The 72,089-nt window shown below is 40.0% G+C and overlaps 2 pseudogenes; one reads left to right on the top strand and one right to left on the bottom strand.

The window, feature by feature from the left end:
* Positions 1-39,275: 39,275 nt before the first annotated feature.
* Snu13l1 (small nuclear ribonucleoprotein 13 like 1) lies at positions 39,276-39,720 on the top strand (annotated as a pseudogene).
* A 12,195-nt stretch (positions 39,721-51,915) lies between these two features.
* Positions 51,916-58,171, bottom strand: LOC147998404 (high mobility group protein B1-like; annotated as a pseudogene).
* Positions 58,172-72,089: the final 13,918 nt, after the last annotated feature.

Below are 72,089 nucleotides of genomic sequence, written 5' to 3'. Positions count from 1 at the left end.
TAAAAAGTGTTAGAATGTATCTAAGGAGATGATCATGTGATGTTTTTCTTTGAGTTTGTTTATATGGTGGATTACATTAATGGAACACCAGTCAGAATGGCTAAGATCAAAACCTTAGGTGACAACACATGTTGGCGAGGATGTGGAGAAAGAGGAATACTCCTCCGTTGCTGTTGCTGGTGGGATTGCAAACTGCCACAACCACTCTGGAAATCAACTTGGAGGTTTCTCAGAAAATTGGAAATAGACCTACCTAATGATCCAGAAATACCACTCTTGGGAATATACCCCAGGGATGCCTCACCATGCCAAAGGGGCACATGTTCCACTGTTTTCATAGGGGTCTTCTTTGTGATAGCCAGAAGCTGGAAACAACCCATATATCCCATGACAGAAGAATGGATACAGAAAGTGTGGTTCATTTACACAATGGAATACTACTCAGCTATTGGAACTAGAAAATGTTATCCTCAGTGAGGTAACTCAGACCAAAAAAAACATACACGTTATGTTCTCACTAATAACTGGATTTTAGCCAGAAAAAAGTAGAGAATACACAAGATACAGTCCTCAGAACTCAAAAAGGTCAACAAGCTGAAAGGCCCAAGTGAGGACACCTGGAAGGGAGAAGAAAGCAACCACAAGGAGAGAGGGAGGAAGGGACAGGGGAGGAAAAGGGAATGTGGGTGGGGGAGAGGAGAACATGATTTGATATTGGGTGGGGGGAAAGGACTGAAGCCCTGAGAGCCAGTAGAAAGAATAGAAATAGGCGACCTCAGGAGGAAGAAGGTTGGGAGGACCCTCCAGAATGTAACAGAGACCTGGGAAGTGAGAGACTCTTGGGACTCAATGGGGGGGGCCCTAGATGAAATGCCCTACAGTGGAGAGAGGGAACTTATTGAATCCACCTCCCACTTAAATGCAGGGCATCAAGTGATGGATGGGGTTGCTATCCCACAGTCAAAACCATGACCCATAATTCTTCCTGTCTGAAAGAAATGCAGGGATGGAAATGGAGAAGAGCCTGAGGGAAAGGAGGTCCAGTGACAGGCCCAAAGTGGGATCCAGGTCAAGGGGAGTCCCCAAGGTCTGACACCATTCCTGAAGCTATGGGGCATGCACAAAAAAGAGACCTACCATGACTGCCCTCTAAAAGGCCCAACAAGCAGCTGAGTCAGCTGTAGATATTTACACTGAACCAGTGAACAGAAGCTGCTGACCCCTGTGGTTGAATTAGGAAAAAGCTGGAGGAAGCTGAAGAGAAGGTCTACCCCCTAGGAGGACCAGCAGTCTCAGTTAACCTGGACCCCTGAGATCTCTCAGACAGTGGGTCACCAACCAGGCAGCATACACCAGCTGAGATGAGGCCCCCCAGCACAAATACAGCAGAGGACTGCCAGGTCTGGGTTCAGTCAGAGAAGATGCACCTAACCCTCCAGAGACTGGAGGCCCCAGGGAGAAGGGAGGTCTGGTGGGGTCCGTGGGGTGGAGACAGGGGAGGTAGGGAGGAGTTATGGGATGTGGAACCCTTGTGGGGGGTGGACTGGGAGAGGAATAAAATCTAGAGTGTAAAAATAAATAAAAATAATAAATAAATAAAGTGCTGGAATGGATTGTTTTTATCATAAATAAAGATGAGTTGCCTACATTATAACTGTGGGCTAACTTTTGTTGAAGTTAGGGCAAAAGGCAAACAAAGTGAATCCTCTTAGGTTATCTTTTTATTAAAAATTTAAAGGCTTTGTTCACTGCCAAAATAAGCATATATATCCACGGTCTACTCAAATACTCTGTTCTGATGGAGGGACAGATTAATCTTCATTCCTAACACTATCAAGGGTTTCCACTGTGAGTATATCATACTATCACATAATACTTGAGCCACTCTTGTGTAATACAACATATCTATAAAAGTACACAACTATAACAAGGCAAATATTTATGTATTCACTTCTCAAGTAAAAAAAATTCAGTCTTCAAGAAAGTCTCCTCCTGTTCCTTTTAATTTTATTTTACAATACTAGCTTCTTTGATTACTTTGTATATATTTTTGAGACAGAATCTCACTATGGAATTTAGACTGGCCTCTCAAATTCAGGCATAGACCATTATGTAATATATGGGTATTTTAGGTTTGAGCTCTGAGGGTGGAGCCAGGAGCTTTGAGCATGTTAAACTAGCAACTAGACCACTGAGCTACCACTAATATTTTGTATTGCTTTTGAATACATGCTGTGGCCTCATTCAGTGGATATAGTTGTGTGTCTGCATTATTAATTCAATATTATGTTGTAACGTCTATCTATCTATCATACACATCCAACTATTGGAACTCTTACAAGCAGAGTTTTTTTTGATGTTTTAGGAATGTGTCTATTACAGCATTTTAATACTTTTCTAAACTAAGTACATAGCTGTGTTATTACTGCTCAGAGTAAACATTGCAAATGTTATGGACTTATAACATAGAATTTTTGTGTCTTTTTTGTCAGCTTGATACAAGCTTGATTCATTTTGGAAGAGAGGGAATTGCTTGCTTTTTTTTTTCTGAAGGAAAACAGAGGAGGAGTGGATTTGGAGGAGAGTAGAGGTGGGGAGGAGGGACTTAGAGGTGAGAAGGGAGGTGATACTGCGATCAGGATGTAATATATGAGAGAAGAATTTTAAAAAGCCTCCATCAGACTGGCCTGTAGGTAAGTCTGTGGGGCACTCTCTTATACAATAATTTGAGAAAGTCTACCACACTGTGGGCAGTGACACTCTTGAACAGGTGGTCCTGGTTGCTATAAGAAAGCAGGCTGAGCAAGCCATGGGGAGCAAGCTAGTTAAGCAGGACTCCTCCACACCTCTCCACCGGCTCCTGCCTCCAGGTTCTTGCCTTGAGTTCCTGCCTGACTTCTCTGGATGATGAATTGTAAACCCTTTCTTTCCCAAGTTGCTTTTTGCTACAACGCTTTATCAATGGAATAGAAATCTGAACTAAGTATGTATTTCCAAACATTATAAATTTCCTTCAATCTAATGGATTAGTAATATGTAAATTGTTTCTTGATAATTTGGTTTTCTAGTGTTGTCTTTATGCTGTTAAATTCTGTATAAGCATTATGATCAGGGAACCTAGATTTGATGTTCATTATTGGGAGTTGAAATGGGCAGTATGAATATTTCTAAAGATTCTGTATTTTATTTTTGTTGAATATACACTCTCATATTATCTAATAGTTTAAATTTATTATTGTTTCTTTGACATCACTAGAAATTTTTGTTTGCTTGAATTTTCAGTTTCCAAGAGTCATAGGTTAAAATTACTAGCTCTGATTAATTTCTTTTGACAGTTTTCAAATTTCTTATCTAATGAGTCTGAAAGAAGAGAAAAATTGTCATGATTGCAAGGAAAAATAAGCCATAATAGCCCAAGTAGACATTTTAAACAAACCTTTCTTGGTAACTAATGAGCAAAAACAATGAGCAATTAAGTATTCAGAAACTCTAAAAATAATTACCAAATTTGACGTGAAGATACATAGCACGTAGCTATCTCTATCTCATACTGGACTGAACTGGAAAAAAAATCTACTTTTCATCAGTTAGGTTATATCTGTACATCCATCCATCCATCCATCCATCCATCCATCCATCCATCCATCCATCCATCAATTGATCTGTCCTAGTTAGGTACAGATACTTTTCCTGTGATAAAACACTATGAACAAAGCAACTTAGGAAGCAAGTTTTCTTTTTTATTGGCTATTTTTTATTTATATTTCAAATGTTATTCCTTTTTCCGGTTTCCTGTCCATAAGCCCCCCTTTCTTTGGCTTACAGATCTAGATATCAATTGAGGGAAACTTAGGAATGCAGACTGAGCAGGAACCTGGAGGCAAAACCTGATGTAGAAGCCATGGAGGAGTGCTGCTCACTGATGTCCTCCACATGTCTTGCTCAGTCCTCATTCTTTTTATTCTCCTTTATTATTGAAATTAGATTTTCACACACACACACACACACACACACACACACACACACACACACACACACACATATCCTGATTACAGTTTCCCCTCACTCTACTCCTTCCAGCTCTTCCATATCTACACTCCCATCCAGATGTCTCTCATTAGAAAACAAACAGGCTTCTAAGGGATAATAATATAATAAAGACAAAACAAAAACTAACACATCACAATTGGACAAAACAAAGAGCCCAGGAGATGACACAAGAAACAGAGACCTTCTCATTCACACACTCAGAAATCTCATAAAAATACTAAATTTGAAGCCACATCATGTATGTAAAGTACATGTAGGATAAGGAGAGAGAATAAAAATACATAAATAAAATAAATAAAATAAAACAAGATAGATTAAAACTAAAGAAAAGCCTTTTTAACATTATGAGACAAGGACCCTCCAAAGATGCCTTTCTAATAGTTTTCTGTTGGCCATCTACATGAGGCCTACCCTTAAAAGTACTTTCCCAGTGAGACTCCCTTGGAGGAAAATAAATTTTTATTTGCAAATGGTCATCAATTGGAAATAGTTTCTGAGTTAGGGATGGAGGCATGTGTCTGTTTCTCCTTTCAGTCCTAGGACCTCATCTGATTCAGACCCCTGCAGGACCAGTCTCTTTGAGTTCATATATGCATTGCTCCTGCTGTATTTAGAGAGCCTTTTTGTGCGTCCTCCATTCACTTTGGCTCCTACACTCCTTCTGCCTGCACTTTTCAAAGTTCCCTGAGCCCTGAGGGGAGGCATCTGATGAAGACATCCCATTTAGGGCAGACCTTACTCTCCGGATAATGTGTGACTTGGCCCTCTGTATTTGTTCCCATCTGCTATGGGAGGAAGGCTGAGCAAGGCACTGATCTATGAATACAGCAGAATGTCACTAGGAGTCATTTTATTGCTGTCTTATTTTATTTTTAGAACATTAGTATTTGGTTTTATCCTGAACTGTCTAGTCTTAGGTTCTTGATCATCTAAGCAGTATTGGGTATGGGTTCCATCTTGTGGAGCATGCTTTAAGCCAAATCAGCTATTGGTTGGTTACTCCCACAAGTTTTGTACCACCATTGCTCTAGCGTATTTTGTAGGTAAGACACCAGTGTAGCTCAAAGGGTTTGTCAGCCTGCTTTCTTATAGAACCCAGGACCACTAGCTCAGGGGTGGCCCCACCCACAATGGACCTCTCCATTAATCACTAATTAGGAAAATGCCCCACAGGCTTACCTACAGCCTGATCTTATGGTTGTAATCCCAGCCTGTAGGAGGTTGAGGCAGGCGGACTCCTGTGAGTTGAAAGTCATCCTAGGTTACTAAGTAACACTGTCTTTTTAAAAAAAAACCCACACAGTTAAAAGAGCTTAAAATATTCAAACAAGAGAACTTGTGAGTACACCTCCAGTAGAAAGACAGGGGCATGAAGTGGAGGGATGGGGTTGCTGTCCTATAGTAAAAAATTCTGACTCAGAATTGTTCTGTCTGAAAGAACTGCGGGGACAAAAGTGGAGAAGAAACTGAGGGAAAGGAGGTAAAATAACGAGCCCAAATTGGGATCCATCTCAAGGAGAGGCCCCAAGGCCTGACACTGTTACTGAGACTATGGTGTGCTTACACACAGAAGCCTAGCATGGCTGTCCTCTGAGAGACCCAAAAGCAGCTGAAAGAGTCAGATGCAGACACTTACACCCAACTAACAGACAGAAGCTGGGGACCCCTGTGGCTGAATTAGGGAAGAGCTGGAGGAAGCTGAGGAGGATGGGCGATCCCACAGGAGGACCAGCAGTCTCAATTAACCTGGATGCCTGAGATCTCTCAGACACTGGATCACCAACCAAGCAGCATACACCAGCTGAGATGAGGCCCCCAACACATATACAGCAGAGGACTCCCAGGTCTGGACTCAGTCAGAGAAGATGCACCTGACCCTTGAAAGACTTGAGGCTGCAGGGAGTGGGGAGGTCCAGTGGGGTGGAGGTGAGGTGGGGACATCCTAGTGGAGATGGGGGAGGAGGTATGGGATGAGGAACAGTCAGAGGAAGGACTGGGATGGGGATAAAGACTGGACTGTAAAAAAAGATTAAAGATAATTTAAAAAGTTAGAATATCAAGTAGCAAAATTTGTAGAGTGCAATTAAAATAGTGATCTTGTTTCCTATGATCGAGGTCCTGGTTCTCCTATCTATTGTATCCTATGGTCTGCAAGTACATTAGCCATTCTGAAGTTTGTTCCTATCTTAAGGAACAAACTATAGAAACCATGCTCTCCCCATCAACACTTTCCTACCTACCTCTGGCTGTCAATGAAACTTAACTAGTTTTGGATCACAACCTCTTAGCCGTTTCTCATTCTCCTCATTCTCCCTCTCTTCACTGCCTCTTCTTCATCATCTATAATTGACTTAAGCTAGTAAAATTTTTTTTCTGTTTCCAGGCAGATTTAATAACTTATCACTATATTCAAAACCACTGTTCTCTTTTACTTTCAGCATTTCCTGCATTTTTACACTGGTCATGGCCCACATCCAATTAACTGTTGATTCTCAATTCTATAAACTTTGCAACATGCTTTCTCCTGTGACTTTAGGTCAGCCCTTAGCAGCTCTTCACATAAGTCAATGCAATTATTTGCACTACAGGGTCCTTCTTTATTTTCTACTGTACAACGATTCCAGTGATGTTTTAAAGACAAATCACTTTTTTCTTCACTAAAGACCTATGACGACTTCCTTCTGTCTTAAGGATAACTCCAACCTATTTCAGTCCTTGATAGCCTCCTTTAACCAGCATGTTCCCTTGCTTGGAGGGCCTTTTATTTCTGACAGAGGATCAGTTTCTCTGTCAGTAACTTTTCATCTGAGTAAAGCTTGCTTACTAGACAGTAGTGTGTTTGCTCTGCACAGTGTTGCACCTGTCCAAATGAACTATGTTCATTCCTCTGCTAGCTCAGACATTTGAGACACTAGAGTCTTTGTGGGCTACTTGAGTGACTTTTAGGTTAGGGGCCATGTTTTTGGTTTTGGAACCTCTAAATAAGTTCTATGGAAGGTGTTCTTTTTTTAAAAAAAATAATAAGTTATCTATTGGTTGGTTGAATAAGTAATACTTTCTTTTTTGGACTTGAGTGTGGTCCTCATAATGGCCATTATAAGTAATAAAACAACTCCTCAGGATTTAAGAGTTTTTTTATTAGAACCAGGTAGAGCTAAATGGAAACCTCAAAGGAATGAAAACTCTTATTTTGTTTCTCTAATTAGCTGTAATCCAACTAGATTGTTGTAAAGGCTATCCAGAGACCTTACCTGTACATTTTGCTTGGTAGGCAATATCCTCTAAAGGAATCCTTGAGTTTATCAATGAATCTTAAGAGAACAAGAAAGTTATCTAAATTCAATATGCAGATGGATCTTGGAAGTCTGAGTAATTAGAGTGCACGAAGAGGACTGAATTCAAGAAAACCTATCCAGATTATGAAATAAGCAGGCAAACTTTCCCATGATTTAAGGTTCAATAAATAATGCATAATTACAGTAGAATCAATGTCATTTACTTTACTCAGCTACACATTGGGCTCTAAAGCCCAGACTTACTGAAAGATAGTTATGTGCACTGCAGCAGTAGGGAAGCTGGTGAGACAGTCTCTAAAACTAAGCATCGAGGGCAGAGTTTAAGAAGTGCAGATGAGATTAGCTGAAATACCCAACAAAGGGGAGGAGAACCTGTAGAGACCATATCCAGAGCTTAGCCAAGGGCCTCAGTTGGGGGATGGGGCCACCCACTCCAAATTTTTAACCCAGAATCGCTCCTGTCTAAAGGAAATATAGGGATAAAGAGTGGAGCAGAGACTGAACGAAAGGCCATCCAGAGACTGCCCCAACCTGGGGATTCATCCCATATACAGACACCAAACCCTGACACTATTGCTGATGCCAAGAAGTGCATGCTGAAGAAACCTGATATAGCTGTCTCCTGAGAGGCTCTGCCAGAGTGTGACAAATACAGAGGCGAATGCTTGTAGCCAACCATTGGACTGAACATTGGGACCCCAATGGAGGATTTAGGGAAAGGACTGAAGGAGCTGAAGGGGTTTGCAACCCCATAGGAAGAACAACAATACCAAGTAGCCAGACCTCCCAGAGCTCCCAGAGATGAAACAACTAACCAAAGAGTACATATGGGGGGCCTGGCTCCAGCTACATATGTGGTAGAGGATGGCATTGTCTGGCATCCATAGGAGGAGGAGATCTTGGTCCTAGGAAGGCTCGATGCTCCAGCATAGGGAGATGCTAGATCGGTGAGGCAGGAGTAGGTGAGTGGGTTGGTGAGCACCGTCACAGAAGCAGGGGAAGAGGGATGGGATAGGGGGATTTTAGGAGTGGCAACATGGAAGGGGGATAAAATTTGAAATGTAAATAAATAAAATATCCAATTTAAAAATATTTAAAAAAGAATTGCAGTCTCTAGTAGGTATTGTTTCTCTACTTCTGATAGGATAGGAGTGCCTCAGGCCTAATGATACTTGCAGCCTCTTGGTTGCATCTGACAGCTCAAGCCTTGGGTGGGAAGGAGACAAGAATGAAATATAATCCCCACAAATGAATGGGACCTCCACAAAAGTCCCCAGGCTCAAACAGAACAAACAATGTGCTGTATTTGATGGCCTGTAGCAGGAACAGTTTATGATCACATGGTCACAAGTGAAGATAATGGCAACGATGGGTAGACAGAAGACTGCTGGCAGGTATCCACAGACCCAGACTTCCAGGTTCAAACTGGCCTGCTGCCCTTTATGACAGTACTGTCTTCCCTACAGCCACTGTGACATGAAGGGAAACAGAGATTCTGTCTTAATTGAGAACTCTGCTGGGTTTGGCTCTTCCTCTCTCCTCCAGTTACCACAGGTCTTTCCTGTTTGGTTCTTATTCTATCCTCACTTACATGTAAATTACCCAGCCTACATGGGTTTATGTAACCCACTGCATGGGCAGTCAACTGTTACACTTGGCAGTCCATTTAGGAAAAGGAAGGATGAAGACGAATGCTCCTGCCTTTGACCTATATATTCTGGCTGTGCTGGCATAGGTACTTGTTCCCATCTTGGCCTCTAAAATTCCAGGCTCCACCTGCAGACAGGGAACTCAGTATTGCTTCAGGAATTCCTATTGTCTGAGAGCAAGTGCTTCTGAGATATGTTTTCTATGGACTTGCTCCAGGAAGAACTGTTCTTGGTTGACATCCTGAAGCTTGCTGGGAAGCTAAAGCTGTAATACTGTGGAGTATACCTTTTCTGTTCTGTTTTCTCACCATATCCTTCTCCAGCTACTAGTTGTCTTGATTTTTCCCGTAAGCAACCCCAATAAAATTTATTGTTTCACCAAGTTGAACTTTGGTGGTATCTGTACTTTGGTTTGTTGTAGAATCTCAATTTGGGGTGAGTAGATGTGTGTGTTGTATCTTCCTAGAAAAAATTCTTGTTATACAAAAGCATTAAATTGATAAATTGACTTTTGTAATATAGCCATTCAATATGTGTGTGTGTGTGTATGTATGTATGTATGTATGTATGTATGTATGTATGTATGTATTTCCATCTTCTGAGAACTTCAATTCCTTTCTTCAGAGACTTGAAGTTCTCATCATACAGGACTTTCACTTGCTTGGTTAGAGTCACACCAAAGTATTTTATATTATTTGGGACTATTGTGAAGGGTGTCATTTCCCTAATTTCTTTCTCAGTCTATCTATCATCTGTACATAGTAGGGCTACTGATTTTTCTTTTGAGTTGGTTTCATATCCATCCACATTGCTGAAAGTGTTTAACAGTGGTAGGAGTTCTCTGGTAGAATTTTTGGTGTCACTTATGTCTACGATCATATCATCTGCAAATAGCAATACTTTGACATCTTCCTTTCCAATCTACAGCTCTTTGATCTTTTTGTTGTCTTATTGCTCTACCTAGAAATTCACATGCCATATTGAATAGATAGGGAGAGAGTGGGCAGCTTTATCTTGTCCCTGATTTTAGTGAAATTGCTTCAAGTTTTTCTCCATTTAATTTAACATTGGCTATAGTTTGCTGTAAATTACCTTTATTGTGTTTAGGTATAGCCCTTGTATTCCTAATCTCTCCAAGACTTTTATCATGTGTGTTGGATTTTGTCAAAGGCTTTTCTCTGCATCTCATACAATGATCATGTAGTTTTTTTCCTTCAAGTTTATTTATATGGTGGAATATACTGAGAGATTTTCATATTTTGGGCCATCACTGAATCTTTAGGATGAATCCTACTTGATCATGGTGGATGGTGCTTTTGATGTGTTCTTGAATTCAGTTTGTAAGTATTTTATTGAGTAGTTTTGCATCAATGTTTATAAGGGCAACCCATTTGAAATTTTTTTGTTGAGTCTTAATGTGGTTTAGGTATAAAGGTGGCTGTGGCCTCATAGAATGAGTTTGACAGTGTTCCTTCTGTTTCTATTTTGTGGAATAGTTTGGTCAGTATTGGTATGAGGTCTTCTATGAAGGTCTGATAGAATTCTGCACTAAACTCATCTGGTCCTGTTTTTTTTTTTTTTTTTTTTTTACTGCTTTTATTTCACTAGGATTTACACGTATATTTAAATTGTTTATCTGATCTTGATTTAAAGTGCTACCTATTAAGAAAATTATTCATTTTTTTAGAGTTTCCAATTTGGTGGAAAGTTGGATTTTATCTATGTCTGTTGTTATATCCCCCTCTTCATTTCTGATTTTGCTAATTTGGATATTCTCTATGTGTCTTTAATTAATGTAGATAAGGATTTGCCGATCTTATTGATTTTCTTAAAGAACAAACTGTTCCATTAATTATTTGTATTTTTTGATGTTTTGTTTCTAATTTATTGATTTCAGCCCTGAGTTTGATTACTTCTTGCCACTTATTCCTTTTGAGTGTGATTTCTTCTTTTTGATCTAGAGATTTCAGGTGTGCTATTAAGTTGCTAGTATGAGATTTTTCTTCCACTTTTTTATGTAGGCACTTTGTGTCTTGAACTTTCCTCTTAGCAATGTTTTCATTGTTTCCCATAAGTTTGCATATGTTGTGCATTCATTTTAATTGAGTTCTAGAAATTCTTTGATTTCTTTCTTTCCTTCTTCTTTGACCCATTGTATATTGAACAGAGAGTTGTTCAGTTTCTGTTGAGTTTGTAGGCTTTGTTGTTTCTGTTGTTGAAGTCTAGCTTTAGTCTATAAGATGTCTGATAGGATGAAAGGAACTATTTCATTCTTCTTGTGTTTGTTGAGACTTGCTTTGTTTCTGAGTATATGGTCAGTTTTGGAGAAGGATCTATGAGGTGCAGAATAGAAGGTATATTCTTGTGTTTGGGTGAAATGTTCTGTAAATATCTGTTAGGTCCATTTGGTGTTAGACATAATTGCCTATTTTTGTTTGTTTTTATCTGAATGTAACAGTCCCTCAACTTTGCCCTAAATTCATAATATCATTTTTTCTGCTTCATTTATTTTTCTGGTGATTATCACTTAACTTTAAATTTGATTTATTAAAATTTTAATTTGCAAGATTTCTAGCTTGTTGATAAATTTTTTATTAAAGTCTTGTTTTGACTTCAATTTATTCATCTGTTTATCTACTTTAATATGAGTTTTTAAAAATTTGGCTTTTGAAATTTTGTCTGGCATTTCAATTTTAATCATCTTTAAAAATTGTATGTGTATTGTAAGTCTGTGTATGCACACAGATCCCATGTGTGTACAGTACACTTGCCTGTATAAGTGTGTATGGAGACCAGATGATGATGTAAACATATCTTTCCCCCATCACTGCCCCATCTTAGCTGTTTTAGAAGAGTCTGTCAGTAAATCGAAGTTCTTCTTAGTGTAGATATGGTGGCTTGCAAGTCTCCAGGATCCTCTTATCTCTCCCTCCCAGTGCTGGAGTTAGAGACACCCACTTCTATGCCCAGATTTTATTTAGTTTCTGGAGATCTAAATTCAGGTTCCCATACTTGCATAATAAACATTTTAACTACAGTACCATCTCCCTAACCCCTATTTTCATATCATTTAGTTTTGCTAGTGAAGTGTTAAACAGTTTTTGAGGAATCATATTGCCTTAATTTGTCATGTTATTGTGTTTCTCCAATCTTATTTGTACATCTGTTGGGATAGGCATCTCTTTGACAACATGAGAAGAAAAGAATATAGGATGGAGGCATAAAAGACAATGGTATAGTAATTAAAAAGAAAAATATAGCACAAAGAAGACCAGTCAATATTTTGTCCTTGCTGAGGCAATGGAGGATGAAATACTTCACTTTTCTCCGGGGCATCTCATTTTACAATTTACTTGGAAGTTCTGGCAGCAAATCTCTCATTTTAAACTGGATCTACATTTCTGAAATTCACTGACGTTCCTTTCTTCTTTCATTCCCAGTTCCACTAAGGGGAATTTCCTGTTTCTCCAGTGTATTGAATAGTAGTAACCAATGTTAAGGCTTCTTTATTTCTTTTAGAAATCTAAACTTCAATAACTGTGCATTTCACCTTTTCACCATTTATGTTTAACTGCAATGTAACCTGTGACTTTCTTGCCATCTCCCTTTTTCTGTAGCCATGTATCAGATTCATAAAGATTCAGGAATGTTCTGGTGTTCCTAATCCTCTACAAGCTTTCTCTTTATTTTACAATTTGTATGACAAGGACAGCATCTAAGATTAGGTCATGGGACCAATGGGTACCAAAATCAATAAATTAAGGATGTTGGATGGGGACAAGAGAAGAACCAATTTTTAGGTGCTTCCTGAGTGAATGAGATAGTGGTTTGAATTCTTGTTTTATACATAGATTCATATGTTCATTAGCTTTCGGTTACTGTGGTGTATTACCAAAGAAAGCATATGAAGGGAAGGAGAATTTACTTTGGTTCAGTACATGCTTGATTGACTCTATTGCTTTAGCTAAGAGTGAGGGCAATGGATCCAGTGGTAGGAGCCTGTGTATGAGGAGGCTACTCACCTCATCCTGGACAGGAAACAGAGATAAGGTCAGAAGGGCCCAAGAACAAGGTAAACCCTTTGAAGGCATACTTCCAGTGACTTATTGAAACAAATCAAGCCCTACCTCCTAACATTTGTATCATATCATAATACAATCGTATTCTAAATCCATCAGGAATGAATTCATTGATGAAATCAGAAAAGGTACCTCAGCTGGCTATCAAACTTCCAGCATATTAAACTTTAGTGGGAAATCTCACTTTAAAATAATAACAACTTTGGAAATGACTTCATTGTCTCCATATTGACGAATAAATGAACATGATCTGTTGCTTTTATTTAAAAAGTTAAGTTCACACCTCAAAATCAAAGTCACTAGAAGATGTGTGAAACATAGTATTAGACTATATCTTCTGTGGATGCGTAACAAAACTGCATTGTTTGAGAATTCTGACCTCTTTGATTCTTAAAATATGTGGTGTTCATTTTTATTCTTTGAAGTTGTAAACACCTGAAAATAGGTAGTTATTTAGAATAAAAGTGGTTTTTTTTCAGGTCAGACTCTTCTAAAACTGATGCCTATGGAAAGCAGTTTTTGACTATGGCACTACCTTGTTTCCTTCTGTTCTAGTGCTTATCCTAAGGGCAGAGGAATGAAAGGCAAATTTTCAGCCAAGTACCTTCAAAAGATTGAGCCATGATCCTAGAGAACATCCGAGAATCTTAAAAATTCCTAACTGTGTAGGAAACCAACATTTTCCTATAAGATGCATGAGTAAATGTTGAGATTCTCACCTAGAACATGAATTCTAAGTGTGAAGATAGAAAAAGAGTAGTTGGGGAAGAGATATGAAGAAACACAAAACAAAATAGAGTTCTGCCCCCTATTGAATGGGTTCATTCATTTGTATAGTTAATTAAAAAAGAAAGCAAAAACAGAAAAGGAAGCTCTTTTTCTTCATCCATTTTCCCCAACTACCTATCTCCATATGTATTTACCCTATTCTGCTTTCACATTATATATATTTCTTCCCTTTCTCCCATTCCCCTAGAAATATCTTTCTTACCTCTCAAGGTGTCAGAAAGAGGATGCTTCTTCATCCAAGTCCTCCAGCTCCCCAGCTACAGAGTTGCAGTTAGAGTCCAGATCGCTTTCTTTCAATTTAATCAAGGCCTTCGCTCTTCCAGAACTAAGGATTCCCACACAAAATTATTCATCTGCTATGTTGTATGTTAGAGACAGACAAATCTTAGGGCCTGGGGATCTGAAACAAATGTTCTTTTTGCCTTATGTGTTGGGATGCAGTTTATAAGGTGAAACATGTATATGCTTTGAAGAAGATCAAAGAATTAGAGAAATGACATTAGAAGCACATGTCTTTTTTTCTTCATCTTTATTAAATTGAGTATTTCTTATTTACATTTCAATTGTTATTCCCTTTCCTGGTTTCCAGGTCAACATCCACCTAGCTCCTCCCCCTCCCCTGCTATATGGATGTTACCCTCCCCATCCTCCCCCCATTACCACCCTCCCCCCAACAATCATGTTCACTGGGGTTTCAGTCTTGGCAGGACCAACGGCTTCTTCCCCTTCCACTGGTGATCTTACTAGGCTATTCATTGCTACCTATGAGGTCAGAGTCCAGGGTCAGTCCATGTATAGTCTTTAGGTAGTGGCTTAGTCCCTGGAAGCTCTGGTTGCTTGGCATTGTTGTTCATATGGGGTCCCGAGCCCCTTCAAGCTCTTCCAGTCCTTTCTCTGATTCCTTCAACGGGGGTCCCGTTCTCAGTTCAGTGGTTTGCTGTTGGCATTCACCTATGTATTTGCTGTATTCTGGCTGTGTCTCTCAGGAGAGATCTACATCCGGTTCCTGTCAGCCTGCACTTCTTTGAGAAGCACATGTCTTTAGATAGTGGTGAATGTTGAGTTAACAGATAGGTTCACCAAATGCTATGTGGAGACATGGGTGGAGAATACCCTTTGGTTGGAAATTGTGAGAGATGGTATTTCTAGAGCAAAGACACAAATAAGCACGAGGTGTGTTTGAGAGTCAGCAACTATCCCAGTTTTTTGAATGCTTGGGCTTCATTTACTGTTTGTGCAGATATTAAGCTGAAAAGGGAAGTTTAGGCATCATTAGGTAAATCTTGCATGCCATGGTAGTAGAACTAATTTTGTAGTGAACAGAGAAATTATTTAAATTTGCTGATCAGGTGAATTGTATTTCTGGGAGTTTATTTGTCAGCAAGTATAAAGTGGACCAGATGGGGGACAGCAGTGTGGTGGTGGGGAGACTAGCAGGAGAGAAGATTGGTGCTACATAGATGGCCAGGGCTCATTTCTGCTCCTCTTCACCCATCATGCAGTGGAGACACATCCTTTATCCCATCAAAGAGTTCTTTCTCAAGCACTAGTGATTGTTCTGAAATCAGAGAGGCAAGGATTTCCTTAAGACAGGTGCCAGCAATATCTCATGAGGTTTCTAGAAGCTGCACACTCTGGTCAATTAGTCTGTTCCAGGAAGCACAGATGTACACATTTGCACATTATGGGGGAAAATCAGGTAAAGAAAGAAGCCTCCTGCTGGTTTGAGACTTTGTAATAGGTCTTCATCTCCCACCTCAGTAGGTGGTTGAGATGAAGTGTCTTGCCTATCTGCAGGTCTACCACACTTTGTATGTCACTGGCAAGTCTAGGCACCCCAGCCACAGCCCTGTGTGCTGTTCCCCAGAGTCCCAGGTATATATACTGGACATCACCTCATCATGAGGGCTCTTGTGCAGCCATTCCTGATCTCAAGGCTCAGTTTCTTCATGTGGGGAATTAAAATCATGGTGATTCCTGCGTTGCTTACCTCTCACAAAGCTGCAGTAAGGGTCCCATGAGATGTCAGCTATAAAGAGCTGTGCTCTAGGGCTGAGTCATCACTGTAGTTATTATACAAGAGAAATTTTTCCTGGGCTATGCAGTGCTGTGAACTCAGTATTACTCAATAAAAAATTCCTGGTGGTGCTGGTTCCAATGATGATTTAACTTATGAGACATAATGACAGTTATGAGAGGAAATCAGACAACTTTCTTTGTGAAGCAGCCACCAGGTCATGAGAGGAGGGGCCACTCCTGCTATTAACAACCCTCCTCCATTAACCACTCTCCCTTCTCTGGATGGCTCTCTGTTCAGACTTTGCTTTTTTCATTTTCCCTTTGAGCTCATCTCACTGCCCAGCCTCTGATCTTTTCCCCATTTCTCCTAAATTTATTTACTTCCCCCTTCATTTCTTGCTTATCAAACCTCTTCTTTTGTCTTTGTCTGACCCCACATTTCACTCTCTTCTCTTTCTCTGTTTCTCCTTTTTCTGCTCCCCTTCATGTTTTTCTGCTGCTCTGTTGAGAGGCTCTAGAAGGAAAGCCTCCCAGCTAGTGTTGCTAGGCAACCTGCTATCACATGGCCAGCCTTAAATTTTATGCTTGCTTCTCCTTCACAGCTCTGTTACTCAAACTTTGTACTGTATGTAGCTCAGACTGAACAGAGCTGAGTAAAGAACAGGACCAATTGTTTCACTTCTAGTTGAGCAAAGGAATCAATTTTGCTCTGGAATCTCCAAGTTTCTAGAAATGTGATAGGAAAACAGCCAAGGAACTAGGAATCATAAAAATATGATGTATATTCTTATAAACAACTTACTAGAATTGGGGGACTAAGTTTGGTTCAATGTAACTTCCAAGTACACTATAAAGTACTCACCAGAGTTGTGGAATCCTTTGAAATATGCAAAATCAAATTATACTTACTTGCGACTTATTTTTCTTAGGAAAATTTATAGGTATATAATAGAAATTATTTTATTCATTTTTTATTTTTAATTTTTGAAAGTAAGGTACAACTACATTTCCCTCTTCCCTTTCTTCCATCTCATGTAACCCCTTCTCCCTCTCAATTTCCTCTTTAATTGTTTTACACACACACACACACACACACACACACACACACACATGTGTGAGTACTATCCTAAATATGTAAGTATAACATGCTTAGACTGTATAACATCAGTTGAGTGCATATGAGTTCAGGACTGTCCACTTAGTATTGGATAGCCAATTTTAGGACTCTTCAGGGTGCGAGCCTTTCTAGAGAGTCTCAGGAAGAATTTAGACTTTGTATCAAGTTTTCTACACTCAGTGTTTTCCATTGGCTCCTCAGGTCTTCCACCTTCTTTAAATGGCAGAGGTTGCTTCACTTGGTCCATTTGGTTTGTTCCTTGTAGTTAGATTCACCCCAAAACCTCTCTGTCATCTTCTATGTTCTGGTGACTACTATTTTCTCCTGAACCTTCAGACATGAGGATAGTGAGTTACCATCTCCAGCTGGCTTTACTGGTTTTCTTAAATCCTGACCATATCTCAGTAAATTGTTTTGCAACTAAATTCTCTTTAAATTATCCAGTTTGAGAAAGGAACATGTTTTCTGTTGAGGCTATGACCAATATGAGGCCATAGCAAATTTAAAGTGGACACAAGAGATGTTGACTTGATCTTTGCCTGAAAATAGCAGGTATCAAGTATTTGAATAGATGTGGTCATTTTCAAAACTAAGTTAATGGACAAGGCTTGTAACATATGGCTTCATGTTGTTAAACCAAAGGTTCACTTCTGGGAATGGAAGACATGACATAACAATTCCAATGGATTGAGATTGGAATAGTTACCTCCACAAAAATGGCCACTTGAGATTAAAAGTAAATCTGTAGCAATATATGTTTCATCATTATTGATTTATGGAGTTTTAAGGCATTTCTTTCCCATTTCACTATGTTCAGGTGTCCAGAAGTTTAAGAGAAACTGTAGTGACAATTTTGGAATTTTGGTTTCTTTAAAAAAACAGAACTATTATAAGAATGCATTTTTGTTTTCATCAGAGATGTGGGGACATGTGGCTGCTTCAGAATGTCCACAGCAAATGACTGATTTGCCTCCTCTATCACAGATATGATTTTGCCAGCTGCAGATAGTTTCTGAGATTATGTGACATACAGAACTCATACAGAGTGACATACAGAACTCTGGGGGCTTTTCATACTCTCCAACCCTTAACATTATTTAGGGATCTCTTTCTTTTCATCTCTATCCTTTTTCTTTCTTATCTACTATTGGGGATGAAAGGGTGGGAGAAAGGGGATGGAGGATGGAAGAAAGAACCTACAAAGTAGCAAAAGCCTGGCTATAAGGAACATAGAGTACTGAGTTATTAAGGCCAGATGTTGTTCCTGATGCATATTTGATCAATTGGTTTCATGGCACATAACTCTCTGGCACTGGATGCTAGAGGTATTTTAAAAGTTGTTGTTGCTGCTGCTGCTGCTGCTGTTGTTGTTGTTGTTGTTGGTGGTGGTGGTGGTGGTGGTGGTGGTGGTGGTGTGTGTGTGTGTGTGTGTGTGTGTGTGTGTGAAATTTGTTTTTCCCTCCCTTTTGACTTCACTTTTTTTCTCCACAGTCTTTCTCCATTTTTCTCCTCACTCTGGAATCTGGGACAGGAGAAGAAAACTAGGTTACAAACGTTTCCAAATATTTTCTGTCTTACACCTGAGCCCCTGGTTTTTGAAACACTCAATTGTCAAGATTTTGACACCTTTATTCTCCAGTTATGTTTTGACAACTTCCCCTAAAGCTATGGGTGACTCATGTCTAGCATCTTGGATGAGAGGTAGAAGAGGGTCTTAAGTAAAACTCCTATGAAACAAAGGATGTGCAGATTAATGTCCTCAAATTCCTTATCTTGCCAATACTATAATACATTGGCTGTAGATGTCTTGAACAATTAGGTTCATTTAGCTCTAGGACTTCCCCTCCACCTTTAAAATATATTCTCTCAATACATCATACCTGATGGCAGTTTTCCCTCCCTCCTCTCTTTGCAGGTCTTCCCACCACCACCTTCATCTTCTGGAGAGATGCATACTGGAGTGTGGAGTATGGAAAGGCACATCCATTTAGCCACCTAGATCAACCAAATCAATCCTGATGATCAGTAAGGTACCAGATATGACAGCCTGAACTGAACTGAAAGTTTCTTTTGGAATTGGTCTGGAAACTATAAACCAAATAAGCAGGGAGGCTAGAAAAAATTAGGTCCATCTATTATTGAAGATATTATGTATCCACCAGACAAGATGATTTCTAGGGATATCACTTTTTAAAGTTAACTGCACATTTTATGTGTTTATTTTACTGTTTTGGTTTCATATAGAATTGGTTATTCTATAGACATTGTAGTTGAGGGTTCAGATACTAGTAAAAAAATATCTTAGACTAAGATACTGTTCTAACACACAATATTGAGCTGTATCCTGCAGATCCTTTGGAATTTCTGATAGTACAGCACAGTTTTGTATGCAGAGTCCACATCTATTTATTGCTCTTTTTAGGCTCCCTGGTGCTTTTGCTTTGTTAACCATCTGTCCTATCAAAAAATGCTTAAATACTGTGATAAAAAACACTTTAAAAACACAAATTGAGAGAGCATAATTTTTAGTACAGAGATATAATTTTTGAATCTTTCACTATTTTTTCATACAATTACCTTGGCTGGTGATCGGTTCGTTTTGAGGTGGAGAAGAAAGGTCAATGAAGACATCAGTTTCTTATGAATTTGCTTACATTGCAGATACATGATTGAATCATTTGGGGGACTCCAGGAATCAGGCACTGGACTATAGAGATATAGGAGTACAACAAATTTGGTGTAGAGAATCTGTGAAGAGTAAAAAGGACAGGACTTGTCAGGAAGCATCTCCTACTCAGTGTGTATCTGATAAACTCTTAGGCATTCTAAAATTGAGCTATGGAGCAATGGTTTCCCATTAAAACAATCCTGTGTTGTTCAGAAATGTGCACTTTTCTTTGCAAGGCATTACTTTTGGCATACCTAGGAAGTCCAGTTTCAGTTTAAAGTGAGATGGATCCTGAAAAGAACAAAAGCCAGAAGCCTTTGCCTCAGGGTACTCATTTCATTTGAACTGCACACGCTTGCTTATGGAGATCATAATTACAGTCCTTATATGGCCATGATGATCTATAGAGTTTGGTGGCAGAGTGCTATTGGTTCTTGTATTTTGTCTTAACATTTATTTTATAATGTTTGATCCTATGGCCTTTGGGCAGCATGAATTCTCTGCACTGGAATTTGTGTATAAAAATGCTTTACTTGGAAGCAGGGGTAATATATACTGAGAGGAATCCTTCCTAAAAGAATGACTGTGTCTGAGGGTCTCGAGAATAAAGGTGAATGCATAATTTAAAATATCATTGTATGTTGGATAGGGTAGACCACACCTATAATTTTAGTACTTTGTAGGCAGAAACTATGATTCATTCCAGGTTATCCTTGGCAACAGTTATCCTTTCAACTCCTTTCCTCTTCTTCCTTTGTCAAATCCTTGGGAATACTTGATCTTGTGAATATGTCAGATACAGAGCTTAGCTATTGCAAATGTACTGTGCACCATTCCGGGGGCTTGGAGTTGGGGGCTATTGTGAGAGCTTTGGGAAAGTTGGAGGCTAGGTACTATTTAAATCAAAATAAGCATTTAGACACAGTGAAAATACCTTCCTTCAAACTACACTATTTCCAAAAATTAAAAGTGTACCATTAGAAAAACACATAAAGCAGATTAAGGAGCTAGACTTTGTATTTGGGGAACCAAATGACACCAAACCTGAGATATTGCTAATTTCAGACTCAATGCCTCTTCATTTTCTTTCTTTTGCCTTTCCCTCTCTTTTTACTTTCTCCAGTCTCCCCTGTTTCAACCCTTAATTCTTGGACATGAATCTTGTTGTAGTTAATACATTCTATTCCAAATTGCTTTTGGCTTCCTGGTAGTGAGCACTTTTAGGAGATATTTTTCTTTCCAAATATGTGTAGTCAGGAGATATTTTTAGAAGAGTGGATTAAAGGCTAGAAAAAATTAGTTCAATAATGTTCTCTTCAACTTTGCTCCATGTAAGAATTATTAGTGCTTCTCTCACTGTGTCATGCTATGTTCCTGCCAAAGTCACGTTCTTCTCTCATTCCTACTGGATTGAAGTGCTCCTTGAGGGCAAAGACTATATGTTCTTCACTATTTGCCAGTCTCTCATGTAGGACCATGTGATCAACAAAACATTGTTGAGCAAATACTATGGCTCCACTACTGGATTTCTGTGTTTGAGACTGCCAGCTAGTTAACCTTCATCAATACATAAATAAGTATTGTGTATGCTTGAGTTCTTGCTGAGTTGGAAGCTCTAGTCTTGGAAAGTACATAGAAAAGAACACAAGTCAAGTAGGCAAGCTATTACAGTGAGATCACTGCAAGGAATAGAATCTAGCTAAGCATACAGCTTACTAGTTAGGAGAGTGGAAGAAGGTGAAGAATTTGGTTAGCCAGGTCAAATGTAAGTGGAAGGATGAAGTGAGTGTAAAACCACAATATCAGGCACAGCTTAAAGGGCTCCAGAAATTGCATGTCATTCAAAATAACTGCAGAGTAAGGCAGACATTATGTGAACAAGTACGGACATTATGTGGAAGCTTGAGGACACCCACTTTTTGTTTATGATACTTGTAACATTATGTTGGATGGAGAATGAGAAACTGGGATATCTACAGAGCAATGTGTAGAAAAGACTATTATAGCACATTAGGCGAAAAATGGTGCATGAACAAGGGTTGTGGCAGTGAATAGGGGAATGAAGATGTCTGCTCAAATGATATTTATGAGGATGAACTAAGGAGAATCATGGGTATCTATGGGTAGATAAGATGGTAAAATATTCACAATGATGCTATAGAGAAGGCTCAACAGTTAGGAGCATTAAGGGCTCCTTCAGAGGACACAGGTTCAATCCCCCCCAACAAACACATGGCAGCTCACAATTGTTTGTAACTCCGGTTACAGAGGATCCATCACACCAGTCATTTATGTGGTGCACATATCTGTGCATGCAGGCAAAATACCCATACACATAAATAAATCTTAAAAATATTCATAATGGCTTCCTGGTTGCTGCTGGCACGGAGAGCTCGTAGGCAGCACCCCACGAGCAAACTTGAGCTTCGGGATCACAGGTAAGACCAACTTTTCTGCTTCAAGCGACCTGCCTGGTGAACTCAGGATACACAGAGGCAAAATTCCTCTAGGACCGGGCACTTCCGGCATTTAGCGGGGGAGTCCCACACCTGCGGATCCCTGCCCGCAGCAGCTCTCTGCTCCCAAACCCAGTGGGAGAGAGACCTCACCACCTGGTCAGGAGGGCACTCCTGAGGCTGCAGAGCAGAAGGGACCACCAACACTGCCCACCCCTGCTCACATCCCTGGCACAAGAGGAAACTGTATACTGCCTCTGGGTTCCCGTAGAGGAGGGCCCAAGAGCAGCAGGACCGCTGCTTCTGAGACACCGCCAGAACCGGAAGGGACCGACCAGATAAACAGTTCTCTGCACCCAAATCCCGTGGGAGGGAGAGCTAAACCTTCAGAGAGGCAGACACGCCTGGGAAACCAGAAGAGACGGCACTTTGCACACATCTCTGATGCCAGAGGAAAACACCAAATGCCATCTAGAACCCTGGTGCACAGAAGCTCCCGGAAAGGGCAGCGCATATCTTCCTGGTTGCTGCCGCTGCAGAGAGCTCATAGGCAGCACCCCACGAGCAAACTTGAGCCTCGGGACCACAGGTAAGACCAACTTTTCTGCTGCAAGAAAGCTGCCTGGTGAACTCAAGACACAGGCCCACAGGAACAGCTGAAGACCTGTAGAGAGGAAAAACTACACGCCCGAAAGCAGAACACTCTGTCCCCATAACTGGCTGAAAGAAAACAGGAAAACAGGTCTACAGCACTCCTGACACACAGGCTTATAGGACAGTCTAGCCACTGTCAGAAATAGCAGAACAAAGTAACACTAGAGATAATCTGATGGCGAGAGGCAAGAGCAGGAACCCAAGCAACAGAAACCAAGACTACATGGCATCATCAGAGCCCAATTCTCCCACCAAAGCAAACATGGAATATCCAAACACACCAGAAAAGCAAGATCTAGTTTCAAAATCATATTGGATCATGATGCTGGAGGACTTCAAGAAAGACGTGAAGAACTCCCTTAGAGAACAAGTTGAAGCCTACAGAGAGGAATCGCAAAAATCCCTGAAAGAATTCCAGGAAAACATAAATAAACAAGTAGAAGCCCATGGAGAGGAGTCACAAAAATCCCTGAAAGAATTCCAGGAAAACACAATCAAACAGTTGAAGGAATTAAAAATGGAAATAGAAGCAAACAAGAAAGAACATGGAAACAACCCTGGATATAGAAAACCAAAAGAAGAGACAAGGAGCTGTAGATATGAGCTTAACCAACAGAATACAAGAGATGGAAGAGAGAATCTCAGGAGCAGAAGATTCCATAGAAATCATTGACTCAACTGTCAAAGATAATGTAAAGCGGAAAAAGCTACTGGTCCAAAACATACAGGAAATCCAGGACTCCATGAGAAGATCAAACCTAAGGATAATAGGTATAGAAGAGAGTGAAGACTCCCAGCTCAAAGGACCAGTAAATATCTTCAACAAAATCATAGAAGAAAACTAAAAAAAGAGATACCCATAGGCATACAAGAAGCCTACAGAACTCCAAATAGATTGGACCAGAAAAGAAACACCTCCCGTCACATAATAGTCAAAACACCAAACGCACAAAATAAAGAAAGAATATTAAAAGCATTAAGGGAAAAAGGTCAAGTAACATATAAAGGCAGACCTATCAGAATCACACCAGACTTTTCGCCAGAAACTATGAAAGCCAGAAGATCCTGGGCAGATGTCATAGAGACCGTAAGAGAACACAAATGCCAGCCCAGGTTACTGTAGCCTGCAAAACTCTCAATTAACATAGATGGAGAAACCAAGATATTCCATGACAAAACCAAATTTACACAATATCTTTCTACAAATCCAGCACTACAAAGGATAATAAATGGTAAAGCCCAACATAAGGAGGCAAGCTATACCCTAGAAGAAGCAAGAAACTAATTGTCTTGGCAACAAAACAAAGAGAAGAAAAGCACATAAACATTACCTCATATCCAAATATGAATATAACAGGAAGCAATAATCACTATTCCTTAATATCTCTCAACATCAATGGCCTCAACTCCCCAATAAAAAGACATAGATTAACAAACTGGATACGCAACGAGGACCCTACATTCTGCTGCCTACAGGAAACACACCTCAGAGACAAAGACAGACACTACCTCAGAGTGAAAGGCTGGAAAACAACTTTCCAAGCAAATGGTCGGAAGAAGCAAGCTGGAGTAGCCATTCTAATATCAAATCAAATCAATTTTCAACTAAAATTCATCAAAAAGATAAGGAAAGACACTTCATATTCATCAAAGGAAAAATCCACCAAGATGAACTCTCAATCCTAAATATCTATGCCCCAAATACAAGGGCACCTACATACGTAAAAGAAACCTTACTAAAGCTCAAAACACACATTGCACCTCACACAATAATAGTAGGAGATTTCAACACCCCAGTCTCATCACTGGACAGATCATGGAAACAGAAATTAAACAAAGACATAGACAGACTAAGAGAAGTCATGAGCCAAATGGACTTAACAGATATTTATAGAACATTCTATCCTAAAGCAAAAGGATATACCTTCTTCTCAGCTCCTCATGGTACTTTCTCCAAAATTGACCATATAATTGGTCAAAAAACGGGCCTCAACAGGTACAGAAAGATAGAAATAATCCCATGCGTGCTATCGGACCACCACGGCCTAAAACTGGTCTTCAATAAAAATAAGGGAAGAATGCCCACATATACGTGGAAATTGAACAATGCTCTACTCAATGATAACCTGGTCAAGGAAGAAATAAAGAAAGAAATTAAAAACTTTTTAGAATTTAATGAAAATGAAGGTACAACATACCCAAACTTATGGGCCACAATGAAAGCTGTGCTAAGAGGAAAACTCATAGCGCCGAGTGCCTGCAGAAAGAAACAGGAAAGAGCATATGTCAGCAGCTTGACAGCACACCTAAAAGCTCTAGAACAAAAAAAAGCACATACACCCAGGAGGAGTAGAAGGCAGGAAATAATCAAACTCAGAGCTGAAATCAACCAAGTAGAAACAAAAAGGACCATAGAAAGAATCAACAGAACCAAAAGTTGGTTCTTTGAGAAAATCAACAAGATAGATAAACCCTTAGCCAGACTAACGAGAGGACACAGAGAGTGCGTACAAATTAACAAAATCAGAAATGAAAAGGGAGACATAACTACAGATTCAGAGGAAATTCAAAAAATCATCAGATCTTAGTATAAAAGCCTATATTCAACAAAAGTTGAAAATCTGCAGGAAATGGACAATTTCCTAGACAGATACAAGGTACCGAAGTTAAATCAGGAACAGATAAACCAGTTAAACAACCCCATAACTCCTAAGGATATAGAAGCAGTCATTAAAGATCTCCCAACCAAAAAGAGCCCAAGTCCAGACGGGTTTAGTGCAGAATTCTATCAAACCTTTCTAGAAGACCTCATACCAATATTATCCAAACTATTCCACAAAATTGAAACAGATGGAGCCCTACCGAATTCCTTCTATGAAGCCACAATTACTCTTATACCTAAACCACACAAAGACACAACAAAGAAAGAGAACTTCCGACCAATTTCCCTTATGAATATCGACGCAAAAATACTCAACAAAATTCTGGCAAACTGAATCCAAGAGCACATCAAAACAATCATCCACCATGACCAAGTAGGCTTCATCCCAGGCATGCAGGGATGGTTTAATATACGGAAAACCATCAACGTGATCCATTATATAAACAAACTGAAAGAACAAAACCACATGATCATTTTATTAGACGCTGAGAAAGCATTTGACAAAATTCAACACCCCTTCATGATAAAAGTCCTGGAAAGAATAGGAATTCAAGGCCCATACCTGAACATAGTAAAAGCCATATACAGCAAACCAGTTGCTAACATTAAACTAAATGGAGAGAAACTTGAAGCAATCCCACTAAAATCAGGGACTAGACAAGGCTGCCCACTCTCTCCCTACTTATTCAATATAGCTCTTGAAGTTCTAGCCAGAGCAATCAGACAACAAAAGGAGGTCAAGGGTATACAGATCGGAATAGAAGAAGTCAAAATATCACTATTTGCAGATGATATGATAGTATATTTAAGTGATCCCAAAAGTTCCACAAGAGAACTACTAAAGCTGATAAACAACTTCAGCAAAGTGGCTGGGTGTAAAATTAACTCAAATAAATCAGTAGCATTCCTCTACACAAAAGAGAAACAAGCCGAGAACGAAATTAGGGAAACAACACCCTTCATAATAGACCCAAAAAATATAAAGGACCTCGGTGTGACTTTAACCAAGCAAGTAAAAGATTTGTACAATAAGAACTTCAAGACTCTGAAGAAAGAAATTGAAGAAGACCTCAGAAGATGGAAAGATCTCCCATGCTCATGGATTGGCAGGATTAATATAGTAAAAATGGCCATTTTACCAAAAGCGATCTACAGATTCAATGCAATCCCCATCAAAATACCAATCCAATTCTTCAAAGAGCTAGACAGAACAATTTGCAAATTTATCTGGAAGAACAAAAGACCCAGGATAGCTAAAACTATCCTCAACAATAAAAGGACTTCAGGGGGAATCACTATCCCTGAACTCAAGCAGTTTTACAGAGCAATAGTGATAAAAACTGCGTGGTATTGGTACAGAGACAGACAGGTATACCAATGGAACAGAATTGAAGACCCAGAAATGAACCCACACACCTACGGTCACTTGATTTTTGACAAAGGTGCCAAAACCATCAAATGGAAAAAAGACAGCATTTTCAGCAAATGGTGCTGGTTCAACTGGAGGTCAACATGTAGAAGTATGCAGATCGATCCATGCTTATCACCCTGTACAAAGCTTCGGTCCAAGTGGATCAAGGGCCTCCACATCAAACCAGATACACTCAAACTAATAGAAGAAAAACTAGGGCAGCATCTCGAACACATGGGCACTGGAAAAAATTTCCTGAACAAAATACCAATGGCTTATGCTCTAAGATCAAGAATCGACAAATGGAATCTCATCAAACTGCAAAGCTTCTGTAAGGCAAAGGACACTGTGGTTAGGACAAAACTGCAACCAACAGATTGGGAAAAGATCTTTACCAATCCTACAACAGATAGAGGCCTTATATCCAAAATATATAAAGAACTCAAGAAGTTAGACCACAGGGAGACAAATAACCCTATTAAAAATGGGGTTCACTACAGATTGGGAAAAGATCTTTACCAATCCTAAAACAGATAGAGGCCTTATATCCAAAATATACAAAGAACTCAAGAAGTTAGACCGCAGGGAGACAAATAACCCTATTAAAAAATGGGGTTCAGAGCTAAACAACGAATTCACAGCTGAGGAATGCTGAATGGCTGAGAAACACCTAAAGAAATGTTCAACATCTTTAGTCATAAGGGAAATGCAAATCAAAATAACCCTGATATTTCACCTCACACCAGTGAGAATGGCTAAGATCAAAAACTCAGGTGACAGCAGATGCTGGCGAGGATGTGGAGAAAGAGGAACACTCCTCCCTTGTTTGTGGGATTGCAGACTGGTACAACCATTCTGGAAATCAGTCTGGAGGTTCCTCAGAAAATTGGACATTGAACTGCCTGAGGATCCAGCTATACTTCTCTTGGGCATATACCCAAAAGATGCCCCAACATATAAAAAAGTCACGTGCTCCACTATGTTCATCGCAGCCTTATTTATAATAGCCAGAAGCTGGAAAGAACCCAAATGCCCTTCAACAGAGTAATGGATACAGAAAATGTGGTACATCTACACAATGGAATATTAGTCAGCTATCAAAAACAATGACTTTATGAAATTCGTAGGCAAATGTTTGAGACTGGAAAATATCATCCTGAGTGAGGTAACCCAATCACAGAAAAACACACATGGTATGCACTCATTGATAAGTGGCTATTAGCCCAAATGCTTGAATTACTCTAGATGCCTAGAACAAATGAAACTCAAGACGGATGATCAAAATGTGAATGCTTCACTCCTTCTTTAAAAGGGGAACCAGAATACCCTTGGCAGGGAATAGAGAGGCAAAGATTAAAACAGACACAGAAGGAACACCCATTCAGAGCCTGCCCCACATGTGGCCCATACATATACAGCCACCCAATTAGACAAGATGGGTGAAGCAAAGAAGTGCATGCCGACAGGAGCCGGATGTAGATCGCTCCTGAGAGACACAGCCAGAATACAGCAAACACAGAGGCGAATACCAGCAGCAAACTACTGAATTGAGAATAGGACCCCCGTTGGAGGAATCAGAGAAAGGACTGGAAGAGCTTGAAGGGGCTCGAGACCCCATATGTACAACAATTCCAAGCAACCAGAGCTTCCAGGGACTAAGCCACTACCTAAAGACTATTCATGGACTGACCCTGGACTCTGACCTCATAGGTAGCAATGAATATCCTAGTAAGAGCACCAGTGGAAGGGGAAGCCCTGGGTCCTGCTAAGACTGAACCCCCAGTGAACTAGACTGGTGGGGGGAGGGCGGCAATGGGGGGAGGGTTGGGAGGGGAACACCCATAAGGAAGGGGAGGGGGGAGGGGGATGTTTGCCCGGATACCGGGAAAGGGAATAACACTCGAAATGTATATAAGAAATACTCAAGGAGACACCGCCGGAACCTGAAAGAAACAGACCGGATAAATAGTTCTCTGCACCCAAATCCCGTGGGAGGGAGAGCTAAACCTTCAGAGAGGCAGACAAGCCTGGGAAACCAGAAGTGACTGCTCCCTGCACACACATCTCGGACGCCAGAGGAAAAAGCCAAAGACCATCTGGAACCCTGGTGCACTGAAGCTCCCGGAAGGGGCGGCACAGGTCTTCCTGGTTGCTGCCGCTGCAGAGAGCCCGTGGGGAGCACCCCACGAGCGAACCTGAGCCTCGGGACCACAGGTAAGACCAAATTTTCTGCTGCAAGAAAGCTGCCTGGTGAGCTTGGGACACAGGAAAGCAGAATTTCTCTAGGACCGGGCAAGTTCTGTGTTTACCGGAAGTCCCACACCCGCGGATCCCGGCCCTCAGCAGCTCTCTGCTCCCAGCAGCTCTCTGCTCCCAGACCCGGTGAGAGAGAGACCCAACCGCCTGGTCAGGTGGGCACTCCTGAGGCTGCAGAGCAGAAGAGACCACCAACTCTGCTCACCCCTGCCCACATCCCTGGCCCAAGAGGAAACTGTATAAGGCCTCTGGGCTCCCGTGGGGAAGGGCCCAGGAGCGGCAGGACCCCTGTGCCTGAGACACCGCCAGAACCTGAAAAAAACAGACCGGATAAACAGTTCTCTGCAACCAAATCCCGTGGGAGGGAGAGCTAAACCTTCAGAGAGGCAGACAAGCCTGGGAAACCAGAAGTGACTGCTCCCTGCACACACATCTCGGACGCCAGAGGAAAAAGCCAAAGACCATCTGGAACCCTGGTGCACTGAAGTCCCCGCAAGGGGCGACACAGGTCTTCCTGGTTGCTGCCTCTGCAGAGAGCCCGTGGGCAGCACCCCACGAGCGAACCTGAGCCTCGGGACCACAGGTAAGACCAACTTTTCTGCTGCAAGAAAGCTGCCTGGTGAACTCAAGACACAGGCCCACAGGAACAGCTGAAGACCTGTAGAGAGGAAAAACTACACGCCAGAAAGCAGAACACTCTGTCCCCATAACTGACTGAAAGAGAGGAAAACAGGTCTACAGCACTCCTGTCACACAGGCTTATAGGACAGTCTAGCCACTGTCAGAAATAGCAGAACAAAGTAACACTATTGATAATCTGATGGCGAGAGGCAAGCGCAGGAACCCAAGCAACAGAAACCAAGACTACATGCCATCATCGGAGCCCAATTCTCCCACCAAAACAAACATGGAATATCCAAACACACCAGAAAAGCAAGATCTAGTTACAAAATCATATTTGATCATGATGCTGGAGGACTTCAAGAAAGACATGAACACACTTAGGGAAGCACAGGAAAACATTAATAAACAAGTAAAAGCCTACAGAGAGGAATCGCAAAAATCCCTGAAAGAATTCCAGGAAAACACAATCAAACAGTTGAAGGAATTAAAAATGGAAATAGAAGCAATCAAGAAAGAACACATGGAAACAACCCTGGATATAGAAAACCAAAAGAAGAGACAAGGAGCTGTAGATACAAGCCTCACCAACAGAATTCAAGAGATGGAAGAGAGAATCTCAGGAGCAGAAGATTCCATAGAAATCATTGACTCAACTGTCAAAGATAATGTAAAGCGGAAAAAGCTACTGGTCCAAAACATACAGGAAATCCAGGACTCAATGAGAAGATCAAACCTAAGGATAATAGGTATAGAAGAGAGTGAAGACTCCCAGCTCAAAGGACCAGTAAATATCTTCAACAAAATCATAGAAGAAAACTTCCCTAACCTAAAAAAAGAGATACCCATAGACATACAGGAAGCCTACAGAACTCCAAATAGATTGGACCAGAAAAGAAACACCTCCCGTCACATAATTGTCAAAACACCAAACGCACAAAATAAAGAAAGAATATTAAAAGCAGTAAGGGAAAAAGGTCAAGTAACATATAAAGGGAGACCTATCAGAATCACACCAGACTTGTCGCCAGAAACTTTGAAGGCCAGAAGATCCTGGATTGATGTCATACAGACCCTAAGAGAACACAAATGCCAGCCCAGGTTACTGTATCCAGCAAAACTCTCAATTAACATTGATGGAGAAACCAAGATATTCCATGACAAAACCAAATTTACACAATATCTTTCTACAAATCCAGCACTACAAAGGATAATAAATGGTAAAGCCCAACATAAGGAGGCAAGGTATACCCTAGAAGAAGCAAGAAACTAATCATCTTGGCAACAAAACAAAGAGAATGAAAGCACACAAACATAACCTCACATCCAAATATGAATATAAAGGGAAGCAATAATCACTATTCCTTAATATCTCTCAATATCAATGGCCTCAACTCCCCAATAAAAAGACATAGATTAACAAACTGGATACGCAATGAGGACCCTGAATTCTGCTGCCTACAGGAAACACACCTCAGAGACAAAGACAGACACTACCTCAGAGTGAAAGGCTGGAAAACAACTTTCCAAGCAAATGGTCAGAAGAAGCAAGCTGGAGTAGCCATTCTAATATCAAATAAAATCAATTTCCAACTAAAAGTCATCAAAAAAGATAAGGAAGGACACTTCATATTCATCAAAGGAAAAATCCACCAAGATGAACTCTCAATCCTAAATATCTATGCCCCAAATACAAGGGCACCTACATACGTAAAAGAAACCTTACTAAAGCTCAAAACACACATTGCACCTCACACAATAATAGTGGGAGACTTCAACACCCCACTCTCATCAATGGACAGATCATGGAAACAGAAATTAAACAGTGATGTCGACAGACTAAGAGAAGTCATGAGCCAAATGGACTTAACGGATATTTATAGAACATTCTATCCTAAATCAAAAGGATATACCTTCTTCTCAGCTCCTCATGGTACTTTCTCCAAAATTGACCATATAATTGGTCAAAAAACGGGCCTCAACAGGTACAGAAAGATAGAGATAATCCCATGCATGCTATCGGACCACCACGGCCTAAAACTGGTCTTCAATAACAATAAGGGAAGAATGCCCACATATACGTGGAAATTGAACAATGCTCTACTCAATGATAACCTGGTCAAGGAAGAAATAAAGAAAGAAATTAAAAACTTTTTAGAATTTAATGAAAATGAAGATACAACATACCCAAACTTATGGGACACAATGAAAGCTGTGCTAAGAGGAAAACTCATAGCGCTGAGTGCCTGCAGAAAGAAACAGGAAAGAGCATATGTCAGCAGCTTGACAGCACACCTAAAAGCTCTAGAACAAAAAGAAGCAAATACACCCAGGAGGAGTAGAAGGCAGGAAATAATCAAACTCAGAGCTGAAATCAACCAAGTAGAAACAAAAAGGACCATAGAAAGAATCAACAGAACCAAAAGTTGGTTCTTTGAGAAAATCAACAAGATAGATAAACCCTTAGCCAGACTAACGAGAGGACACAGAGAGTGCGTCCAAATTAACAAAATTAGAAATGAAAAGGGAGACATAACTACAGATTCAGAGGAAATTCAAAAAATCATCAGATCTTACTATAAAAACCTATATTCAACAAAATTTGAAAATCTTCAGGAAATGGACAATTTCCTAGACAGATACCAGGTATCGAAGTTAAATCAGGAACAGATAAACCAGTTAAACAACCCCATAACTCCTAAGGAAATAGAAGCAGTCATTAAAGGTCTTCCAACCAAAAAGAGCCCAGGTCCAGACGGGTTTAGTGCAGAATTCTATCAAACCTTCATAGAAGACCTCATACCAATATTATCCAAACTATTCCACAAAATTGAAACAGATGGAGCACTACCGAATTCCTTCTACGAAGCCACAATTACTCTTATACCTAAACCACACAAAGACACAACAAAGAAAGAGAACTTCAGACCAATTTCCCTTATGAATATCGACGCAAAAATACTCAATAAAATTCTGGCAAACCGAATTCAAGAGCACATCAAAACAATCATCCACCATGATCAAGTAGGCTTCATCCCAGGCATGCAGGGATGGTTTAATATACGGAAAACCATCAACGTGATCCATCATATAAACAAACTGAAAGAACAGAACCACATGATCATTTCATTAGATGCTGAGAAAGCATTTGACAAAATTCAACACCCCTTCATGATAAAAGTCCTGGAAAGAATAGGAATTCAAGGCCCATACCTAAACATAGTAAAAGCCATATACAGCAAACCAGTTGCTAACATTAAACTAAATGGAGAGAAACTCGAAGCAATCCCACTAAAATCAGGGACTAGACAAGGCTGCCCACTCTCTCCCTACTTATTCAATATAGTTCTTGAAGTTCTAGCCAGAGCAATCAGACAACAAAAGGAGGTCAAGGGGATACAGATCGGAAAAGAAGAAGTCAAAATATCACTATTTGCAGATGACATGATAGTATATTTAAGTGATCCCAAAAGTTCCACCAGAGAACTACTAAAGCTGATAAACAACTTCAGCAAAGTGGCTGGGTATAAAATTAACTCAAATAAATCAGTTGCCTTCCTCTATACAAAAGAGAAACAAGCCGAGAAAGAAATTAGGGAAACGACACCCTTCATAATAGACCCAAATAATATAAAGTACCTCGGTGTGACTTTAACCAAGCAAGTAAAAGATCTGTACAATAAGAACTTCAAGACACTGAGGAAAGAAATTGAAGAAGACCTCAGAAGATGGAAAGATCTCCCATGCTCATGGATTGGCAGGATTAATATAGTAAAAATGGCCATTTTACCAAAAGCAATCTACAGATTCAATGCAATCCCCATCAAAATACCAATCCAATTCTTCAAAGAGTTAGACAGAACAATTTGCAAATTCATCTGGAATAACAAAAAACCCAGGATAGCTAAAGCTATCCTCAACAATAAAAGGACTTCAGGGGGAATCACTATCCCTGAACTCAAGCAGTATTACAGAGCAATAGTGATAAAAACTGCATGGTATTGATACAGAGACAGACAGATAGACCAATGGAATAGAATTGAAGACCCAGAAATGAACCCACACACCTATGGTCACTTGATTTTTGACAAAGGAGCCAAAACCATCCAATGGAAAAAAGATAGCATTTTCAGCAAATGGTGCTGGTTCAACTGGAGGGCAACATGTAGAAGAATGCAGATCGATCCATGCTTATCACCCTGTACAAAGCTTAAGTCCAAGTGGCTCAAGGACCTCCACATCAAACCAGACACACTCAAACTAATAGAAGAAAAACTAGGGAAGCATCTGGAACACATGGGCACTGGAAAAAATTTCCTGAACAAAACACCAATGGCTTATGCTCTAAGATCAAGAATCGACAAATGGGATCTCATAAAACTGCAAAGCTTCTGTAAGGCAAAGGACACGGTGGTTAGGACAAAACGGCAACCAACAGATTGGGAAAAGATCTTTACCAATCCTACAACAGATAGAGGCCTTATATCCAAAATATACAAAGAACTCAAGAAGTTAGACCGCAGGGAAACAAATAACCCTATTAAAAAATGGGGTTCAGAGCTAAACAAAGAATTCACAGCTGAGGAATGCCGAATGGCTGAGAAACACCTAAAGAAATGTTCAACATCTTTAGTCATAAGGGAAATGCAAATCAAAACAACCCTGAGATTTCACCTCACACCAGTGAGAATGGCTAAGATCAAAAACTCAGGTGACAGCAGATGCTGGCGAGGATGTGGAGAAAGAGGAACACTCCTCCATTGTTGGTGGGATTGCAGACTGGTAAAACCATTCTGGAAATCAGTCTGGAGGTTCCTCAGAAAATTGGACATTGAACTGCCTGAGGATCCAGCTATACCTCTCTTGGGCATATACCCAAAAGATGCCTCAACATATAAAAGAGACCCGTGCTCCACTATGTTCATCGCAGCCTTATTTATAATAGCCAGAAAATGGAAAGAACCCAGATGCCCTTCAACAGAGGAATGGATACAGAAAATGTGGTGCATCTACACAATGGAATATTACTCAGCTATCAAAAACAACGAGTCTATGAAATTTGTAGGCAAATGGTTGGAACTGGAAAATATCCTCCTGAGTGGGCTAACCCAATCACAGAAAGACATACATGGTATGCACTCATTGATAAGTGGCTATTAGCCCAAATGCTTGAATTACCCTAGATCCCTAGAACAAACGAAACTCAAGACGGATGATCAAAATGTGAATGCTTCACTCCTTCTTTAAATGAGGAAAAAGAATACCCTTGGCTGGGAAGGGAGAGGCAAAGATTAAAACAGAGACTGAAGGAACACCCATTCAGAGCCTGCCCCACAGGTGGCCCATACATATACAGCCACCCAATTGGACAAGATGGATGAAGCAAAGAAGTGCAGACTGACAGGAGCCGGATGTAGATCGCTCCTGAGAGACACAGCCAGAATACAGCAAATACAGAGGCGAATGCCAGCAGCAAACCACTGAGCTGAGAATAGGTCCCCCGTTGAAGGAATCAGAGAAAGAACTGGAAGAGCTTGAAGGGGCTCGAGACCCCAAAAGTACAACAATGCCAAGCCACCAGAGCTTCCAGGGACTAAGCCACTACCTAAAGACTATATATGGACTGACCCTGGACTCTGACCCCATAGGTAGCAATGAATATCCTAGTAAGAGCACCAGTGGAAGGGGAAGCCCTGGGTCCTGCTAAGACTGAACCCCCAGTGAACTAGACTATGGGGGGAGGGCGGCAATGGGGGGAGGGTTGGGAGGGGATCACCCATAAGGAAGGGGAGGGGGGAGGGGGATTTTGCCCGGAAACCGGGAAAGGGAATAACACTTGAAATGTATATAAGAAATACTCAAGTTAATAAAAAAAAAATACCAAAAAAAAGAAATACTCAAGTTAATAAAAAAAATAAGAAATACTCAAGTTAAAAAATATTCATAATGATTTCAAACATTGGTCCCAATAATCTAGAACAAATAAGAAATATGGATATATGCAGAGTGAAGAGGAATAAATTTTGGACAAATATTTGAAAGAGCTCCAGCATATCAATATCCAGATAGCATAGGAGAAATAGTTTAGGCAAAAACACCATGGAAAGTATAAATTTACATTTGTCAGCATAGAGGTAATAGAAGTAGTATGTGAAATAGTAACCTGAGGCCAGTGAAAGAATATGATGGTATTATAAACTAGGAGAGATTTGCTAAACGTTATTATTTAAAGGATAAATTAGGAGTTTCTGAAGGAGATCGAGGTGGATCAGTCAGAGAGCTTGTTAGTTGTTAAAATGCAAGGCTCTCTATGGTTTTTAGAATTGGAAATTCACCTCAGGACTCTGCTTTCAGTATTTATATGGCTACTATCATTTTCACTCCTGGGGATTAACATCCTTGAATTTCTTGCATGGTCGGCTTCGCATTTATAAAGAAATTTGCTGTAATTTATCCAGCATGTTAGTTTGTGGAGTGAGAAAGTATGTCAGAATATCAAACCTGTCGCACTGCCAGAAGGATTCTACTGTATTTAAAAATTGAAAAAGAGTTGGCATCAACTGAACGCAGAGATTCCATGAAAAGCTCCTAGGCAATCATACTTAATGAAGAAAGACTGAGATCAAGAACAAATCAAGACCTCTGTAATCACCATTTTTACTTGCTGTTGTACTGAAAATTGTAGTTAGTGCAACCAATTACAAAACACCAAGAATTAAAAGCATCCAGAGTAGAAAGAGACAAAATTATTACTTTGGGGAGATAACATTTTAATCTATGTGAAAGGTTCTAGAGTGGCACTCTATCAGTGAATCAGTGGCACTAATAAGTGAATGTGTCAAAATTATAATATATGAGATCAGTATATAGATATAGATTAAATCTACTCAACTTCTCTGTATACTTGCAAAGAGCCACTAGAGATAAAATTTAGCTATATAAAATACAATGCATAAATGTAGCAAAGGATATCAATAATTTTTAAAATGAAAATCAATAATCATAATTTTGTTGAGACAAACTAAGGACAAATAGCTGAGGCTATATGTCATGTTCAGAAATATAGAAATTCTATCTTATTTCCATGGCCATGTTGATAAATTTTTGTTGTGGTGACAAAGTGCTTGAGTATGCAATGGAGCACACTAGCTTACTTCATGACAACATGGAAACAGAGAAGGGGAAGTTGGCAGAAGGGTCTAGAGACAAGATGCACTCTTCAAAGTTATGCCTCCAGTGTTTCCTCCAAGCAGGCCTTATATCCTACTATTCCATTCACCTATGACCTAATCAGTAGTTCAATCCAGTAATAATAGATGCACTTTCATGGTCCAATTCCATTTCAGTAGTGCCACCAGGAAATGATCCAAATATAACTTGTAAGGCTTTAATGGAGGACATTGCATATCCAAACCAGAACAATGCCAGTTCATGATAGATTTATCTACAGGTTAAATAAAGTCCTAGTTAGAATCCTAGGTGGAATTTTTCTAGAAAAATCTAATTTAAAAATTACAAGCTTACCTGTCATTCTAGCACTTGAGAAGCTGAAGGTGGATGACTGCCACAAGTTTGAGACTGATTTGGGCTACAAATAACCAAAAGGTTTCCTGTGGAAATGTAATGATCCAGAATCGCCAAAAGAAGTTTGGAAAAAACCACACCTGGAAGCCATACTTTGGCTAATTTTAAGAGGTATTCTAGAGCCACAGTACTTAAGACAGCATGATCCTCGCATTAAAGAAATTTATTGGAACAGAACATAAAAGGGAGTCCAAAATTAAACCCACATAGGTGTGGTCAGTATTCTTTTTTATTTGTCATTTTATTTGTTTACATTTCAAATGATATTCCCCTTCCTAGTTACCCTTCCACAAGCTCTCCCATCCCATCCTCCCTCCTCTCCCTTTTACCTCTATGAGGGTGCTCATCCACTCCCACCTAACCTTTCTAGCATCTCCCTAATCTGGGACATCAAACCTCCACAGGACCAAGGGCCTCTCCTCCCTTTGATGTCAGACAAGGGCATCCTCTGCTACATATGTATCTGGAGCCATGGACTCCTCCATGTATCAACTCTTTGGTTGGTAGTTTAGTCCCTGGGAGCTCTGGGAGTCCAGTTAGTTGATAATGTTATTACTATGGCATTGCAGTCCCATTCAGCTCCTTCAGTCCTTCCTCCAGCCCTTTTATTGAGATCCCTGGGTTCAGGCTGAGGGTTGGCTGTAAGTATCTGCATCTGTATTGGTCAGTTGCTGGTAGAACGTCTTAGGGAACAGCCATACCAGGCTCCTGTCAGCCAGCACTTTTGGCATCAGCAATAGTGTTTAGATTTGGTGTCTGCAGGTGGGATGAATCCCTAGGTGGGGCAGTCTCTGGATGGCCTTTCCTTCATTCTCTGTTCCACTCTTTGTCCCTGTACATCCTTTAGACAGGAGCAATACTGGGTTAATGTTTTTGAGATGGGTGGGTGGCCTCATCCCTTAACTGAAAGCTGATAAAACCACTTTGGAAATCAATTTGGTGGTTCCTCAGAAAATTGGAAATAGTTGTACCTGAAGACCCAGCTATACCACTCCTGGGAATATACCCAAAAGATGCCCCAACATATAACAAAGACACATGCTCCACTATGTTTATAGCAGCCTTATTTATAATAGCTAGAAGCTGGAAAGAACCCAGATGCCCTTCAACAGAGGAATAGATACAGAAAATGTGGTACATCTACACAGTGGAATATTACTCAGCTATCAAAAACAATGACTTTATGAAATTCGTAGGCAAATGGATTGAACTAGAAAATATCATCCTGAGTGTGGTAACCCAATCACAAAAGAACACACGTGGTATGTACTCACAAATAAGTGGATATTAGCCCAAAAGTTCAGAATACCCATGATTCAGCCCACAAACCATATGGAGCTTAAGAAGAAGGAAGACCAAAGTGTGGATGCTTCTATCCTACATAGAAGGGGGAACAAAATAGTCATAGGAGGTAAAGAGAGGGAGGACCTGGGAATGAGAAAAGAGGGGGAGAGAAAAAAAGGCAGCAGGATAAGGTATTGGAAGGAACAGGAGATAAGTACAGAGGGTCAGGAATCCAATAGAAATAAATGTGTAGCAGTTGGGGATGGGGAACTGGGGGTAGCCACTAAAAAGTCCCAGATACCAGGGAAGCAAGAGGCTCCCAGGACTCAACAGTGATGACTTTTGCTGAAATACACAACAAAAAGGAGAGAGAACCTGTAGAGACTACCTCCAGTCAATAGGCACAACCCCCAGTTGTCAATATTCTTAAAGTTGGATCTATAACAGAAATATTTGATAAGTTGGAAATTTTTAATATTTTAAAATTTATCTGTGCTGCAGAAATAATCTCCCACCTGTTTTCTAACTAAATTCGGTGGGTTCCCCAAGCAAAAACACGTTAAAGCTAGAGGGGGCTTGTTAAGAAGAAGAGTTTCTGTGGGAGAATGAGAGAAAAGGGGGTTAGAAAAGGTAATGGGGACTTCTGCTCTCACCTCTCCTGGATTGGTTTCCGCTGCTTCTTCTGTCTGTCTGAGGTGGGCTGTTGTGAACTCTCGGTGAGGCCTGCGCACCGCAGCCATGACGGAGGCTGATGTGAACCCGAAGGCCTATCCCCTCGCAGATGCTCACCTCACCAAGAAGTTGCAGGACCTTGTTCAGCAGTCAAGTAACTACAAGCAGCTTCGGAAAGGAGCCAATGAAGACACCAAAACCCTCAACAGAGGTGTCTCTGAGTTCATTGTGATGGCAGCAGATGCTGAGCCCTTGGAGATCATCCTGCACCTCCCTCTGCTGTGTGAAGACAAGAATGTCCCCTACGTATTTGTGCACTCCAAGCAGGCTTTAGGACGGGCCCGTGGAGTCTCCAGGCCGGTCATCGCCTGTTCTGTAACCATCAAAGAAGGCTCTCAACTAAAGCAGCAGATCCAGTCCATTCAGCAGTCTATTGAACAGCTCCTGGTGTAGGCCGTGGCCTCTGCCCTCTCCTGTCTTCTCCCAACCTGAGTTTGTGTATCATATGTCTGTTGGTAGGTACTGTTTTCAGCCAGTTTCTATTATATTGTACTACATCTGATTTTGTATTTTTATTTTTGTCTGAACAGGGTTGTTTTTCACCATTTCCTCATCCTCTTCTGCCATTTTTTAGTTTCCCCTTTTAATTGAAATGATAGCTAAGATAGGTGAAAGGCAGAATGTCACCATTTAACAACAAGAAGAACCAGGAGAAACTTACGCCAGGGATAGTAGATACTTTATTGGTCCTTGTGCTTTTGATGTAAGATCTCTCTAAATGCTACTGTGACTGGGGAACTTTCTTTGGGTAGCAGTCCCTCCCACCCCTTATCATTTGAAAAAGTTTGATAATGTTAGGCCTATTGTCCAGGTGCCATTTATTGGTAACCTTATATTCTCCCATACCCGAGGCAGTAACAGCTCAAAGGGATTCTGGGGAAACTGTGGCTGTTTGGCTGGAGCGTACAGCAGAGACAGTGCTAGCAGGAAACAGCCTCTCCTTGGTAAATGGGGAGTTCTTGTGGAGCCCTCATCCTCTTCCTCCCGCAACATGGTCAGGTGTATTCTCCCTCCATGAAGAAGGTGATTACATGTTCACTGTCGAGCATGCTAATAAATATGTTTAAAAAAAAAAGAAAAGGTAATGAGGGTGAAGTTCCTAAAATTCATTATATACATATATGAAACTGTCAAAAAATGAAAAAAAATCTAGTTGAAAATGCAATCTATAATTTTGGAAAAATTCACAAATGATATCTGTGTAAATGGAGTTATATTCAGAATATATAAAATAAATATAACAGTGAACAAATGATAAACGGCCAATGTCTAATATGGAAAACAGATTTGAACAGACACTCTGCCAAAGGAGCTTCGTTGTTGGCAGACAAACACATGAAAAATGCCCAGGATAATTAGTCTTTTCTAAAATTAAAGTTAGAACTTCAATGAAATGTAACTACCTACACATTAGAAGTGCTAAACTTCAAAGCTCAGCCTATAATAAGTGTTGGCTGGGATGCAGAGCATGTAGATCATGTACATGCTACTTTTGGGAATATGAAGTATTAGTTTGGGGGAAAATACTTTGTCAACCTAATTAACAATTAAATGTGCATCTTTATATGAATTAGCAGTACTATTTCCAAATTTTTATGTGAGTAGTGAAAGCAAGTCCATTCATAGATTTATAGCAAATGTTGATGATAACTGTATTTGTCAAATAGCAATCAACATATGATTGAATCAATGATTGTGTTATATACTACTAAAAATACAAATAAAATATTGATATGTGTTACAACATAGATACCTCTCAAAATAACTATGCTGACTGACAGAAGGTAGTCAAAAAGTGTTTGTGACGTTATTTACATGACACTTTATAGAATGCAAACTAGTTAAGGTTTGGATCTGGAGTCCCACAGGAGCTCATATGTTTTAGGCTTGGTCTCTATTGCAGCATTGTAGAGAGGTGAAGATTTTGAGAGGATATTAATGTCATAAGGTCTCCAACTTCATCAATGAATTCACTGAAGAAGTGTGAACTTCAAGAGGTGGAGCTTAGTTGGAAAAAGTAATTTATTGGAGGAGTACCTTTTAAAACTATATTTGTTCTCAGCTCCTTTCCATTGTTACTTGATTCCTTGCCAGCATGAGGAAAGCGTCTCTACTCTACCATGCCCTGTCTGTCTTCATTAGAACCAGAAACATCAGAGCCAAGTGGCCATACAGTGACACCTCTGAAACAAGTAGCCAGAAGAATCCTTTACCCACTTAATTTAATTTTTTCAGAAAAGTTATCACAGTGGTGGAATCAAACACAGTATTCTACTGTAACTAAAGGAAATATCACTATTATGAATCTAGGTGTGCAGAGGGTTGGAAAAATATTTACAGGAAAATGGGAATTCATGTTGATATCCCTTCTTGTTAGGGACTGAACTCAAAGTCTTGGTCAAGCTAGGCAAGTACTCTAGCCTCACCCCTTGGTTTTGCATGATGAGGTCTTGCTATATAGCTAAGTCTGACTTTGAATTCTCAATCTTCCTGGTTCAGCCTTCTGAGCACTGAAATTGTAGGTATGTGCCACCATATTTGACTTGTAGTATTAGTTTTTCAGATACATATATAACTCAAAGTGCATACTTTATACATGTGCATTTGACTGTGTATTGATTATACTTCAGTATCTGAAAATAGTTTACATGAAACAAAAACAAGGTCTAACAGCCTTGTTACTTGGAACTCAGCCTTATAATTTTGTACCATTCTTCACATTATCTTTAGCTTTTCCACTTCTATGATTCCAATAACCAGCTTTGCCGATGGATGCTTACCCCAATATTCTGTCATACTCTCTCTTTTCCTTTTGTCCTTCCTATCCCCTCCATCCATCCATCTATCCCTCTCTCTTTCTCTGTAAACCCATGTAAGAAGGTTTGGGGAATAATTTTTAGTTTTCCTGTAGAACAACCTGCAAAAAGTCAAGTGGATTCCTATACAGGATAGATGTTGCAGAAAGCTGTAATGTCTTTCATTTTGCAATGATAATACTGGAGCTGTAAGTGAAAACAGTTAGAGATAAAATGGCCAGAAATGCATAAATTGGGTGGCTCCTTTTATGAACACAATTTTAAGAAGTGACCCATTTTTACTCTTAGAAAATAACTCTCATTTGGTCTATTTTAATCCTCCCAATTTATTTTAAAGCTGACATCATATCTGCTCTGCTCTAAGTATTATAATGGCCTTTGGCCAAACCAGTGCAACCCTGCTGTGATCAGAATACCAGGGAAATGTTCTAATGAAGAAAACAGTCAAATTGCAGCTATGTCTTATAAGAGTGCCTTCAAAGTTAGATTTGATTCTGCCTTTAGTCTTGAGGAGTCAATGACACCTTGTACTACATGGGTTCTTAACCCTAATATAATCATGCTGTGAGAATGTACCGAAAGGTAGACTGGAGGGGAGATCTAAGTTTTCACGATTTTCTTGTCTTCCTTTTAAAGTTATGCCTAGGTAATATCATCTTCCAATTTTAAATCGTTAATGGAGTTACCTTGTGAATGCAAGGGGAGGTACGAGCTTCCCATGTGTGGATAGACCTGTAATAGTGACCTTGAAGTCAGCAGTTTTGAGTCTTATTTGAGTCTTACCGCCTCTCTGCCTCATTCTTTGTTCTTTTTGGCTCACTTACCTAGGCAGTTGGCCTCCTTGCTATTCCTCAAACATTCTAGGCATGCTTCTGCCCTAGGGCTTTGTCACTGGCTAGAAGTCCCTTTGCACACACTGTTCTGCTATCAGACAGCCTCAGTGCAGGCCCTCAATCCTTCACGTTTCTGCTCCAGTGTCAACTTTGTAATGCAACTTACCAATTCTTTCTGGCTCAGAGTTTACTTTTCATTTTGGCCATTTTGTAACTTTAACTCTACTAAATACTTGAATTATATTTGTCACTCATTGGCTGCTCACCCCTGCAGGAAGTGAAACTCCACAAGAGAAGAATCTTTGTTTTGTTTTCTCTAGGATCCCAAGCTTCTATCAGTTTCTAGTACAAAGCAGGGGCTCCATCACTACATGCTGAAAATTAACTGTGGCTTGAAGATTTTCAAGGTAATTTGACAACATTTGATTTTCAGTCTTTGTACAGCCCCATCTTCTCCCTTCAGGGCCCAAGATACATAAAATGAAACTGAACATACTCTCAGGTTCAAGCTACATTAATGTTGTTGAATGCTATAAGGTTCTCTTTGTCTTACAGATGGTCCCTGACTTGTAATGACTCAATTTGTGTGTATTTGTGTGTGTATTTGTGTGTGTGTGTGTGTGTGTGTGTGTGTGTGTGTGTGTGTTTCAACTTTGAAGCAAAAGGGATTCAGTAGAAATCACATAGAGTCTTGAATTTTGAACTTTTTCAGTCTAGTCATGATTTCTTCTGACACTGGACAGTGACATGGAGCCTTAGCTCCCAGGAAACCATAGGTTCAGTAGGGCATCAGCTATAATCTGTAGTAGACCATGAGTACCCGTGACTAAATGCACTACTTTCTATTAGTAAGGTTTTGTAACAATTGTTTGTTCCTCCTCGCTTTGGGTTTTGCCTAAAGAAGGTAATTTCCATGTATTTTTTAAAAACATCGTAAAGATTGTGGCAAAAATACATTTTCCTGATGTGTTTGCTAGGCATCTACTGTTATGTAAAATCATTTGAGAACAGTTTGTTCTTAAACTTCACTCTATTAATGTGGCAGCATAGGAATGCAATTGGCTTTCAAAACAAATTCCCTCTGAGTTTTCATTAGCAGCTTTCATTGTTGCCCACTATTTCCAGCATTGCCCCTTTACAGAGATCATAATAAAATCCAACTTCCAGGCATGCCATTTTGGTTTGTTTTTTCATCAGATTGCAACAACTAAAGTACTTTCTTTGTAGGTAACAAAGGCTTATCAGGATGTTTTGCTATGTTGATATTGCTACCTCCAAATCCTTTGAGAATCTTGTAGACAATTCTTGTACATTTCTGCTAAAGTCCTGGAGCAATAGTGTATCACTCAAGGGATTCTTGATTTCATATGTTTGTACTGTGTTTATGTCATTTCTATCTCCTTTTTCTCCCTGTAACTCTCCCTGTTCTCCCTGCCCCTGCCAACCCCCTCATAGATTCATGGCCTCTTGTTCTTTAATATTATTGTTTTACACATTGCATGCATCTAACCTGGGGAGTCCCTTTAGGGTACTCTTTTGTATACCTGCTTAGATCTGCCCACTTGGTATTAGATAGCCAAATCCTTGGGCCCTCATCCCTGGAGAAGACTAATTCTCCCTCTCTTAGCAGCCATGAACTGTTTATAGCTCTTCATGCATCTGTAGGGCCTTGTGCAATTTCCTCCACTCACACTGGGATGTCAGCTGGTGTAGTCATTGTTCAGGTCTTGTTTAGGCAACCAGATTGTTGAGATTTTATTGCTGCAGCTTACCCCATCATATATGGAGGACACTGTCTAACAGCAAGTTCCTTCTCTCTTAAAATCTTTTTTTTTTCTATTTTTTTTTTTATTAACTTGAGTATTTCTTATATACATTTCGAGTGTTATTCCCTTTCCCGGTTTCCGGGCAAACATCCCCCTCCCCCCTCCCCTTCCTTATGGGTGTTCCCCTCCCAACCCTCCCCCCATTGCCGCCCTCCCCCCATAGACTAGTTCACTGTGGGTTCAGTCTTAGCAGGACCCAGGGCTTCCCCTTCCACTGGTGCTCTTACTAGGATATTCATTGCTACCTATGGGGTCAGAGTCCAGGGTCAGTCCATGTATAGTCTTTAGGTAGTGGCTTAGTCCCTGGAAGCTCTGGTTGCTTGGCATTGTTGTACTTTTGGGGTCTCGAGCCCCTTCAAGCTCTTCCAGTTCTTTCTCTGATTCCTTCAATAGGGGACCTATTCTCAGTTCAGTGGTTTGCTGCTGGCATTCGCCTCTATATTTGCTGTATTCTGGCTGTGTCTCTCAGGAGCGATCTACATCCGGCTCCTGTCGGTCTGCACTTCTTTGCTTCATCCATCTTGTCTAATTGGGTGGCTGTATATGTATGGGCCACATGTGGGGCAGGCTCTGAATGGGTGTTCCTTCAGTCTCTGTTTTAATCTTTGCCTCTCCCTTCCCTGCCAAGGGTATTCTTTTTCCTCATTTAAAGAAGGAGTGAAGCATTCACATTTTGATCATCCGTCTTGAGTTTCGTTTGTTCTAGGGATCTAGGGTAATTCAAGCATTTGGGCTAATAGCCACTTATCAATGAGTGCATACCATGTATGTCTTTCTGTGATTGGGTTAGCTCACTCAGGATGATATTTTCCAGTTCCAACCATTTGCCTACGAATTTCATAAACTCGTTGTTTTTGATAGCTGAGTAATATTCCATTGTGTAGATGTACCACATTTTCTGTATCCATTCCTCTGTTGAAGGGCATCTGGGTTCTTTCCAGCTTCTGGCTATTATAAATAAGGCTGCGATGAACATAGTGGAGCACGTGTCTCTTTTATATGTTGAGGCATCTTTTGGGTATATGCCCAAGAGAGGTATAGCTGGATCATCAGGCAGTTCAATGTCCAATTTTCTGAGGAACCTCCAGACTGATTTCCAGAATGGTTTTACCAGTCTGCAATCCCACCAACAATGGAGGAGTGTTCCTCTTTCTCCACATCCTCGCCAGCATCTGCTGTCACCTGAGTTTTTGATCTTAGCCAATCGCACTGGTGTGAGGTGAAATCTCAGGGTTGTTTTGATTTGCATTTCCCTTATGACTAAAGATGTTGAACATTTCTTTAGGTGTTTCTCAGCCATTCGGCATTCCTCAGCTGTGAATTCTTTGTTTAGCTCTGAACCCCATTTTTTAATAGGGTTATTTGTTTCCCTGCGGTCTAACTTCTTGAGTTCTTTGTATATTTTGGAAATAAGGCCTCTATCTGTTGTAGGATTGGTAAAGATCTTTTCCCAATCTGTTGGTTGCCGTTTTGTCCTAACCACAGTGTCCTTTGCCTTACAGAAGCTTTGCAGTTTTATGAGATCCCATTTGTCGATTCTTGATCTTAGAGCATAAGCCATTGGTGTTTTGTTCAGGAAATTTTTTCCAGTGCCCATGTGTTCCAGATGCTTCCCTAGTTTTTCTTCTATTAGTTTGAGTGTGTCTGGTTTGATGTGGAGGTCCTTGATCCACTTGGACTTAAGCTTTGTACAGGGTGATAAGCATGGATCGATCTGCATTCTTCTACATGTTGCCCTCCAGTTGAACCAGCACCATTTGCTGAAAATACTATCTTTTTTCCATTGGATGGTTTTGGCTCCTTTGTCAAAAATCAAGTGACCATAGGTGTGTGGGTTCATTTCTGGGTCTTCAATTCTATTCCATTGGTCTATCTGTCTGTCTCTGTACCAATACCATGCAGTTTTTATCACTATTGCTCTGTAATACTGCTTGAGTTCAGGGATAGTGATTCCCCCTGAAGTCCTTTTATTGTTGAGGATAGCTTTAGCTATCCTGGGTTTTTTGTTATTCCAGATGAATTTGCAAATTGTTCTGTCTAACTCTTTGAAGAATTGGATTGGTATTTTGATGGGGATTGCATTGAATCTGTAGATTGCTTTTGGTAAAATGGCCATTTTTACCATATTAATCCTGCCAATCCATGAGCATGGGAGATCTTTCCATCTTCTGAGGTCTTCTTCAATTTCTTTCCTCAGTGTCTTGAAGTTCTTATTGTACAGATCTTTTACTTGCTTGGTTAAAGTCACACCGAGGTACTTTATATTATTTGGGTCTATTATGAAGGGTGTCGTTTCCCTAATTTCTTTCTCGGCTTGTTTCTCTTTTGTATAGAGGAAGGCAACTGATTTATTTGAGTTAATTTTATACCCAGCCACTTTGCTGAAGTTGTTTATCAGCTTTAATAGTTCTCTGGTGGAACTTTTGGGATCACTTAAATATACTATCATGTCATCTGCAAATAGTGATATTTTGACCTCTTCTTTTCCGATCTGTATCCCTTTGATCTCCTTTTGTTGTCTGATTGCTCTGGCTAGAACTTCAAGAACTATATTGAATAAGTAGGGAGAGAGTGGGCAGCCTTGTCTAGTCCCTGATTTTAGTGGGATTGCTTCAAGTTTCTCTCCATTTAGTTTAATGTTAGCAACTGGTTTGCTGTATATGGCTTTTACTATGTTTAGGTATGGGCCTTGAATTCCTATTCTTTCCAGGACTTTTATCATGAAGGGGTGTTGAATTTTGTCAAATGCTTTCTCAGCATCTAATGAAATGATCATGTGGTTCTGTTCTTTCAGTTTGTTTATATAATGGATCACGTTGATGGTTTTCCGTATATTAAACCATCCCTGCATGCCTGGGATGAAGCCTACTTGATCATGGTGGATGATTGTTTTGATGTGCTCTTGAATTCGGTTTGCCAGAATTTTATTGAGTATTTTTGCGTCGATATTCATAAGGGAAATTGGTCTGAAGTTCTCTTTCTTTGTTGTGTCTTTGTGTGGTTTAGGTATAAGAGTAATTGTGGCTTCGTAGAAGGAATTCGGTAGTGCTCCATCTGTTTCAATTTTGTAGAATAGTTTGGATAATATTGGTATGAGGTCTTCTATGAAGGTTTGATAGAATTCTGCACTAAACCCGTCTGGACCTGGGCTCTTTTTGGTTGGGAGACCTTTAATGACTGCTTCTATTTCCTTAGGAGTTATGGGGTTGTTTAACTGGTTTATCTGTTCCTGATTTAACTTCGATACCTGGTATCTGTCTAGGAAATTGTCCATTTCCTGAAGATTTTCAAATTTTGTTGAATATAGGTTTTTATAGTAAGATCTGATGATTTTTTGAATTTCCTCCGAATCTGTAGTTATGTCTCCCTTTTCATTTCTGATTTTGTTAATTTGGACACACTCTCTGTGTCCTCTCGTTAGTCTGGCTAAGGGTTTATCTATCTTGTTGATTTTCTCAAAGAACCAACTTTTGGTTCTGTTGATTCTTTCTATGGTCCTTTTTGTTTCTACTTGGTTGATTTCAGCTCTGAGTTTGATTATTTCCTGCCTTCTACTCCTCCTGGGTGTATTTGCTTCTTTTTGTTCTAGAGCTTTTAGGTGTGCTGTCAAGCTGCTGACATATGCTCTTTCCTGTTTCTTTCTGCAGGCACTCAGCGCTATGAGTTTTCCTCTTAGCACAGCTTTCATTGTGTCCCATAAGTTTGAGTATGTTGTATCTTCATTTTCATTAAATTCTAAAAAGTTTTTAATTTCTTTCTTTATTTCTTCCTTGACCAGGTTATCATTGAGTAGAGCATTGTTCAATTTCCACGTATATGTGGGCATTCTTCCCTTATTGTTATTGAAGACCAGTTTTAGGCCGTGGTGGTCCGATAGCACGCATGGGATTATTTCTATCTTTCTGTACCTGTTGAGGCCCGTTTTTTGACCAATTATATGGTCAATTTTGGAGAAAGTACCATGAGGAGCTGAGAAGAAGGTATATCCTTTTGTTTTAGGATAGAATGTTCTATAAATATCCGTTAAGTCCATTTGGCTCATGACTTCTCTTAGTCTGTCTACATCACTGTTTAATTTCTGTTTCCATGATCTGTCCATTGATGAGAGTGGGGTGTTGAAATCTCCCACTATTATTGTGTGAGGTGCAATGTGTGTTTTGAGCTTTAGTAAGGTTTCTTTTACATATGTAGGTGCCCTTGTATTTGGGGCATAGATATTTAGGATTGAGAGTTCATCTTGGTTGATTTTTCCTTTGATGAATATGAAGTGTCCTTCCTTATCTTTTTTGATGACTTTTAGTTGGAAATTGATTTTATTTGATATTAGAATGGCTACTCCAGCTTGCTTCTTCCGACCATTTGCTTGGAAAGTTGTTTTCCAGCCTTTCACTCTGAGGTAGTGTCTGTCTTTGTCTCTGAGGTGTGTTTCCTGTAGGCAGCAGAATGCAGGGTCCTCGTTGCGTATCCAGTTTGTTAATCTATGTCTTTTTATTGGGGAGTTGAGGCCATTGATATTGAGAGATATTAAGGAATAGTGATTATTGCTTCCCGTTATATTCATATTTGATGTGAGGTTATGTTTGTGTGCTTTCATTCTCTTTGTTTTGTTGCCAAGACGATTAGTTTCTTGCTTCTTCTAGGGTATAGCTTGCCTCCTTATGTTGGGCTTTACCATTTATTATCCTTTGTAGTGCTGGATTTGTAGAAAGATATTGTGTAAATTTGGTTTTGTCATGGAATATCTTGGTTTCTCCATCAATGTTAATTGAGAGTTTTGCTGGATACAGTAATCTGGGCTGGCATTTGTGTTCTCTTAGGGTCTGTATGACATCAGTCCAGGATCTTCTGGCCTTCATAGTTTCTGGCGAGAAGTCTGGTGTGATTCTGATAGGTCTGCCTTTATATGTTACTTGACCTTTTTCCCTTACTGCTTTTAATATTCTTTCTTTATTTTGTGCGTTTGGTGTTTTGACAATTATGTGACGGGAGGTGTTTCTTTTCTGGTCCAATCTATTTGGAGTTCTGTAGGCTTCCTGTATGTCTATGGGTATCTCTTTTTTTAGGTTAGGGAAGTTTTCTTCTATGATTTTGTTGAAGATATTTACTGGTCCTTTGAGCTGGGAGTCTTCACTCTCTTCTATACCTATTATCCTTCGGTTTGATCTTCTCATTGAGTCCTGGATTTCCTGTATGTTTTGGACCAGTAGCTTTTTCCGCTTTACATTATCTTTGACAGTTGAGTCAATGATTTCTATGGAATCTTCTGCTCCTGAGATTCTCTCTTCCATCTCTTGTATTCTGTTGGTGAAGCTTGTATCTACAGCTCCTTGTCTCTTCTTTTGGTTTTCTATATCCAGGGTTGTTTCCATGTGTTCTTTCTTGATTGCTTCTATTTCCATTTTTAATTCCTTCAACTGTTTGATTGTGTTTTCCTGGAATTCTTTCAGGGATTTTTGCGATTCCTCTCTGTAGGCTTCTACTTGTTTATTAATGTTTTCCTGTGCTTCCCTAAGTGTGTTCAGGTCTTTCCTGAAGTCCTCCAGCATCATGATCAAATATGATTTTGAAACTAGATCTTGCTTTTCTGGTGTGTTTGGATATTCCATGTTTGTTTTGGTGGGAGAATTGGGCTCCGATGATGGCATGTAGTCTTGGTTTCTGTTGCTTGGGTTCCTGCGCTTGCCTCTCGCCATCAGATTATCTCTAGTGTTACTTTGTTCTGCTATTTCTGACAGTGGCTAGACTGTCCTATAAGCCTGTGTGTCAGAAGTGCTGTATACCTGTTTTCCTCTCTTTCAGTCAGTTATGGGGACAGAGTGTTCTGCTTTCGGGCGTGTAGTTTTTCCTCTCTACAGGTCTTCAGCTGTTCCTGTGGGCCTGTGTCTTGAGTTCACCAGGCAGCTTTCTTGCAGCAGAAAATTTGGTCTTACCTGTGGTCCCGAGGCTCAGGTTTGCTCGTGGGGTGCTGTCCAGGGGCTCTCTGCAGCGGCAGCAACCAGGAAGACCTGTGCCGCCCCTTCCGGGAGCTTCAGTGCACCAGGGTTCCAGATGGTCTTTGGCTTTTTCCTCTGGCGTCCAAGATGTGTGTGCAGGGAGCAGTCTCTTCTGGTTTCCCAGGCCTGTCTGCCTCTCTGAAGGTTTAGCTCTCCCTCCCACGGGATTTGGGTGCAGAGAACTGTTTATCCGGTCTGTTTCCTTCAGGGTCCGGCGGTGTCTCCGGCAGGGGTCCTGCCGCTCCTGGGCCCTCCCCCACGGGAGCCCAGAGGCCTTATACAGTTTCCTCTTGGGCCAGGGATGTGGGCAGGGGTGAGCAGTGTTGGTGGTCTCTTCCGCTCTGCAGCCTCAGGAGTGCCCACCTGACCAGGCGGTTGGGTCTCTCTCTCACCGGGTCTGGGAGCAGAGAGCTGCTGCGGGCCGGGATCCGCGGGTGTGGGACTTCTCTCTTAAAATCTTAACCATCATGTTGGAATTCTAGTGGTTTTCTATCATAAAGATACTATAATTTAGTAATCACGGGGATTTTCCCTTTAAACCAATTTAGACTAATGGGCCTTTCAAGTAAAAGTGATATTTGAGAATCGTTCTCATTTTATTAGAGAAGATTATAAATTTAATGAAAAGCATATAGTCAATTTAAATAATGGTGTACCTCAAATTACATAAGATGATAATTAAACCAAGATCTCTATTATTCCTTCTTGTATGATTATATGTAGTATATGAGTAACTTGGGAGCTAAAACTTAGAATAAGCAAAGAAATTCACTTGTATAAAAAAAAGATTTGCAAGGCAGTTGAGGTCTGAAGAAGACTGACAGATGTTTAAAATGGACAAAAAAACCCAAAACACCCAAGCATTCCATTAACAAAGAAGTTATTGAGGTTCTTCTTAGTTATGATAGAAAACTTAATTTTAATGTATTTATTTATTCATTTATGAATGCCCCCTATATGAATGTCTATGTTATACATATATACATACACACTAACATACACATTGTATGTGTGTGTGTTTGTGTGTGTGTGTGTGTGTGTGTGTGTATCCAGCTCCTTCCTCCCTCCCTACCCAGGCCTCCCAAACATACACCCCTTTTATCTTCATGTATTATTCCTCCTATTCTGCCTCCTCCTCCTCCTCTCCTTCTTCTTCTTCCTTCTTTATAACACACTAAGTCCAATTACTGCTGCTTGAATGGACAGCCTATCAGTAACCACACCCCCAAAAGAAAAGTGACTGTCCTGCAGCCATCAATTGCAAATACCTCCTCATGTAGAACTAGAGCCTCCTGGCCCCCTCCCTGCTTCTATGCTGGAATTATTAACTGACTTTATCTCATGCAGTTCTTATTTAGATGACCATAGCTGCTGTCAGGCTTTCATTTCCTTAGCACTGATTTTAAGATGAAACATATATCTCTTGAGAGTAAGAAATATATGTTATTTTTTACTGGAGGGGGAAAGTATTTACTTTGACTTATAGACTATCAAGATGGGAAAGGAATGGTAGCAGTAACATGAGACAACAGCCACAGAAAACAAAGAACACTGATGTTAGTGCCCAGCTTGCTTTCTCCACTTTATACAGTCTAGGACCCCTGGCCCATGAAATGGTACCACCCAGATTCATGGTGGGTCTTCACCTTCAATTATGTTGATCTCAAAGATCGCTTGCAGATATACTCAGGGGTTTAAGAAAACTACAATTTTATCACATGGTTATCATTTCAAGTATTATAGCATACTTTGAGATTGATAATATAACAGGATTTAATTTTGATTAAGGAGATAGTAACTGACAGGAAGGGTTAATGTAATTTGTTTTGGAGGACTAGAACTAGAGAGGGTGACCCTAGTTTTGTTAGTTTATTTTATGCTATAAAGTGTTTTTTTTTCTTTCTTGACTGAAGTGTAACACATATACTTACTAATAATAACTTAAGAGCAAGGCATAACATTTTTGCCAGAAAGGAAGACAGAAATCATGGATTGGAAAATCGGTAAAATAAGGAAAGTTGTCTAACTTGAAGGAAAATATGAACATTTTTGAGTCTACCAGGCACCTGGAAAAACAAATGACAAAATTAAAAAACACATCAAAGTATCATTAAAATGGAATTCCAAAATACTAGTGATGAAGAGTAGATTCTAAATGTATTTTAAAGGACATATGTAAGTGGGTGCAAATTCAAAGCACAATGTGCTTAAATCACCTTTGCCATGCTTGGAAGCAGATCCATGGCTAAATGGCCAAGGTTCTGCTAACCAAAGGTCAAAGCCTAAACCAACATCAAGGCTCTAGCTCTATTTCAGGCCTAGGCTTCTGTGCCTGTCCCAACTCCAGCCTAGGTTCCCCAAGATTTTCATGTCTCTATGAATGTCCCATAGTAAAGGCCTCAATCTGCCAAGGTGAAGACAGATGGACTGCTGTGACACCCCCACACCATATTTTTTAACCTTTATAACCATGACAAAGCAGTTATAGAATGGAATGTAACTGCTATCCACCTTGACAACAGCAATGTAAGTGCAGAAGCAACATTGGGTAGGTGGGAGATATTTGTGAGTTTTTTTTTTTTTCTGGTGCAAGGGCATCTTGGCATACAGAAGCCAAGGAATTCCACAAAACCACAACATTCAACAAACCTTGAACAAGAACAAGAGATTTGTTGAGGAGAACAGAACAGTGGCTTCCTATGACTGGGAACAAAGACACCAGAGGGTTGTGTGCAGGGGAGGATTTTTATAGGTTTTTTAAAAAGCTTTTGTAGGGATCTAGTACGAAAATACAGCACTGCAGGAACTATAGTTTTGCTCCTATTCAGAGGTGGGGATTTCCAAGTCTCAGGAGTTCCAGGTCAAACCAGGGGTAGATTATGTTTCCCTTGGCCTTGGTCTTTGGCTGGAGGTTAAGTCAGGGACAGAGTGTTGTTTCCTTGGTCCCCTTTCCCTACAATGTTAAACGTGTTAAGTACTCTTGGTAGACAACAGGTCACATATACCAAGGTTGTTCAGGAAGGTTCTACTGGAGATGAAAGGTTTCTGTTACCTTGAGACATTATAGCCACTGTAATCTTGCACAAGCATAACTTAATTTCCTTAATGATACTGGCACAAACAAACCTGTACTTCTAGTCATCAGGGACAAGCATGTGTGCTATTTAGCATTTGGTATTGTTTATGGATACAGCATTGACTTTTATATTTGCCACCTTTGTCTTTGTTTTAGAATATACTCTGTCTACTTATATAAAAATAAAAGGTAAAGTCTTCTACCAAAATCAGTAGATGCAGCTTCAAGTATCTCATGTTGGCTTTTGTTCTTCTCAAAAAGGACTGACCTGGACTGTGTATTTTCATGTAAATAAAGCCTCTGATGCTCACACAGTTATAAAACTGCCTAATGAATCATGTTTTGGCCAAGGGCCCTTGCTGTTAAGTGAAAAAATGGAAGTACTAAAAAGGAAACCTGGGATTTGGGGATCCTGACTAAACAGAATGTTGGGATTATTACTGGCAGCAGTCATAGCTCACTGAAGTAGAAAATGTCTGCAAAGGGGATGAGAAATAAGAGTAAGAGGGTTGTAGAGCTGTGGTGATGACAAAACTTCTGAGATGAAACAAGAAGTGCTGCTTGTCTGTATGCTAATAGAAAAAACTAGTAGGACAGCCAAATAAAAGCCAATAGTACATTGTACCAGGTAAATTAAGTCAGCTTTAAATAAGACCAATGTGGTATGACTCTACTTACACAAGTTCCACCATAGTCAAGCTCTTTTAGTTAGAGGGCAGAATGGTATTTGCCTTGGAATGAGGAGCAGGCAAGGATGGGCAATGGGAAGTTGCTGTGCAATGGATATAGAGTTTCATTTTCACTAGGGGAAAATGTTCTGCTGATTGTCACACAAAAGAGTGAACACATTTAATTCCAAGTAAAATGCTTTGGATGGTTAATTGGATAGTATACATAAATGGTCAGACATTGTGTTGCTTAGTATTAATTATCAACCTGACACCTAGAGCCCAGGCTTCTGGACACACCTGTGAGGGATTATCTGGGTTAAGGTTAGCCTCTGAGATGTCTGTAAAGTATTGTCTTAATTAAGTTAACTGATGTGGGGATACCCACTTTAATTACATGCAAAGCCATTCCTTGAACAGGGCATCATGGACTGATTGAAGTGGAGAGAGCAAGCTGAACACTGACGGGCCTACCTTCATTCACTGCCCTTCAATCCTGACTGTATGTGTATTGTGACAATTCCCTCAAGTACCTGCTGCTGTGACTTCCCTCCCATGATGGAGTACAACCTGGAACTATGAGTTGAATAAGCTCTTTCTCCCCTAAGTTGCTTTTGTCAGAGGATTTTTACACAGCAAAAGGAAAATTAACTAAGACAACATAAACCTAAAATGTAATTGATTCTATTGTTGGTAATATTTTAAAATGTGAAAACATGTCTCTTTTACTGACATATAGAAAATTCCTGAGTGATTAAAATTCCAATTCTATTAGTTACTTAACTCTATAGAAATAGCTTTGACAACTCAGTACAATCCTTTCTGGCTTGGACACTGTCCTCTTGTCCATAACTTGTTAGACTAACCATAGATATTTGACACAATGTATCATTTCATACTGCATATAAAATGTCTCTGGAGAAGGTTAGGAGAGCAACTTGAAACAAGTACGGCACCGGGGGGGGGGGGAAGGTAGTTTTACTCATCTTTCAAATACAAGCACTTAGTTCTGTTTCTGTAAGAGCTTACACAGGCAAAAATGAGCCCTGCCTCTGCCTAAAGAATAACATGAGTGGTAACCATTCTTGACAAACAATATCCCTGGAAGGGGCTAACATGTCCTGCAGAAGCCAAAAGGCCAATGACTGTAGTACCAACAGCAGAACTGGCTGGATATGCCCTGGGAGCTCAGTCTAAGGGTGTTAGACAGTTCATAGCCTGTTCTTTAATTATTGTAGAGGGTGGACTATCCAAATAGAACCAGTGGTTCTTTTTCTATCAGGAGAGTGGCAACATCCTAGGGACCCCAAGATTTCCCACTATTAAGCCGTTAGAATACTCAAATGGCTTCTAGAAACAGTACTCCAAATCATGAGTTCTAGGTATGAATAAACCCATTGTTTCCTCAAATAAAAAATAACAAAAAAGAGATCCAGTATGTGTAAATCCAGGGCTACTTTCTCAGCTCAGCAGCAACCTCTCTTTTAGTATATCTGTCTGTGAAATGATAGAAAGAACAGGATATTTATAGGCTCAGTTGTGCTCCCTAAAATACATATGCTGATGTCCTAATCCCATATTTCAGCATGTGACTGACTGTGCTGGGTGGTAAGACTTCTAAAGAGGTTATTAAGTCACGCCCTGATACAGTAGGACTGGTACCTTGTAAGATAATGCAATTTGGACACACACACACACACACACGCACACACACACACACACACACACACACACACGAGAGGAAGAGAGAGAGAGAGAGAGAGAGAGAGAGAGAGAGAGAGAGAGAGAGAGAGAGAGAGGACTAATGGGCCATGAGGAAAAAAGGGCTGTCTACATACCCATAACCCATAGGAATTGTTCTTAGGAGAAAGACTTGCTGATGTTTAATCCTGGACTTCCAGTCTCCTGTGAGGAATTAAGTTACTACTTAATCCCACCAGAATGAGCTCCTGCAAACCTGTATACTAAGGAACCTGGGTTGTCTTTTCTATAGTCTCCTCTAATCCAAACAGCCTATTCATTGAGTGCAGTACTAGTCAACTCAGAGCCATTGAGAACTTACTAGAACATAAGCTGTTGAGCTTTATCCCAGAGTTTCTGCCAGAGCAGTTCCAAGTTAGGGCCAGAGAATCTCCAGTTTTCAAACATTTATTTATTTATTTATTTATTTATTTATTTATTTATTTATTTATTTATTGTGTGTCTATGTAACTCTGTGTGTATGCATGCATGCCATGACACATGTAGATGGAGAACAGAGGGCAATTTGTGGGAGTTTGTTTTCTCTTTCTCTTATATGGGCCTAAGGATCAAACTCAGGTTTTTAGACTTGATGGCTGGTACTTTTACCCATGGAGCAATTTCATTGTTCTGAGAGTCTCCATTTTTTTTAATAAAAAATGTATTTACTTAGAAGCTTTCAGAATGTCAACAAAACAGCTGAAATTTTTCTTTTTGCAATTACAGAGTGGTATTCAGTTAACAGAACAACAATTATCTTCCTATAAGCTGCATCAACCCAAAAATAAAACCTAAACAAAACAAAACAAAACCACAAAAACCAAACTACTATCCCCATATATAACTAATTTGTGCTGTACATCAACAAGAACCTGCTTTAAATTTCCATGCTAATTTACAACCCCCAGACTGTACCAGGCAAGGTTAGTGGCTATTGAAAATACCACCAGGACAGGGCTAGCTAAAGACACATTCAGGACTGTGCTGACTACACAAAAAGACACTGTACAGTTTAAAAACAAATCTTTTTTTTCTTTTTCTTTTTCTTTTTTTTTTTTTTTCGGAGCTGGGGACCAAACCCAGGACCTTGCATTTGCTAGGCAAGCGCTCTACCACTGAGCTAAATCCCCAACCCTTAAAAACAAATCTTACACAGCCTTACATTTCAATTTTTTCTTTAAAAGGAGTGAGTTGTGTACAGGGGGATTAAATGCTTTATAGACAAGAAAAAAACTGCACTAGAACAAACTTATCATCATCTTCATCCTCTTCCTCCTCCTCATCTTCCTTTTCCTTCTCTTACTTGCCCTTTTCAGCCTTGACAACCCCCCTTTTCGCTGCATCAGGTTTTCCTTTAGCTCTGTAGGCAGCAATGTCCTTCTCATACTTCTCCTTCAGCTTGGCAGCCTTCTTTTCATAGGACTGCTTGTCGTCTGCGGCAGTGTTGTTCCACATCTCCCCTAGTTTCTTTGCAACATCACTAATGGGTAAGCCAGGATGCTCGCCTTTGATTTTTGGGCGGTACTCAGAACAGAACAAGAAGAAGGCCGAAGGAGGCCTCTTCAAACACTGGGGTCCTTGAACTTCTTTTTGGTCTCCCCTTTGGTGGGGGGGGGTGTAGGTTTTCATTTCTCTTTCATAGCGAGCCTTATCAGCCTTTGCCATATCTTCATATTTCCCCTTTTCTTTAGCAGACATGTTTTTCCACCTCTCTGAGCACTTCTAGGAGAACTCTGAGAAGTTGACAGAAGCATCCGGGTGCTTCTTCTTGTGCTCCTCCCGGCAGGTTTGCACAAAGAATGCATGTGAGGACATTTTGCCTCTCCGCTTCTTAGACTCTCCTTTGCCCATGTTTAGTTGATTTTCCTCCGCGAGGCACAGAGTCGCCCAGTGCCTGTCCGGCTCTCTCTTGCCCAGACACTGTCTCTATGGAACTCAGTGTACTGCAATGGCTGTGAGAGACGAGAGTCTCCATTTTTAACAAGCTCTCACAAGATGCTTAATGTGGGTCCATTGACCACCCGTGATGCTTGATTCTGATCCGTAGCACACAGTGGCAATAATGCATGGCTGACCTGGCAATCATGATGATCACATGGCAGTGCAGCTGATAGAATGACTATGTGAAGATATTAACCACAAGTGACATTTTGAGTCCCTTTCTAAGTGCAGGTGGTGATATGATGGATAGAAACTGCCTTTATTCTAAAGAGTGAGCTGGTAGATAATGGGGTAGCATTGGGTGACATTTTCAGAGGTGACCTCTGTGTAAAATCCCCTACAGTTACCTAGAACTAGCATCTAAGTAAAATACTGTCAGTGCAGTGGGGGCATCCCTCTAATGGTGACCTTAAAGTTTTTAAGATACTAGCCAGCAGGAGAGGTCTTCTTTTTCAGTCTGATGTCCTTAAGCGTCTGCCTACAGTAAAGAGCCAGCCCAAAGCCATCCAGTTATATAGCAAAAGTATGTGCTTTTGACCATGAGAACATACATAAAGTTGATATTGGATTCTGAAAACCTTCTTTCCTGATGCAGCCTTGTGAGATTGTGAGCAGAGTATGTAGCTATGTTGCACGCAGACTCCTGATCCAAACAAAATGAAAAAAGAAAAGGGAAAGTGCTCTGTTTACAGCTACTAAACATGTGGCAATTTGTTACACAGCAATAGGAAAGTAATAAGGGGTAAGGAAAATAGACGATAAATAGAGCCAGTTGTGGCTCAACAAATAGATCTGTAATTTTGCTGTAAACAATTGCTTTATTTCCAGGTTTGAAACAAATGGATGCTTCTGAGAAGGCTCTAGGAACATTAGGCTGGGCCCAAAGTGGAGACTGATGTAAACACCTTTTTGCACAGAATTAATTGGCAACTTTGAGCATTCTAACTTTAGCAGCACCACCTCAGCATCTCACCACACTTGACATTCAGTGATTCAGGAACCCAGGACTCAGCGTGAGTGCTTGCAATAGGGACAGGACTTGCAATAAGTCATGAACAAAAGCTACTGGTTTAAACTAAATGAACAAACCTCTCTGGTATTAATTTAGCTGCTCTTATGCTTGTATTGCAATTTCTTCTTGGAGAATGCTCTTGGCTGGAGCTCTGTTGTCTATTGTGGCATGGCTTGCATTTGATCACACAGATTAGTCAATTTGTGATATTCTTATGAAGACCATTATTCAGAGTTAGGATTTATCATTCAAGTCTTCAGACTTTAGAAACACTGAAGTCATAGAAAAAGCCTGCAACACACTGGCTGTCACTACCATTGCCAGCTTGTAATATGCTATCTTGTTTTGAAACTATTTCATTTCCTCTATATAACTTATATTTCTTGTTAGAACAAGGTAATGAAGGCAGATATCTTGAGCACCTTCTGGTTTTTTTAAAATAGAAATCAATATGAAAGGCAAAAGGTAGTAGCTACAGATGGACTGGGAATGGTGGCACATACTTGCAATTTGGTATCTTGAAAACGAAACAACAACAAAGAAAATCTTACAGTGGTTCCTTTAATCACTTGGAACATAGCTGAAGAGGAATTGGGACCTCCTGCAAATTGTCCTCTGACCATTACACGTGCATCCTGGCATGGATGTGCTTCTCGAAATGAATAAAATGTAATTAAGAAAGGAAAACACCAATAGCAAGAATAAACAACAACAACAACAACAAAGAAAATCTTCAGTGGTTCCTTTAATCACTTGAATTCCACAGATTCTTTTTCTTTATCTTCTTTTTTTTTTTTTTTGGTTCTTTTTTTTCGGAGCTGGGGACCGAACCCAGGGCCTTGCGCTTCCTAGGTAAGCGCTCTACCACTGAGCTAAATCCCCAACCCCTTTCTTTATCTTCTTAAAAGTCACATCATCATGGTAGTGTTCCAAGCAGTGAATAACTGCTTAAACCATCAAACTTTGTCAGGGAAAGGAAAATATAATGACATTTTAATTTTAACTGTCTCTGTCAACATGAATGATGTAGTGCCCAGAATCTTAGAGATTAATGAGGGTTGCCTATGAGCATAAAGGTTCATTTCTCAACAATTCACTTTTTGAGTCTCTCTCTCTCTCTCTCTCTCTCTCTCTCTCTCTCTCCCTCTCTCTCTCTCTCTCCCCCTCCCTCCCTCCCTCCCTCCCTCTCTCCCTCTCCCCACCACTGTGTGGATCCTGCTGCTTTGGTGTTCATTTGTGAGGTTAGGTCAAGGAGATTCCCTGAACACAGCTGTTAACTGTGAAACAAAATACCTGAATCTCCTTTAGTGTTGCTTCAGCTGATGTTTCACTTCTATTACATTCCAAGATTTGATGTAGTTTAGACTCTTCACCATTTGTAAAGAAGCAATTGGTATGTGTGCTAGTTCTGAACATCTGGACAGCCAAACCATGGGTCAAATATGCTGATTTCCCAGGGTGCTTTAGGCTTTGTGGTGGTTTGAATAGGAATGGCCTCCATAGATTCATGCTTGACCAAAGGATGTGACATAATTAGGAGATGTGGCCTTGTTGGAGGAAATATGTCACTGTGGAAGCAGGTTTGAGGTCATATATGATCAAGATACACCCAGTGTGACACACAGTCTCCTTCTCCTCCCAGAGGATCAAGATGGAGAGCTCTCATCTCCTTCAGTACCATGTCTGACTGCACACTGTCATGTTTCCCACTGGGACGATAATGGACTAAACCTGTAAGCCAGTCCCAATTAAATGTTTTTCTTTATATGATTTGCCATGGTCATGGAGTCCCTTCCCCAAAATAAAACCCTAACTAAGACAAGCCCCATTTAGAATAGAATATCTATCCAATTTCCTCACTATTTTAGCTTTTTTTCCAGTTGATTTTTGTAGAGTCTTAACTTATTTATATCATCTTCCCAGATCTTTAATACAATGTGAGTGCTAATTTGGGTTTTCTAAGAAGTAGAAACTTGAGTAGGATTACTCCAAAACTCCAAAAGTTGTTTGTGGAATAGTATCTGTTACAAGAAAAATGAGGACATTGAACGAGGGCAGGGAGCTGCCAAACTTCTATGTAGACACAAGTGTCTCTGTCAGCCAAAGAGGAAGATAAGAGCAAAAACCACTTTAGAATGGTCTTGCTAGATGGTATGCTAAATCTTTCTAGATAGAACTTACTCCTGGACAACATCAACTTGCAACTGGGGTTCTTCCATATCTCTCAAAACACACTTAATGTTTAGTACCACTTTGATAACATCACATGGGCACTTTTTGCTTTTAAGGGTTGAACTTATAATTGTGAAAGCATGGCCAGCTGATGGTTCAGTGGCAGTACTGTTACAACAGAACATTTAACAATGTCACATAAAACACTTAACCTTTTAGCTAAGTTCAAGTGGAAATGCCAAGATAGTACTAAGTGCCCTGAGTGGAGTGAACGTGTAGGCACAAAAGATACTCTTGACCTACTCAAAGACCTCTTCACCCAGGCACTTAAATTCCCTTCTTGCCCCACCACCAGTACCAGCAGTCACACTCAGGCTGGAACATGTATTCCAGTTCTAGGAAGCAATGCTAGAGGAATTCTCATTCAAACAAACAAACAAACAAACAAACAAACAAACAAGCAGTTTTAGTGCAACATCATGATGTTTACAGTCCTTTTCCAGTCTTTTAGTCTTTTAGATTTAGTTAAAAAACAAACAAACAAACAAAAACAAGAAACTATAGGTGTTTGAGTTAGTTGTGGTGTGTCATTTTTTATCTTGGTCCTCAATTTGGGGCTTAATTTTTAGCTTAAGTAAAATCTGAGTCATTGTATTCAGGCTTCAATAAACACTTTGCTTGGAAAACCATTCTTATTAAATGGGAATATTTATCCATTTTGTATAAGAGTTAGAAGTTTTATTTTTTCTGAAAAGGTCCTGGATTTCCTTCTATACAAAGTCAGATCAGAGAAGTTAATGTTTTTATGTTTCCACTTCAAATATGACAAGCACTCCAATGCTCTTGGATAGAATTTGGATATTGAGTAAAATGATCCAAGTATGCCACTTGATTCTAACTAGGCACATATAGATGAAAAAGAAATACTTGAGATTATTAAATTACACATATTTTCTGTTCCCTTCCCCTCACCTTCTGTCTCAGAGTTTTACTGCTGTGAACAGACACCATGACCAAGGTCATTCTTATAAAGGACAACATTTAATTGGGGCTGGCTTACAGGTTCAGAGGTTCAGTCCATTATCATCACGGTGGGAGCAGGGTAGCATCCATGCAGGCATGGTGCAGGAGGAGCTGAGAGTTCTACATCTTCATCTGAAGGCTGCTAGAGGAAGACTGACTTCCAGGCAGCTAGGATGAGGGTCTTAAAGCCCACACCCACAGTGGCACACCTACTCTCAACAGGGTCACACCTCCTAGGCCACTCCTGGGCTGAGCATATTCAAGCCACCATACTTTCCAAATGAAAAGAACTAATCTATGTTACTTTTACCTCTCTCTTTTCATCTCTAATTTCATTAGTTGGAGGGCCTGACTTACATTCATCTTCAAAGCTGTTTCAAATCAATACTTTCATGTGAGATTGAACTTGGGATAGATTTCAATAGCAGAGGCTGCCAGCATTGGACCCAACCTTTAGAATCAATTGTGAACCATTATAGGTTCATTAGAAATTCAAAAGGTGTTGCAAGTTGTTATTATTATTATTAATAATAATATTATTTTTATAGGTTATTCAAGTTTTGAAAGTTCCTTATTTTGTGGTAGTCACTTGCTTTTCAAAGACAAGGTAAGAATGAGTAAATTGGTTTAGTTATCCACTTTGATGGTGTAGGGTTGTTGCTAAAGGAACTCCACTTCAATGCTTAAGTGATATCCATAATACTTATGAATAACATGCTATAGAACCTGCACCATGCCGATAATTTGCTTTGATAAAGTCTTACCTACTAGCACATTTTCTATAATTTATACTTTGGCATTTGATTCCATACTTTATCGATATTTTATAGCAAAATTTCTCTCTACATGTGTAGAAGGGCATATCCATTAAGCTTATGGTTTAATATGGTTTTGATATCATCCAAGTGTTTTGTCTTTTAGACCTTCCCTTGCTCTATCCCCATCTAGAATGTAAGCTATCACAGGTATGGAAAGATTGAGTAAGGTAAAGCAGACTTCAGCTTTTAGTTCTCTGTTTCTCTCTGTGTGTCTCCCTCTCTCTCTCTTTCTCTTTCCCTCTCTCTCCCTCCTCCCCCTCTATGTGTGTGTATGTTCATGTTCATGTGTGTCCTGCACGTGAAGGCCAAAGAACAGCTTCAATGTTTTTCCTCTGGAGCTATATCATTTTCTTCTTTTTGAGTCAGGGTCTTTCATTGGTCTGGAACTTGCTACATATGCTGTGGCTGTGAGCCCCCATTTCTGCATCCTCCTTGCTGTAATTACACATGTGTGTATCACTGTATATGTGTCACCATGCCTAGCTTTTGACATAAGTTTTGAGGATCAAATGAAGGTTCTTAAATTTATGTGACAAGCATCTTACTGCCAGCTATCTTTCCAGGCTTTAAAAAAAGTTTAATTAGGATCTTTGCTATCTCGATAGATCAAATAAATGTTAGAGAGAATGTTTCTGTATTTAAGGCATCTTAAAAAGTCCCTTACAATATCTTTATGGAGAACAAAGACAGAAGAGGGCAAAGGAGAAAATAATTATGTCCATTTCTGTCTTTAAAATACATTTTAAATTAAAATACAGTCATATCACTTTGTCCCTTCCCTTTTATGCCTCCAGCAACACCTGGGTACCATCATTTAAATCCCTCTCCTGTCCCTGTCTTCTTTCACCATTATTGTTATCTTCTTGTAGTAGTCATTAATTATCTATAGCTCTTTGGTAGAGGTGGGACTCCACAAAAATTTATCCCTTCCATGTTAGCATTTCTATTGATATTGCCATTCTTCTGGTCTTCTTTGTGCAGCTATTTCTGTGAGAGACTGTTTTACAACAGGACTCCTGGTGTTCTGCCTCTTACAATCTTTCTACTCCAGGTTTCACCATCTTCCCTGAGCCATGGATACACCCTGGGGGCTTTGATACAGACGGATGGACTTCCACAACTCATTGATCTCTCTGCATTGTGTCCAACTGTGGGTTTTTGTTTTTTTGGTTTTTTTTTTTGGTTTTTTTTTTTGTTTTTTGTTTTTTTTTTTTTGCGATGGTCTCCATTTTCTCTAAAGAAAAGCTTCTTTGATGAAGTGTAGTGACTATACTTATATGTGGGTATAGTATATATATGTATATATGTATGTATATCATAAAATGCATGATATGAAATAGAAAACTGAAAAGTAGAAAAGGGAACTCCAAACGAGGTAGAGGGAAGGAGAGGGACAATAACACCAAAGTTCCTTGATAAAAACCTCAAGGAATTATATTAGTTTAAATTTCCCAAATTTTATATACTATTTATAACTTTTAAAGGAAATTATCTCAGTTGGGCTGGCAATGCTGTCCACAAGGAACATAGATGAACAAAACTCTCTAGTATAAAATACAAGAAACCTTTCAAATGGTTGGCCGGACAAGGGCAGGTGACTTCCAAAATAATATAGATTATAGATGTAGCTTGTGGCCATCTTTCAGGGGTTGAGTCTAAGACCCTATTATCGAATTAGAATAATGGCCCAAATGACAAGATAGCCATATTGATGCAGCAAGTGGTACTCACATGTTGGAGGTAACCAAAAGCTATCTAATTAGAGTTAAGGCCTACTTAACAGCAGGGAAATCATGCCAGTTATGTCCATTTCTAATTGGTTAAATGGCTAATTCTCAATGGATGTGATTGCACCACTACTTATAATTAAAATTTTACAGAGGAAATAAATGGAGGGAAGTGAAATAGCATCCATGATCCTATAACTAGCATTGAAGTGTTTCTGAGGTATTTTATATAAATTTAAGGAATTTATTGTTACATGGATTACCCACACCATGAGACACAGATACAACATTATCTCACAATTATGCTTCTGTCTTCACTTTGCTTTATGATGAAATCCATGAGCACATAGAGACAATTTGCCTTCAAATATCAACACGGAGGAGAAGGAGAAAGAAAGATAAGGAAAACAGGAGGGCTGTTACATAAATGAATGATATCACTGGGCTAGAAAGAACATGAAAGTGAGTGGCCAGAGAGCTGCTTGTTGACACATGGAGGGTTTTTTGTTCCACCTTAATTCATGTTAAGATCCATATAGAATGGGGACTTGAGACTTGGAGCTGAGTAAAATAAGCCTCATGTGAGAAACAATGTGACCTAAATTGTAAAACTTTATTTCCCACGTACCATAGTCATTTCCTTAGCATGTGACATGATAGGAGTGAAAAGGAGGACAAGTACCTGTGTGTAAACATGTATGTATTTGCATTTGTATTTTATTGTGTATATTCATCCAAGGCAATATTATGTGCCATAAAGTATTATTCTGTATATTCTTCTGCAGCATAACATGAAGTGTCTAAACATCATAAGCTCTTTTGTTTGCATCCCGAAAAAGCATTTCCTAGTTGCTCTGTCTGTAAAGGTCAATTTGAGACACAAATGATGCATAAGTTTCAGAGCACACTAGATGAGTGGCCACAGGTACATTTCAAATAATGCTGAATTACGAAAAATGTAAAACTAAGAGGCATGTGAGGACAAATGAACTGCTGTGTTTCCTTTCATTTTGGTGCCTCTTCTTGATGCCTTCCACCACTAATATCATAAACGTGTTTTAATGGTTTGCAAAATATATTTACATGGCATCTTTCTTTTGATGAAACAGCATCTCATGTAGTTTAGGGTCATCAAAATCTCATTGTGTAACTGAGGCTGATTTTACCCTCCTGATTCTTATGCCTCTACCTCTCAAGGGCTGCAATTATAGCTCAGAATTACACTAGTTTCTACATGCCATATTATTTTATCTAGCAACATGAACATGAGGTAAAAATTTGGGGTTGGAAAGAATAACTTCATCTCTAGAAGTGAGTATACTGAGTGGTGGTAATTTATGTCAGGGGTACACATGCAATCTGCCATAAACTCTAAACTCTAGGCCCTTCCAGGATACTAGGTACTTAACCTAAGTAAGACTTTATGTTAACTCACATTGTCATGTTCCTTTAGACAGTCTTCTTTTGTTGTTTTTTTGGGCTTTTTCTGCTAGTTTTAATTTTTTTTGCCTTTTAATTTTGCTGTTTTGCATTTTTTCATTGCTTATGTGGATGCTGGTGTAAGGAAAACATTTCAAAAGTTCAACCTTAACTGTATATAGAGAACAAGGATATTGACTAGTGTATGTGCATAAGGATGTAGGAATGTAAGGGATCCCCACATTGCATTCAAGTGAGAGCTGATAGACATCAGTAAGTCATGGGGAGAAGACAAATACAGAATCTCAATCTTTACACTGGTTACTAATATGAACTTGGATCATAGGACGTAGATTCTACCAATCTTTTTAAAGACAGGGTTTCACCAGTGCAGTCCTCAAATGCCTGACATTTACTGTTCACATAATACTGATATCAAAATCGCAAAGTTTGCCCCTACTTCTCAAGTGTTGGGATTAAAGGCATGTACCACCATACCCAAATTCTTCCAATTTCTGTCTTTTAAAAAATTTACTTTTATTATTTTTAATTATGTGTCTCTGTATATGTTCATGTGTAGGCATATACATATGAGTGCAGGTGCTCATAGAGAATAGAGATGTTGAATACTCCTGGAGTATTATGGGCAATTGCGAAACTCCTGATGTGGATGCTGGAATTGAACTCTTATCCTGTGGAAGAGCAGGACATGCCTTAACTGCTGAGTCACTTCTCCACCCCTCTGCTTGTCTCTTGATGCTCACGGTGTCTTGTTTCAGAAGTCATGTCTCTAACTACTGATTAATAATAAAACCATAAGTCATCCAGTTGAAAGCATTTTCTTCAATTCTGTACATTAATCATGGAGGGCAAACCCATATCCTACTAGCGAAGTGATTCTACTTCAAGGGACTAATTGTCACTGGTTTGGCTACACTTCTGAACATTGGTAATTTATTAGCAGCCATGGTATCTGCAATTACTTTGTCATTATTTTCTGTGCAATTTAAATAAGCTGCTTAGACATGGAAGGTAATGCTTTGTTTATGATATTGTGCCATGAATAGCTTGGCATGGTAAACAGAATTAAAGAGAATTATCATGATTTTCCACCAATTTATATTTTCCATAGAGAGCAAGCACTTTACTAAATCAGCTGTAGATAAGTAGTAACTAGTATTCGTATAAATATTAAATATAAATAGGATATAATTTAGAGCAAAATTTAGGGAACTACAAGCACCTGGGTATAATTAGACATAGTCTTTTTTTTTTTTATTAACTTGAGTATTTCTTATATACATTTCGAGTGTTATTCCCTTTCCCGGTTTCCGGGCAAACATCCCCCTAATCCCACCCCTTCTTTATGGGTGTTCCCCTTTCCATCCTCCCCCCATTGCCGCCCTCCCCCCAACAATCTAGTTCACTGGGGGTTCAGTCTTAGCAGGACCCAGGGCTTCCCCTTCCACTGGTGCTCTTACTAGGATATTCATTGCTACCTATGGGGTCAGAGTCCAGGGTCAGTCCATGTATAGTCTTTAGGTAGTGGCTTAGTCCCTGGAAGCTCTGGTTGCTTGGCATTGTTGTACATATAGGGTCTCGAGTCCCTTCAAGCTCTTCCAGTTCTTTCTCTGATTCCTTCAACGGGGGTCCAATTCTCAGTTCAGTGGTTTGCTGCTGGCATTCGCCTCTGTGTTTGCTGTATTCTGGCTGTAATTAGACATATTCTTAATCTTTGTTACAAATTTTAATCTTTTCACTTGTTTTGATTTCAACTTTAATGGGAAAACTACTGAAGATTTTTTATATATGTGCATCATATAAAATGTCTCTGGCATTGCAGTTAGCATTCTAGGTATATTCTGTAGTGGCAAAATGGTACAGACTAGGAAATTACAATGTTTGCATTTGATTTCATGAAAATATCACAGTGTATTATTAATTTCAACAAGTTTGTTTCTTTAATCCTATAATTTTATATGATTCCATGGAGTTAAATATACAATACACAGACCACAGGAAGCTCAAGAAGAAGGATGACCAAAATGCGGATGCTCCCACTCCTTTTTTTACATTTAATCTTGTGCATATTTTATTCCAAATAAATTTAATTTAATATACAAGGGGATATGGAAGCAAAGTTTAGAGCAGCAGCTCAAGGAATGGCCATTCAGAGCCTGCCCCACATGTGGCCCATATATACACAGCCACCAAAACTAGATAAGATGGATGAAGCTAAAAAATGCATGCTGAAAGGGACTGGATATAGATCTCTCCCGAGAGACACATCCAGAGCATGTCCAAAACAGAGGTCAATGCTAGCAACAAACCACTGAACTGAGAACAGAACCCCCTTGAGGTGGGGGGGAATTAGAGGAAGTACTGAAAAGAGTTGAAGGAACTTGTGACCCCATAAAAACAACAATGGCAACCAACCAGAGCTTCCAGGGACTAAGCTACTAACCAAAGACTATACATGGACCGACCCTGGGCTCCAACTGCATATGTAGCAGAGAATAGACTTGTTGGGGCACCAATGGAAGGGGGAAGCCCTTGGTCCTGCCAAGGCTGTATCCCCAGTGCAGGGTAATTTGGGGGGGGGCAGCTAGGGGGATGTGTGGAGGGAATACCCATATGGGGGAGGGGGAGGGAATGGGAGCTTATGGACAGGAAACCAGGAAGGGGAATAACATTTGAAATATAAGTAAAGAAATATATCTAATAAAAAATTTAAAAAAACAAAAATTACTTCTGTACACACTACAAAATTGGTTCCTCAATTCCTAGTGCCTACCTGATTTTTTGTTTGAATATTTCATTGATTTCTCAGATTTACTATGACCAAAATGGAAATTTTGATTCATCTCTCACCACCTCAATATTCAGTATTTTAAAAACATCTCTCAGCAAATGGAATCACCATTAATCCAGTTGTTTACTTTCTAAACTTGGGAATCACTCTGAGCTTCATCTTTCTGCCATTTATTACCCATCATATATAATGTGTAGTATATCATATAGACTTTACCTCTAAAATACATTTTCATTTACTTTTGTAAATATCCAGTGCCATCTCCTTGGTTCTAAAGCAGGAGTCTGTGTTGCTTGGATGATAGGAATACCTTTGGACTTATGTTCCCTTCCTTCATGTTTGCTGTCTTAAACTCTACTCTTCTTGGGGAATATTTTTATCCTTAACTTATAAAATAGTCCATTTTGATATCCTTCTTTTAAAATTGCACTTTTAAATTTACATTTTAAATGTTATCCCATTTCCTGGTTTCCTTTTTAGAAACTCACTATCCCACCTCTCCCTGCTTCTATGAGGGTGAGCCCTCACCCACCCACCCACTCCCTCCCACCTCCCTGCCATGGCATTCCCCTACACTGGTGCATCAAGCCTTGACAGGACCAAGGGCTTCTCTTCCAATTGATGCCCAACAAGCCATCCTCTGCTACATATGTGGCTGTAGCCATACGCCCATCCCTGTGTTCTCTTGGGGATGGTGGTTTAGTCCCTGGTAGCACTGGGGGGTCTGCTTGGTTGATATTGTTCTTCTTATGGGTTAGCAAACCCTTTCAGCTACTTAAGTCCTTTCTCTAACTCCTCTATTGGGGACCCCTTTCTCAGTCAAATGTTTGTCTGTGAGTATCTGCCTCTGTATTTGTCAGGCTTTGGCAGAGCCTCTCAGGAGACAGCTATATCAGGCTCCTGTCAGCAAGCACTTCTTGGCATCTGCAATAGTGTCTGGGTTTGGTGGCTGTATGTATATGGGATGGATCCCCAGGTGGGACAGTCTCTGGATGACCTTCCCTTCAGACTCTGCTCCACACTTTGTCTCAGTATTTCCTCCTATGTGTATTTTTTGTTTCCCCTTCTAAGAATGTCTGATGCAACCACGACATAACTCAACACCAGCATCACCCCATTTGATGTTAGCGGGATCTCTCTCCTGGAAGATGGTGATGGGCTTCCTGTTGATGACAAGTTTCCCATTCTCAGTCTTGACTGTGCCGTTGAATTTGCCATGGGGAGAGTCATACTGGAACATGTAGACCATGTAGTTGATGTCAATGAAGGTGTCATTGATGGCAACAGTCTCCACTTTGCCAGATGCAGCACTGGTAACCAGGTGCCCAATACAGCCAAATCTGTTCACACCGACCTTCAGCATCTTGATGATGGGATGAAGCTGGCACTGCACAAGAAGATGCGGCTGTCTCTGGATCAGGGAGGAGCAGAGAGCCCTTAATTGACATTTGTAAGACATTGCATTTAACAAGTAGCAGGAAGTACTCTTTTAAATTGTGCTAAGAATATTTACCAAATTTAAAAATATATTGGTCTATAAAGTAATGACTGAAGCTTTCCAGAATACTGAAATCATGTTGAGTAGATTGTCTTCTGATCACAGTGGAGTTATGTTAGAAAAAATAATTTAGATGATCAGAATTATCTTGATATGTTTGAAATTAAATGGGGATATTTTTAAATAATCAGTGGGTGAAATAAAGAACCACACTGGAAATTTAAATTACTTAGAACTGAGGGAAAGAGGAGAAACTATTATTATGTATGATTTCAAGTATGAACTGAGAGTCCAAATCTACTTTATCTTAGAACCAACCTTTATCTTAAAAAGAAAGAAAAAGAAAAGAAAAGAAAACAAAACAAAACAACAACAACAACAACAACAACAACAACAACAAAACCCAAAAGAAGAACTTGGCCTGACACTGAACCCAAGCTGCACCCAAGTACCAGGAAGGACCTGATGGTTTGTTCTTGTCCCATACTCCAGAGTCACTCCTTAGCTACTTCCTAGCAACTGTTAATCAAAGATTAGTCTGATTGTTTCAGATGTACTTTCAGACCATTCGTGACTGTATATGGTCTTGCTTCAAGAGCACCCACCTGTTGGCTTACAATAGACGTTTAGTTAGATGCTTGCCAGGTGGGATCCCACCTCACTTCCATTTCCTATAAAACCTTGTCCTAATGTGTGGGGCAGTGGACTATAAGAGGTAGCCTGGTCCTCCATTGAGTTAAAGGCTTTGAAGCCCTGGGGTAGGAGCTTTGCCTGATCCCTGGCACCAAGTCCCTGTCACTAGCCACAGCACCCCCCATCGATTGTGTAAGGGCAATGCCCCAAATCCTTCCACATGTAGATGAGGCATCTCTAACATCTCAGACCAAGACAATAGGAAAAAAAGACATTACCTGTGGTTACATAGGCTCAAGACAGAGGTCTCCATACTAATGAGGCACTCAGAGGTCCAGAGGGCTTAGCCAATAAACTCTCCTTCCCAGACATTCCCCCCTGCAAAAGGTCCACCCTGAGAAATGGGGTATGGTTGGTTTTACACATCCACCTTCTGCCATGACAATAAATGCCTTAAAACCATGGACTCCTGTGGGGAGCCATGGAGAAGGCCTTTGCCTACAGAGCCGCTGTCTAGAAGGCACTCTCACTCTCTGTACTCCCAGCAATAATCACCACCAAGACTGCTAGTCAAGCTAAGGACTCTCCTTGAGGAACCAGCTGGACCTCCCGCTTCGCCCCCACCCCTGACCTGGGCTAGAAGCTGCTGGGCTGGTGGTGGGGATCTGTTATCAGCTCTTCCTCGGCCTGGATACCCAAAAATCTGAGAACCAGGCAGCCCCAGCCTTACTACAGGGTGGCGGACCACCCCCAAC

The sequence above is a fragment of the Rattus norvegicus genome, chromosome X, assembly GCF_021556685.1.
Source record: "Rattus norvegicus strain SHRSP/BbbUtx chromosome X, alternate assembly SHRSP_T2T, whole genome shotgun sequence".
Classification (NCBI taxonomy): Eukaryota; Metazoa; Chordata; class Mammalia; order Rodentia; family Muridae; genus Rattus; species Rattus norvegicus.
Note: the sequence above shows the minus strand (reverse complement) of the source record. Positions and strands in the feature narration are given on the sequence as shown.